Here is a 71,193-nt window from a genome sequence, read left to right on the forward strand (position 1 = left end):
CATAAATGGGTGAGATCACAGACACCTGCACACCAGGAGAAGCACATCCCAGTCCTGTCAGGCAGTTTGAATATGCATTAGCAATAGTGGCTCTATACCCTACTGTGAGACCCAGCTTCCATTTGCTACCTTTAATTAATAATTGAAGGCATTGACTCCCATTGTTTTTGACTGCTGTTTAGGATCCTCGATAAATAGATTGATACCCTGGATTACCACAGCACAGCCTGAGCATCCCCAAACCCTTGACTGGTCTGGGGGACTGACACAAAAGCTCCCTTCTCATTTCTGAAACTCCTGAGACAGAACACAGTTTCTCTCCAACACTGGAATGTTACCAAGGGATGAGAGCAGCACATGAAATATTCACGGGGCAAACAGACACAGAGCCAAAGCAGACCAGAGCATAACTCCAGGCCTGCCCAGACACCAGGAAGGCTTCACAGTTTGTAATGACACCAAGTTCTTATCGCATTTGTCATCCCAAGTGCCGACAAGGTGTCGTGCTGGAAACCAACTCAACATTACCCCAGGAGGACCAAAGCAGTGGGTTCAAAACCTCCACACCAAACATACAGACCTGCTGGAGACTCAGCAAAAACTTCACACAAACTATGTGTTTTTGACAGACTGGCCACAGGACAAAACAAAGCAATGGTCTGGTTCATGCCACTTTTATGTCTCAAACACAGGAGGATAAACAAAAGCATAATGGAAAAAGGTGCTAAATGCTAAGAGCCAAAATGCCAGAAGCCAACATGGCATGAAGTCCACTGGAAGACATTAACTTGTCATGATTTCCTGCACAAATTCTTTCGGGACAAGCAAGTTTGTGTCACAGCAGTGTTTTCCTCATAGGCAAAAAGATTTCCCATCTGGTTTTTGGAGCCTTAAAGTTAATCCATCCTTCTGTTGAACTAAAACAACCACCCAGGATGACTTTGGGGTCTCAGCTCAGCGGGCAACGCCCAGTTTGAGCTGCATCCCTACACCCCAGTGACCAGTTGTGGATGTTACCCAGAAGTGCACAGCCCGCTGAACGCCACCCTGTACAAACACCACACTGTACAAACCCAGCAGCTGCTCCTGCAGTACTCACATCTTACCCTCTTCAGGATTTAAATATTAAATACCACAAGAGTTTACATTAAAGCCTCATTAGCAGTAAATGTTCTTCTCTTGGAACGTCAGCCATTTTTTTATCATCTAAATAATCATAATGAGGGTATGTACCCCAAGTAGTGAGATCTTTTTTTATTTCTCCTTCTAACTTTTCAAATTCCGTCCAAAAAGAAATTGCAACTGAAACAACCAAACAATGACATTAATTGAAGCTACAGGTGTCAGGGTTGAGGGAAACAAGCATATCCATGAGTATTTCAGGAACATTTTCAAGTGATTTATTTGCATTAAAAGCCACAGCAACAGTCAAAGGCCAGCAAATCAAGTTTTTTTGGCTAAATAGAAAAGCACTCAAGGAAAGCTACATCCCTGAAAGCTGGAACTGGCTTTTTTGGGCTGAAGATGAGTACTGGAACACACTGAAAACAGAACAGAAGACTCAAAGAAGAAGGCAAAGATACATCTAAACACCTACCATTGCCTGAGTGATTCCACTTGAAGGCAGGACCCTGTTGCCAGTCTCAGCTCACACCATCAATCCAGAATGTGTCATGACCCAGCTGCCACAGGAAACTAGCAAATCCTTCATTCAGAGTTTAGTGCAGAATTCTGCATGCAGATTTGTGTTCAGAAAGGCCAAACAGCAATGAGCTAAACATTCAATAAATTAAAAAAATTTTTTTTTCTCCCCAACCTGGAAAAAATAGTTCAAGTCTACTGTGTGTTCTCAGTATTCGTGACAAAAGAGCTGGAGGATCCAGCTGGGTATCAGCCTAGGAGATGTGGGACTCTAAATGCCACTTCCACTGCACCTGGGTTTCACTCAGCAAAACTCTTATGTGAACTGAAAACAGGTGAGAAGGGTGACCCATGAAATGCACCTGTCCTTGACCGGTCCTCCTCCTAAGGATCAACCAGTGCTTTTTCTGCAGCTCTCCCTGTCACAGTGACAACTGCAGGCTCCCCTGCTCCAAAGCCAAATGTGCTGCTGCTCCTACCTAGTGAGAGGAGGTCACCAAATATACCATCTACAATTACAGTTTCATCTGCTAGCTGTAAAAGGTTTCTATTCAAGAGTCGTAATTGTCTTCTCGTTGGAATAAAATGTGAGGTATTTTAGGAAGCTCTTAGAGAAGCTGAGTGGATTGAAGCATTGTTGTGCTAATTAAAGCTTCTTTGATTTTCCAATGCTTAATCTAACACTCCACAAAGTGAGCATTTTTATAGCAAGGCCAGCCATAGGAGATAATGCAACTCCAAAAGTACCTGGTAGAAGCCTTGAGCACAGAATGTTTCTCATCTTCTTTTCCCCACAGACTGAAAAAGAGCATGAAATCGTGGTCTTCTGACAGCCTTCTGAGGGGAAGAGACACAACCCTGTTTACTCCAGTGGACCTGGGTTACTTCAAGAGCCTGTATTTGGCGGTGGCAGGCCAGAGCAGCTACTCTTGGGGACAGCCCTGAATCTGATACCTGACTGGCTTTGGCAGTCACACCATCTGACTTAAACTGCCAGCCCCAAAGGCACCTGCTCCAGATGCTGCAGAGGACAGGCAACCCTTTAACACTGGGGAAGGGTGCACCCATGAGAGAAGTTGTTTTGCTTTCGGAGCTAAGAGTCATTTTATGGCTTGGAGCTTTAGGATTCTTATTCATTGAAGCGTAAATACCTGGTTTCTGCATGGCAAGAAAGCATACATTCACACCTGAGATTCACAGGATTCCACAAAGCAATTGTTTTGTATCCATCAATGAAACAGTGCATGAAAACTGACCAACCTCCAAGATTAACCGCCAGATCAATCAAATTTATGTTGAAGTCATCAGTATTATACCAAGAAGGTAACAGGAAAATAGCACCTTGTTACTGAATGGACTCTGTGTCCCCTCTGTGTTGAAAGTCTGCTGAATTACTGCTCCTCTGAGGACCCCACTTGCCTGTGCAGCTGAAGAAGAAAGAGGAGCTTATTCCATGGATCATCATGTGTTATCTAAGCTATACCTGCAGAGACACATTTTTTCCTTCAGTGTAGGATGCTTTAGAGAGAACCTATATAGGAGGTGGCTTGGTGTAACCAAAGAAAGGACTCAACATGCAACATCTTTGTAAATTATGAAGTATAAAAGACAGCATAGGAGGATTTGCATTTTGGGCTAAAAACCCCACACATTTACTTCTGAGATTAAGTAAGGAATTAACACAGACATTCAACTAACCCAGTACACAGTGTTGGTTGGGTTTTTGTTCGGTTTTTTTTTTTTTTTTTTTTTTTATGGAGCGATTTTAGAGGGCAAAACCATGTCCTAGGACCTGGTCCTGAATGCACAAAGTTTCAACAGGAAACAAGAGGAGCTTTGCCAAGAGCAAATGGGAGAAGACTGCTACTGTTAGAGATGATAAACAAGCTTTTTTTGTTTGGTTTGGTTTGTTTTTTTAAACACAAGAAAGAGAAAAAGAAGAAGCAATAGACTTCAGACACACCTAGAGCCAGCAAAACTCAATGACAGTGATCACCCCCTTGAAGGGAGGCACGGAGACAAGCACCTCGTTGAATTAAGAACACCACCACAAAGCAGCCAACAACAGACAAACAGCTTGGACCAGACCCATCTGAGACCACTGCAAATCCTTGCTGACAGCTCAACAAAATGATTTCTGACAGTTTGTAAGTGATATTCAATCAACTGACTGGACACTCGAAGCTATCGATGAACGAGGGTTTCGTTGACAAAAGCTTTTCTCGACCAAGAAGGCAAAACAAGCAAGGCAATAAAATCACAGGACAGACCACACAAAATGTTCTGCCTTGTGTGAGGTCAGGGTACTTTCCCTCCATTTCACCAATGTGTGATCAGTGCTCTGTATGCATCCCACTGCTGGAAGCCACCCCTGTCTCCTGAAAAACCCATCTCTGTAGGTAGACTCCCAACACACAACAGCTTTGGCACAAAATAATGAGTATTTAATTAGCATTTATATCACTGCCTCCTTTGTGTACAACACAACACCGGGACACGGCACACGTGGCTCTATCGGAGCATTCTGCATGAAACATGCCTTGAAAAAACAATTTTCCAAAGAAAACAACATCAAGTCACTTGGATTTGCTGACATCCAACCCAACCCAAAGCCTGTGGTCAGTCACACAGTGGTCTGAAACCTGGTTTCAAGTCTGCACTTAGATGATAATGTTAATTAATACCCACAAGCCTTTGTGGCAATCAGTGTTCACGGCCAGTAGGTTTAACCTGATTTCTACTGGTTTTGGTGGGACTGAGTGATGTCTCAGCAGTGAAGCCAGCACAGCTTGGCCCTAGAACATTACTCAGGGCTGGATCCAAAGCCTGGGGAAGCCAAACCTTTGGATTGATTGCACTGTAAAGCTTGAGTTGACATTTACAAGCCTCTCAAAGCCCACAGCCACATTTCCCACTCCCTACATTGCCACTTCTTATACCATTCAGTAGGAAAACCATAATAAAGCAACCATTCATTTCAGACAGAACTGGCCAATAGTGACAGCAGAGAAACCAGACTCCAGAAAATAACCAGACAGAATAAACCTGGGTAAGATCCTTAAAAATTATCTTTAATTGATGCCAAGTATGAACAGATGAATGAGTACAGAAGCAGGTAAAACTGCATAGATGAAAACTATGCATTTCAAATCGTTCAAGAACTCATAACATCAGATGTTTTAAAAATGGTAAGTCAAACAATTTCACTACTTGGAAGTAAAATGAGCTGTAATGTGACAATGAAGTACATACTTGACCCAAAGTATAAGCGACTGGTAAATGGTGGAAATAAGTACAGCTGTGTCAGCTTAAATGGTTTGTTGCCCTGATGGTGCACTTTCATATGGAGACTATTCAGTTTATATATTTCACATTGGCAATATCTGATCTTTAAAGTCAGAGGTATGTCTGAGAGGCCATTTACAGTTCTATTGACAGCTGTTATTTATTCATTTCAAACCGACATACTGCAAAAAAACCCAATGTTTTACATGTAAAGGAAAAGGGAAAAAAGATTTCATCATAGCAGGTTATAGGTAAGGGTTTGCTGAATTTAGTCATAAAAATATCATTTTTACTTTTGTACAAAAGTAAAATATACATTTGATCCCAATTACATTATAGAAATGTCACTGAAACAATAACATGGATCAAAGACTGATGCACCTAAAGGAACTGAATGCAGCGTCTTCATTTTATTACAGAAACTAGAAATGGAAGATGTCTTTTTTTTATGTATAACTTGTAGTGACATTTGCTAGAGCCTGTGAACAGGTGAAATATACAGAATTACATAGATATTAACAGAAACTTTGAGACAAATTTCAGTTAAGACCTCAGTTTCATTTTATTTCCTTTGAAAATATCAAAGCATGCTATGCCTTGACAGCATAAATTGTTGACCTCACCAGTGGCAAGTTCAGCTGTACTGAGTGAAACTGTAGAACACCCTGAAGTTTCTTTTTTTTTTTTTTGCAGATACAAATACTGACACCTTTAAGAATACTTGATAAGCATTTCAGGAAAAAGAAATTCCCTACACCTGATTAAGTAAAGCCAGAACAACAGAAAACAGAAAAATAAACTCAGCCTGAATTAAGTCCAACCAAAATTGAAGTGTAGGTCCCTGGTTAAAGCATCTCAGAAAAGGAGCCTGTTCCAGACTTGCAGGAGGCAGGTCTGGGACAAACTTGCCCTGCTGTGCAATTGCAAGGACAGCTTTCCAGTTCCATCCAGCTCTGTGGCTGCAGAGGCTAAATCACACCTTGGAGCTGACTCTGCATCCCTGTGAGTCTGAAATTACTCTGAGGACCACTGGCATCAGGCTGCTGGAAGCCTACAGGATCAGACCATTCCTGGAAAAGCTGCAGTACCTCCCTCTTCTTCAGGTTAGGGGAAAAGATTAATGCAGAATGGCACCCCTCAAGCAACAGTTATCAAGGTAGTATTTGGAAAGGAATACTTTCTCTCCATGTATTGCATATGTATGCAGAAGATTTTGTTCTAAAATACAACTTTCCACCTTTTTCTAATAAATTTCAGATGTTCCTGACCTAGCGTTTGTTGTGTTTTGTTTAATAAACGCACATGTAAGAAACTGCACTGTTCAAGTGTGGACTACGGAAAAGTGAAACTCGCCATCAGTTCCTTAAAATCAGCAGGTTTTGACGTTACACTTGGGCTTCAGCTCTCTCATCATAGAAACTGGCTTCCTGTACTTCTGCCTAAGGAAAACAATCATCCCTTAGTAAAGAAAAAACCCTGCCAATAAAAGTTGCTACTGCTCCTGTTGCCGATTTGGGCCACTGCAGCCTACAGTGAATGATACACGGCTGATTTGCTAACAAGGGTCTGATCTCCGAAATCTCTGCAGGGGTAAAAACCACTGCTGCAAGCAAGAGGACTTTGGCTGAATTTTGTCCTGTCTCCAGTGCTTCGTTGTGTCTTTCAAGTGCTTGTCCGCGTGACCAACAGTACGTCAGGCGAAGCACGTGTGCAGTTTTGTAAAGTGGAAATTAATTCCTTGGGCCACGATCATTTTCAGCTTCCCCAAAGGCAGCAGGGTGGATTATCCTCATAAAGGTGTAAACCAGGAACAAAGGAAGGGATCAAGTGTTAGTTTTCGCCTCAGTAAGCCAGGCTGTGAATCTGCAGCACTCGTGTACCAAGAGTTCTGCTGCACGTGGGCACGCTCTGCCCAGCCACCCCCTGCACAGTGGGGTCAGTTCCAGTACATGTAATGATTACTACAGGCTTATCTGTCTGAATGGACTTGTGAGGCAGATGAGGTAAACTGCATTAAGCCCCATTGTGTTCGGAATTAAAGCAGCCTTAATTCAATTCAGGTTACTTCCCTTTCCAAAAGAATGACTCCAAATCAGATTAAGGCTGCTTTAATACTGCAACAGAATGTCCATGCTGGGCTTTAAAGCAGTTTAACAAATCTACTTTAAATGCACACCTTTCATTAATTCGGATTAGCTTTCCTGAAGTCCCCGGTGGAGATAAGGCTTAGGAGACCCCATGCAGGGAATCTGCATGGGTTTGCTGGGATGCTGTGAACTCACAGCCTGGCTTACTGCACCCTAACTTCCTCATGAAGGTGACTACATCCAGTTCATGGCCTGTGCTGGAGCTGCCACACAGAGGGTTTGGCAGTCTGGCAGCAACCTCTCAGTTCTGTGAAGGAACGGGGTACGGAGTCCCTCATTTTCACTCTCCCCCTTGCTGCTCTGCCTCTCCCTAGTGCTCTCAAGATAAGTATGGTAGGACCAGATGGGGAATTCTGGCAGGGATACCAGCCTATGGGATTCCTGCCCGCTGCCTCTCCGCTTCATTCCTGCCTCTGCACTGCAGTGCACTGCTGCCTTGCCCTTGCCAGGTAAATTCCCTCACCCCTTTCCCTGAGTGGACGAAGGAAAAGCTGCACAGGACCAGCTACATAGCACAGAGGGGCACAGAGCAGTGGGTGGTAAATAGGGCTTGGGGAATGACTCCTTCTGCTGGAAAATCTGCCGTCCCCTCATCAAACTAAAGACTGCCATATCCACTGGGTTCCCTGTCCAGCATAACACGGGCATCATTTCCAGGAGGTTCCTACCAAATTAATTCCCTTGACTCTTTCAGAGAAGCACTAAACTGGCCATCAGCTCATTTCCAGTCCTCTTCCAGTTACATAAAAAACCCCTTAGAGTCCACATGTGGCAAAAAGAAACATAAGGGCCAAAAGAAAAAAAAAGAAAAGAGATATAAAAAGAAAAGAAATAAAGAAATAAAAAAAGGATGCTTGCTGATAAGAACAGGCAGTTTGTTAAGTGCACCTTCAGGCCCACAAAGACATTTCAGCACTCCTGTGTAAAGGGAGTAAGAGCTTTGTTTTCGTTGTTTATTTTTTTGTGTCAAACTTGTCGAAAACGCATGCCTATGCTACATGAGGTTAATTCCTGTACTCCATATGGATTGAGATCCTTTGCAGTGAGCTATAAATGGACAAAGCAACATTCAGGCTCCCCAAACCACGAGTCCTAATGATCTGTCCCAGTCTCCTGACAAAGCATCGCTGCATGCAACACTTTTCTCTGTGCATACGCAGAATGATCATCACTCTGCACATTAAATTAAGGTGTGCACACCCAGCTGGGGCAGAAGTTACCCCAGTGAGGCCTCATCTCCCAAGTGCATCCTTCTGATCATCGGTCCCATAGCACTGAATTGATTATTGCTGTTTAGTTTAATCAGATGGTGGTTTTATAAGCTGAGTGCAGCATTCAAGTCCATTTTGACATCAGAAGTCCTATCCTAGGATTCAAGAGTTTGGGAAGATCAGGACCACTGGAATTTAACAGGGAGAGAGGTGTACAGCGGGCAAGGGTGTGAGCAGGGGACAGGAAAGAAGCTTTACAACATCTACCTAGAGGATGTAATGCCCTGTTTTATCTGATGCTTTGCACTTCTTGCAGGAGTTAAGAGCTCCCTCAGTTCTTGATCTTTCTCATCACTAAGATTCACAGAAGTCACACAGTGAGAAATAAAGTCAAGTCTTTCTGGAAACCTGGCAGGTCAAGCTTGTGCGTAACTGCAGAGTTAGGATTGGTTTTTAACTGTAAGTGCCTCAATTTGATTTTATTTTATATATACATGTGTCTGCATACGTATGTGACACACACAGGAGCAGACAGACATATATATATATATTTATACACATATATACATATATCAGAAAGATAGGGGAGGAAAGGATCTGTACAGTGTGGAAGGAGGCGTGTTCAACAGCAGTTGGCCACATGCTAAGTGCAGAATGAAGATCCTCAACTTTGTCCGTTTGAAATATTAAGATTAGTGCCTATGTTAGTTCAGATCAAAGGTTATTATCTTCCAGGGCCTAGCAGTCAAGGCTGGCATGTTGCAGAGGACACCTTCTCCTAGCATTGCTTTCTTCACCAGGAAATGATGGAAATAGAGTAAGATCAGGGACCAGAAAGAAGAATATGGCTCAAAGGCTGTGATGGGATCTAAGATCTGAAAGGGGATGGAGGAGACAGGGATGGGAGGGCCCTGCAAAGCCTTTCCCATCTACCTGCTGGGGAATCTAAGGGAAAGAAGAGCACAGTCCTTCAGTCTGGTTGCCTGACTGGGCGATGCCAGAGCCCGTGTTCCTCCTGCCCTGCAGGGCCAAGCTGCCAAAAAGCCACCTCAGGGAAAGGAAGGGCAGGTACAGTGACAGCAGCGATGTCTCTATGAACAGCCTGGAGAAACCTGAAGCCTTGCATGAACACAACTATGAGTTATTTGGCAGAAGCAAATACTGAGCCCTGCAGCATCCGACTGGCTGGGGAAGGAAAGTATCCCATGGGCACTGATGGTCTCTGCCTGCCTCTTCTGCATTCCTCTCACTCACACTTGATCCTTCTATCCCTAAACCCTTCCGTGCTGTGCCAGGAGACAGCACAGGACACCCCTGACAGTGGACTGACTCCTTGCCCTTTCCCTTGGTGTCTCTGATCCGCTCAGTTCCTGGAGGCACTTTCAGCAATTTGGGGGGTGTAAGATAAAGGCACTGCGCAACTCTCTCCATCAATCTGCTGAGTCTCTTCAGTGAGTTTTGGGGGGGTACAAAGAAGTCTCAACTGATGACTGCAAAAGAAACCAGCTGCTGCAATTTGGATGCATATAATAGATAAGTTTCATTTACATTCTGAGAATGCACCAAAAAGCATGCATCTGCACCTTTCATCTATAGAGGATACGAGGTTTTTAGGTGTTGCTATATATAACTTGACTTCTTAATTTTCCATATAGCTTTCCCTTTAAGGGATGGGATACGTTCCTTTCTGACAATGCCTGGACAAAAGCCAACACATTTCCCTGAGCAATGCAGGAAAACAATCAGGTTTCTCTAATCAGTTCATTCAAGCCCTCAGTCTATCAAGCTCATTTTTTTTATTTTTATTGTTACCATTATTGTTGTTATTATTATCATCATTATTATTATTATCATTGAATTCATGCACTAATTAATTCAAGTTACACTTTAATCAAATAGGCCATAATGCTGAATATTTGAACATGCTTTGATCTCCAAAAGTTATTGTTCCCATTTGACTAACATACGCACTTAAATACAGTACTTTAAATTACTAGTCAACGATTTAATAAATTAAGGAGTGCACTTCTGGTGAATGCAAATCAAAAAGAAAAAGAAAAGAAATGAAAAAAGAGAGGAGAAAGGACCTATTTTTCGAAGATTCAGTTCAAACGAAAGCTTATCCGCTATTGTCTGAGGTAACGTTTCAAGCATGCGATCATAAAATAAATAGTATCAAATTCAAACATGCTTATATTAAACTCCATTGTGCTATCTTGCAACAGAGGGGCTTAAAGTTTTGTATCCAGTTCCGAATGGGGAGGGCAAGAAAAGTGTGTTTCTATCATCTGCATGTGAGAGAACTTAGCAGCATTGCAGATGTTTTGTCTTCAGTTTTGTTTGTTATTCTCCTTTTAGGATATTTCTTCTACGGACAGCAAAAGAGACCAGGCTTAAGTAGGTTTTTTAATAAGGTGCTGTGTGGATCTGTAGTTTGGAAGGATGGAATCTTTCACAGAGGGGGCGGAAGGAAAATTTGCACTCCTTCATAAACACCACGGCAAACGCTCGCCGCAGGTTTTGGCTGATCTTTTTGTACTATTATTATCTGATGCACTTTCTTGCAACTGTGCAGTTTTGCAGAGTATTTTTACTGGAATCCATGCATATGCTTAATAGCTCTAAAAACTGTCTTGCTTAGTTTAAGATAACTTTATCAAAAAAAAAAAACCAAAAACAAGAGGAGATGGGAGAGGAAAAGTTTAGGTCTAGTGTCATAACGGCTTAAAACTAAACTAGTTCGAATGGTTATCGTTTACCAGGTGGAAAATGCTTTTCTGAAAATAAACAAAATTTTATCTTTCATGGATCCTGGAAGCTTCTTTATCGCAGAGCAAAGATTCGCAATGCAACAATGCATTTACGAGGTAAATAAAGCATTCAAAGACTATCAGTAAAGCATCTACAAAGTGTGACTGTGTCACTAAAGTCTTCAAGCTGTGAGTGGGGATTTTGTTTTGTTTTGTTTTTGTTTACACATCAGTCAGCAGCTTGTTTTTATTAACGCAGTTTTGGTTGGCTACAGTGCAGTTGCCAGTTCTGAGATTAGCCTCTCTAAAATTGTCTATGCTATTATTCATATCCTCTTCGATTTCCATGTACTCAGATTTGCTGATTGTGGAGGAGCTGCGGCGACTGAGATCACTGTCAGATGCTAAATTAGGGGAGCTAACGTGAAGTAACTGAGCCTGTTCTTCCCCTTCTGTTTCTCGGTGGTAGAAGTAGTTGAAGTTGGACACGATGACAGGTACAGGCAGGGCAATTGTCAGCACACCAGCGATGGCACACAAGGAGCCTACGATTTTGCCTCCAATTGTCACAGGGTACATGTCACCATAGCCCACAGTGGTCATGGATACCACCGCCCACCAGAAAGCATCAGGGATACTTGTGAAATGAGACTCAGGTTCTTCAGCCTCAGCAAAATATACTGCACTAGAGAACAAAATCACCCCAATGAAGAGGAAGAAGATTAGTAAACCTAGCTCTCTCATGCTTGCTTTGAGGGTCTGTCCCAAAATCTGGAGGCCCTTAGAGTGCCGGGAGAGTTTGAAGATTCGAAAGACTCTTACCAGTCTGATGACTCTCAGGATGGCCAAGGAGGTGGCCTGCTCTCCCTTCTGAGTCCCCTCCCGCTCGGCCATCTCAGTGCCCAGGGTGATGAAGTAAGGGATGATGGCCACAATGTCAATGAAGTTCATTATGTTCTTGAAGAAATCAGTCTTGCTAGGGCAAGCAAAGAAGCGCACCACCAGCTCAAATGAGAACCAGATGATGCACAGGGTCTCCACAACAAAGAAGGGATCTGTGAAGATGTTGGATTTGTAGACCTGGGTAGTGTTGTCAGTGCGGTGCACTGTGTACTCCTTGTCCTCTTTCAGCTCAGGTAATGTCTCTAGGCAGAAGATCACGATGGAGATGAGGATCACCATGACAGAGACTATTGCAATAACCCTTGCTGGCCCAGAGCTCTCTGGGTACTCAAAGAGGAGCCACACTTGGCGCTGGTACTCCCCCTCCGGCAAGGGTCTCTCCTCATCTTTGATGAATCCTTCATCTTCCCGGAACTTCTCCATGGCCTCTTCACCCAGCTCATAAAATTTGATCTCCTCAGAGAACATGTCCAGGGGGACATTGACGGGCCGGCGCAGCCGCCCCCCGGACTGGTAGTAGTAGAGGATGGCGTCGAAGCTGGGCCGGTTGCGGTCAAAGAAGTACTCGTTGCGCAAGGGGTCAAAGTAGCGCATGCGCTTCTTGGGGTTGCCCAGCAGCGTGTTGGGGAACTGGGCTAAAGTCTTCAGCTGCGTCTCGAAGCGCAGTCCCGCAATGTTTATCACCACGCGCTCACAGCACTCGTGGTCGTCGTGGGCAGTGGGCTGGTAGCTATCCTGGGGGTGGCCAGGTAGCGCAGAAGTCTCGTCCATGTTCTCTCCAGCCATCACGGTCATGGTGGCACACAGGAAAGGGGACCAAGGGGCAGGGGAGAAGTGAGGGAAAGGGAGGAGGAGGAGGAGGAGGAGGATGGAGGAGCACAGAGAGACCCAGGGCGGTTCAGGGGCGGGGGGTTGAGGTGGGACAGGGAGCTTGAGGAAGGGGTAGATGAGGAGCCTAAAGGATGGAAATACCCAAAAGGGGAAAAGAGAGGCGGGATGAAGGGAGAGGCATCAGGGATGATGGGAGGGTGAAGAAAGAGGGAAGAAGTACCTTTAGGGGGGGCAGAGGGCAGGTAAGGTGAGGGGTCCTGTCCCCCAAACCGGGAGGCTGAAGGTCTATGGAGTGCACCCCCAGGCTGGGGCTCCCCTCCCCAGCCGTCTCCTTTAGCCTTTAACTCGATCCGTCCACTTTTCTCGCCGGCTCGACCATCGCCGCAGCTGCTGCCATGAAGCTACCACACACACACACACACATGCACGCACATACACATAAAATAAATAAATAAATACAGAAATAAATATATAAATCACGGGCTGGCTGGGAGGCGAGTCCTTGCAATGCCAACTCAGCAAATTTCCATCACCTGCCTCTTCCTTCCCCCCCCCCCTCCCCCACCACTGCCCTGGTCCTCTCCTCTTTTGCGCTGGGGAGGGAGGGAGGGATGGAAATACTCTGCTTTGAAGGCATAAAGCTCACTTGCAGGATGGAGGCTGCCAGGGAGGAGAGAAACAGAATAAACCAGCCCCCAAGCCCCTCCACACACACACACACACACACACACACACACACACACACACACTCTCAGGCGCAATGGATTGGCTTTCACACCAGCAGGAACATCCCGTTCTGCCCACTACGGCAGCACGTGCGGAGTTCTACGCGTTCCTACACATCCCCGGACATACACCAGGGCCTCCAAGGCAGAAGGTGCCCCGAACTCATCGGGAGGGCTTCCCAGGCAACTTCAGCGGGGTCAGCTCCTGCAAGGAGTCTCCCGAGCACCGCACTCCCCGCTGTGGAGACTTAGCTGAGCACTGACAACTTCATCACACCAACTGGGGGGGGGGGGAGTGGATTACGAGAGGGAGAGCAAAGCATCTCCTCTCCTGCTTTGCAGCAGCTAAACGTAACTGAGAGAGAGACAAGGGGAGGGAGGTCGACATCCCAGACCCAAACCGTCCAAAATCGAGTGTAACAGCGGCGGGGAGAAGGGGCTTTTCCTTACCTGCTCCGGGTGAGACGCGCCGCTTAGGAGTAGGAGCCAGTGCCGGAATGCGTCAAGTCGCCTTGCAGCAGCATCCAGAAAACCAAACCAAAACAAAAACCGCAGCGGCAAACTTAACCCTCCTCCTCCTCCTCTTGCGCCCCTCTTTATAACACAGCGATCGCTTTACAGGGCTGCCTGCGAGACACTGAAATATTCATACACTGTCTTAGGCTGCACCAAGGGCGAGTGGGTTTAATTAGTTTCTGCTGAGAACCGCAGTGGGGGGTGGGGGGTGTGTGTGGAAAAGAGTGCAAAGTACCTTTTCCAAAAGGCTTGAGTTAGTCAATAAAATCAAGGAGTCCTAGATAGCTGCTGGCTCTCCAGCTCTCTTCCTTTAGGACAGCTGGAAAAGGAGCCGGGCGCTGGGCAGCGGCGGCGGGGGAGATGTCAGAGCGCCGCAGCCCTGCAGCCGCATCCCCGGAGTCGGTCTTGGCTCGTCCCGGCAGCAGCAGCGGCGGAGGCAGGAGGAGGCAGGAGCTGGACGCGTGTGGCAGGAGCGAGAGCGCTGCTGAATGCATAAGAGCGAGGAGCAAACTCGAGCCATTTCTTGACGCTGCAGTATCAGCAGAAACCTGAGAGCTGTTTGGTGCAGCTCGGGGAGCGGGAGGGCGGGGGAGCCGGGGGCCGGGGCCTCCGGAGGAGGGAGGGATGCGCGCTGCCCCCGGGCCGGCCGCCCCCGCACGCTGCGCGCCGCGCCCCCGACGCAATGCGGGCGGCCCCGGGATGGGGCTGCGGGATGGGATGCGGGAGCCAGCGGGATCCCGGGCAGCCGGCACGGGAGGCGCGGGCAGCCCGCACAGGTGCGCCGAGCAGCCGCTTCCCGACGCGCCGAGGGACGGCGGGACAGCGCTGCGTCCCCCGCAGGTCCCCCCGCAGCACCTGCGGCGGAGCGCGGCCGCACATCCCGCACGGAGCGCGGCTGCGGACCCCAGGGCGGCGGCTGCGCCCGCAGTGCCCGGAGCCCCCCTGGCCCCGGCCCCCGGCCCGCCTCGGTACTGAACGGGGCTGCGCATCCGGAGCCTCCTGGACACACTGGTGGAGGCTAAATCCCGAGCGGAGTGGCTGGAATTGAGAGGGTTAATCGTCGGGCAGGGAAATCGCCCTTTCATGCTGCTTTATGCCACCGAATTCGTTTAATTGATGAATCACATAACTTCGAGATGGAAAAGACCCATTATGTCATCAGCTTGCCTCCCCTGCCAGCGCAGGATTGTTCCCCACAGTCTATGATCACTTACATTATATAAAAGCCTGCTGCTCACTTTGTCGGAGCGGGAGCGGTGATCAAATACAACCCGTGCCTGTGTAATTTGAGGCACTCCGGAGCTAAGTAACACCAAGTCCGTGTTTAACAGACCTGGTCTCATTAGCTTTCCACTGCATAATACATTATCTTCACTTAAGATCACCACCTTGGCAGTCCGAAAATACTTAACCACCTGACCTCCCGAGTGGTTTCTATCTCTTTTTCCCTTCCCCTTACTTATGCCCGTGTTTTGTTGTTTTGGGGTGAGGTTTTTTGATGATTTTGTGGGGTTTTTTTTGATTTTTTTTTTTTCCCTAGAGTAAAAACCATTCTAAAATCCTCTACTCCTGGCAGTGCTGCAATCACAGCTAGTTAGCATGCTGTATTCACCAGCCCTGTGGAAACATAAGTGCAAAAAACCAAACAGATTTCCTGTCTAGCCTGGTATAGGGTGGGTTTTGTTGTTGATTGGTTTTTTTTTCAGTGAGTGTCACATATGCTGAAAGTATTGTGAGAAACTTCTGGTGAAGTTCCGAGCAAGAGAGAAGTCTCTTTCTGCCACTCCCGGTTGAAATAATTAAAATAAAAAGAGAGGGTCTTCTTCCAGTGAAAAATAAAGCACAGTTTTCTGTCTGAAGTTCAGCAGCTCAGCATCAGCACCCAGCCCTGGACCCTGTACTAACTGCCCCCCCAAAAAAAAGAAAGGCTGTCCCACCACCTAAACTAACCAGACTGTTTTTCGACCCTTCGAGAAACTCAGTTGCAGCCTTTGACTCAACATCCTCTCATGGCAGTGAATTCCATGCCTGGGTAACTGGGCTGGCTGCAAAGTATTCCGGGAGCTCTGCATTTGGTGCGCTCAGAGCTGCTGTGCAGCAGGAGCTCTGGGAGTGAGCGCTCCCCTGCCTCTGGCACAGTGCTTTATCCCCCTGTCCCAGCCCAAAGGATGCTCAAGAATGGGATGAAAATGCAGATCTGACAAGCAGAGGCCCGAGTCCACAGTGCTGCTCTGCCCTTGGCTTCCTGCAGGATTGCAGGCAAGGCTATACATTCTGCTTTTGCATCTGGAAAACGGGACTTAAAAGTGCTTCCTTTGCCTGTCACAGCTCCTTAGGCTGCTGGTTTCTGAGAGCTGCCTTAGCACAGCAGAACCCAAATCCTCACTGGGAGCTGTGTGCACACCAGGCACAGAAGAAAAGAACCAGGAGTAAAAGCGGCCTTTGTTTCTCCATTGCAGTGAAAGGACAAACTGGGATAGTGCTCCCCCCCTCCTCATTTTGGATAGCTTTGAACTCTGGGATTTCTCTTTGCAATCTAACTACCATTACTGACAAGCAGTCACGCTGGAAGGGAAGGATCTTTCTAAGTGGGCTGTTAGCCACAGGGTCAATAAAATCTTGTTAAAGTACACAGACTAATGAGCAGTGTAACTAGGGCTTGCAAGGAGGTCGTATGTTACGCATTATCGTGCTAAGTAGCTTCAATTAAATGTTGAGGAATGGAAGGAGAATCCAGCTTGCTGCCAAATTTGAAGCCAGGCTGCTATTTCCTACCTTAAATATTACAGAAATTGGCCAGCAGCAGTTGAACTGATAATCCCCCCAAAGAGCCAGACAGAGAAGTTCTCTTCAGGAACAAAATTTTTTCATAGGCAAACTAAAAGTTGTAAAATACCTTTTCAGCTTTGTGTGGTGGGGAGTCTGGTGGTACTGTTGTGATGAGAAAAAACAACAATTTATATATATATATATATATATATATATATATATATTTAGAAAGAATTTAGTTGTTGATTAAAAGTCCCTGTGTGTTGTAAGGATTACAAAAAAAAATTTGAATGAATGTGAATCTGAAACAGGATTAAAAAAATAAACACTGGCTTTACACAGTGAAACAGGCTTTAAACATTGTCACCAGGGAACCTGGAAAATCCTGATTGAAATCAATGGATGCAGAAGCACAGCGGATTTCTGAGCATGGCATCATTCCTGTGAGCGTCTTGAGTGACCCCCAAAATTTCCTCACCCTGAAGAGACATTTAGTGTGACATAAACCATTGTGAAATCCAATGGCAAAGGATGTCCTGGTTGTTTGAACACTATGGATCCTCATGGGCACTGTAATCCCAATCCATCTAAGCCTGTAAACCAACCTGGAAACATTATAGCTCCATTTTGAGCTGCCTAAACTCAGCAAGGAGTTGTGCAGGTGTCACCACACACCTCATTTAATGGCCCTCGAGGCAGAGGATAAAGTGAGATGTTTTGGCCCAAATTTGCCGTGCAGAGGCTCTGTCAATCGTTCTGGTTCATGACATGGAAAGAGTCAACAGATGGAACCAAAGGTGAGCTTGTGGTGTTGACAGTTGGGTTTTCTTCCTTGAGGGGAACAAAGAATCCTTTAAAAGGTTTTAATCTTTTAGTACTGATTTATGAGCCTTGCTAATATCCTTCAGTATCATTAGGCATTTTTTGTGACTGGAATAATCAAATTGCATGCTTCAAAGCATACTGATAGCTGATGGGAGATGACAATTACTTTGGTTCCCTCTTGTCATATCATTTCATTGTTTGTCCTGCTTCTTTTTAAAGCCTTAAATATGGGCCCTCTGTGATCAAAAAAGGCAAGGAGTAAACCCAGTCCTGTTGCTACACAGAGGGAAGAGGAGAGCTTGGGAGTTATCCCTGTGAAGAAGGAAGTAGAAATTGCCTTCACTCATATGATAGTTGTGCCATTAGGACCAGCCAGGAGAGAAAAGATGCCCCTGCCTTGCCTCTGTGTCCCCCATCAGTGGTTTGGAAAGGCACAAAGTATGGCAGTGGGAGAATAGATGGGCAGGGAAAACCAGAAAATGTTCTGTGTTGGGTTGGGGTTGAGCCTTCTGTCCTCCTCAAATGCAGCTGTATAATCAGAAATAGAAACAAAGTGCCAATCCACCCCTGGCATATTCAGGTTTTTAATACACTTTTTTCTTAACAGGAGTCACTTTTGACTTCCCATAATTGGATGACTTAGTACAAGATCTTATAAAATCACCACAGCAAGAATATATTTCTCAAGAGTGCTGCTGGCCACCAAGCACAGAGAGCAGAGAGTGACCTTCCCACATGTCATGAGAGGCAAGCACCACACAAAGCGCCACTGTCAGAGAAAGGAACACCTGAGGAGGACAGAGCACCACCAGAGCAAGTACATTCCTCTTAAACCCCAAAAGCAGTCCTTGCAGTGGGTCCTTGCAATACACAGCCAAGAAGTCAGCTTTGGGAAGTCTGAGTTTTCTCCTGTGTGAGCTCATTTGCAGGATGATTCCACCTTATAAAAAAGGATGCTGACACATATCTAAACAAAGCCCCACCTCATATGGCATCGAGCTGCCCAGGAGTGAATCAGAAAGTGGTGGTGCTTTTGAAACAACAAGTCTTGTTACGAAGCCCCAAGCTTGAGGCAGAGTGGTGATGAATCATAGAATCACATAATCATGGAATGGTTTGGGTTGGAAGGGACCTTAAAGATCATCTCAGTCTACCCCCCTGCCATGGGCAGGGACACCTTCCACTATCCCAGGCTGCTCAGAGCCCCATCCAACCTGGCCTTGGACACTGCCAGGGATGGGGCATCCACAGCTGCTCTGGGCAACCTGTGCCAGGGCCTCAGCACCCTCACAGGAAACAATTTCTTCCTCATATCCAATCTAACCCTGCTCTCTGTCAGTGTGAAGCCATTCCCCCTTGTCCTGTCAATCCAGGCCTTTGTCAAGAGTCTCTCTGCATTTTTTTTGGAGGTTCCCTTTAGGTACTGGGATGCTGCAATGAAGTCACCCCAAAGCCTTCTCTTCTCAGAGCTGAGCAAACCCTCTTAGTGGAGTTCTCTAAGAAAACAAAGTGTGCCTTAGGAACTCAAGGCATTTCAGGATACTCCCAGTGCTCAAATAATCTACCAGTCTTGCCATAGCCATAATCACAGCTACCCCACAAAACCAGAGCCAGGTTTAGCCCTAGCTGGGCTGCAAGGTCACCTGCAACAGAACTCCAGGAAGGCTCATTAACAGCAACATTAGACTGCAGCAATAGGACTTGGAGTTTACAGCACAGGATATTTTAAGGCCAGTGGGCAGTTGCAAGCTCTTGATAAGTTGCCACAAAATATGGCACATTATCACTTGTTCTTATGGTAAAGGACACTCACAAAGACCATCCATCACTGAGCAAGCCATGTGGAGGGAGAAGTCCTCACGGGCTTCATTTAGCCTTCCCCAAAAGCGTTGCCTTCTTGTTTAAGCAGGCTGGTGCCTGCCTCAAAAACTGACTGCAGACCTGAAATTCAGGCTACCAAAACATGGCAGTCTGCTGGTACTCTCAGTGTTACTGAGGGAAATTTCCTGAAAAGGAGACATGTAAAAGAGAGATATAAAGGAGAGATGTGAAGACACCTACAGAGAAAGGAGCAGAGCATACATCAGTGGCAGTGACAATGAAAAACAAGGGGTATCTGCATAAAATGAGAATCTACACTGATGCCAAACCAGTGTCTACAGGATTGAAGTCACCAATCTTCAGCAGTGACAGAAGTCAGGCTCAATTAGATGTATCAAATTCAAAAGTATTCAGTATTTCTTACGAGTCAGGGCAGCATCTTACACTGGATTCATGGTTATTATCACACCTGACAGAATGTGAACGCTGGAATCACGATCATGTGTGTTCCCAGCAGAAACTAAGACATGCAGTGGAAGGATTCCCAGGCACCAAGGCAGTGGCTGAGGGCAGTTTCCACTGGAACTGGAAGTTTTGGAGAAGAAGGAGCCCCAGCCATGATTCCAGACCCTCAGAACAGCATATTAGACTGGATGCAGATAAGCTGAATCTTGCAGGGGATGGTGGCCTGCACACCTCTGAACTTTTCAGTGTTTCCAACTATACCTCAAAAACCTTAGAGCCACAAAGGAAATGTCCAGAGCAAAAGTGGTGAAGGATTTCTAGTGGTTCATAGAGGAGATAAACTACTGGATTCTTCTTTTTGTCTTCCTGCCTCTCGGGACACGAGAATCGTCAAAGAAGTTGTCACACAGAGACAAGATCTGGCAGTGGTCAGGGCCCCATGTGATAGGGTAAAGGCACTCCAATGCAGGGAACCAGTCCCAAATAGCTATAAACCCCTGGAACAGCCACAGAAAGCTTGGACCTTGCTGCAAAGTCAGCACCTGGAGCACTTCGTGGTTGAGCCCTGACACGACTGGGATGGAGCCAGATAAACAAGGAACTGCTGCTCCTGCTCAGGGGGGTGGGACAGTCCCAGTGTGTCACTTTGGGGCATAGCATGAAGATGCAGCATGAGCTCCAGCACAAGGAGAGCGTGCTGAGGAAGTGCTGAGTGCTCCTGGAAGCTGTCTGGGTGCAATGATAAAGACATGGAAGCACTTTGTGTCCAGAGTATGCAGCTGTGCTGGGAGGAAGAAAGAGCACAGGCACCGCCCATCTCATTACTAGGCAAAGGATTGTTTGTGTCTGCGTGTGTGTGCACATGTGCAAGATGGGATTTTATTTAAAGCAGGACAAGCAGTAATCCCTGAGGATATAAGAGCTGCCATCAGGAAATGAATAACTTCATACCTAGGGATAGAGGGTGCTTTATTGGAGTCAGGCTATTCCACTGGCCAGGCACCAATGAGCTCTGCAGAGCGTGGTCAGGGTAAACACTGATCAGCTGGGATCTTCCTGCCGTTCCAAGACAACTTTGCAAATGGTCATTTTTAAGGACAGGAGATGGATGGTCTGCTTTCTGGGAGCTGGCTCTGGAGGAGGCTCTGGAAGAGCTGATCAGGAGTGAAGCAGTGCCTTCCCACAGTCTGACAGGCCTTGCATGCCCTACCTGCTCTGACACGGCTCGTAGCACTGTGCAGCGGGATTTGTGCCATTCAGCATTTCACAGGCCAGATTTGAGCACCAGATGTCTTGCCGTGGGTATCAAAATTAAGAAGAGCGAGAGCAAACAAAGTTAGCAGCATAAACAGTGCAGGGACTGATAGTCAAAACAAGGCAGTGAGGAAAGAGATCCTTACCTGCCAGAGCTGGGCCACAGCAAAGCTTTTTCCCTAAGACTAAATAGGGAACGGCCAATGCATCTACTGAAGGAAACGTGTGCAAGGGGCTGGGTTGCAGTCCAGCAGCCAGCCTTTAGAAGCAGTTACACTGAACAAGACACTCACAATGAAGAAATGGAGAAAAGAGATGGTCATTTGTGTGTGCTGCTCAGAGTGGAGCAGATACAAACACAGAGAGCAGCAGCACAGGTAAGGCCAAAGGAAAGCAGCTGCAGCCTGGCAGGGAGCATAGGTCGCAGCTACAGTGACAGGAAAATGGTAAAGGAGGGCCAAAGGTGGCTGCAGAGCTGGGAGAAATGTCCTGACACAGTCTGAGCAGAGACTGAACCAGAAAACATCTTCATCGAGGTGCTTGTGCAGCAGAGCCACACTAGCAGGAAATGGAGTAACATAAAAGGTATGAGGGAAGTCAAACCCCTGGCAATAAGGGGCTCCATCTCTCTTGAAGGGACTGAGGATCTTCAGCCCCAGCTCTAAACCTGTAGAAAGCCTGAAAGAGCCACACAAGGGCAGAAGCTGCTGAGCAGGTAGTTCAAGCATCTGTGTCTGTGGCAGAGGGTTGGAAATGCTCCTTGCTACTGTTGTCCTTCCCTGATGAAAATTCCCAGTGCAGGTTGCTTTGCAGAGCTGCTTTGGCAACAGGGCTTTCTCTTGCTTTATTTTTAGGATGCAAGAGAGGGGAAAAATGCTTAACAGGGTGTGTTTCAAACATATCCTTGCCTTAGAGCCCCAATTTCGAGTTACAGTTGCATGTCCTCTTTCAGGAACAGGGTGCTTGCTGACCTGCCTGCCCAGAATGCTTCTTGTCTGCTGGAGAGACAGCTCAAGTGAAGCAGAAGCAATTATTTACAGAAAAAGAAGGAACTTGAGTAAACAAAAGCACCGGCGGCTACTGTGTATTAAAGTGAAAGACCCAGATGCTTTGAAGCCTTGTCCCCAGGTGATTGTAAGTGCTTCAGAATAATTCTAAGTCTTACCCAGAATGAAGGCAGCTAGGCACCCCTCAGACACTACCAGGCCATCGATGTCCCATCTCTCCTGTGCCTTGGGCACTGCTGTTGTTCCAGCTTCCCAGTCTTGCTTTTTTGTGGCTTGTCCTACTTTATATCTGGGCCAGGGTCTGTTCTGGACTTGAGAAGTTTGTGACCTATTCCCTTTCTGGAGCCTCTTCTGTGCTAGCTGTGGCAGAAGGGAATGGGCTGCTTCCTGTTGGTTGTATTCCTTATGTGCTTTGTTAGATCACAGCTCTTGAGTTCTGAGCACCTCTTTTTATGATTTATTTTCACTTGAAGTCTCAAAATCAAGTCTCATGGTGTTTAAAATGCCAGTGAGTGCTTAGTGAGCACATTGCAGTAGGGCCATTACACTTCAGACTAATCTCTCCCTCCCTACGTGGCAACTTGCTGATTTATTTACAAATTGCTTGCCTTTAGAATTTCTAAAGCTTTTGCCCCCTTATGTCCCACTTTTCAAATCTTTGTGCATTATGTAGGAAAAGAGACAGGACATTCATCTGCATTACCTCCTGTCTGTGTCCAATTGCCTCAAAGCAGCAGTCAGCAAGTTAATATTCAACATTCAGAGCAGTATTTTCGGACTCCAGCAGTGTCTAAGGACTGATCCCAGAATAATGATCCCATTGTACTGTGTAGCAGAGAAATACATTGATAGTGTGAGGCATGCCAGGAAGAGCCTTTCAACAAGGGACAGGGAGCAGTAAGCATGGTGAGCAGTGAGATGGATGTTGTAGGGCAAACACAACAGCACAGTGCAAAATGCCTTGCCAGCAGCTACTTCCAAATGCTGTGCTGATAACAGTGTATGTAAGAGGTGAAGACACGCACTGGCATGCTCCAAATCTGAGCCAGAATATCAGACCACTGTTCTGGCCCAGTCTTACCAAATATCTTCTTTTTCTACACCCTGAGATGTGCTTCGGAACAGGTAATCACTGTCAAAGCCACATCCCCGAAGCAAGAGAACCCTTGGCAAAGACCTCAGCCTCTGGGATGTGTAGCAGAGCCAGCAAAACCCACTCATGGAAGGAAGTTTGGTGTCTGCCTGAAACCTCAAGGTGATCCATGTTTGATCATTTGGATCCAGAGCCTGTCATAATCACAATCTTTGATTTCCCTCATGCTTATTGATATGGTTTAAAAACATAAACTGGTTGTTGTTGTTAAAACATAAACTGTTTTACAGTTTAAAAATAAGAGGTTGTGCTTGCTCACAATCCAACATTTTGCCTATGGAAATTTCCATGGCCTGGGTGAGGTGAAAGGAATCCCACCTACCTGCAAGAACAGGTGATACCCAAGCACCCAGGCCTCCAGCGTCCTGGCATGTTTTACACATGGCAAATCCATCCCTTTTCTCCTGTGAATGAATATGGATTTATTTAGGGTTCCCAAACTATGGATGGATTTCAGGTTTCCTCATGAAAATTTTACCTGGACTGGCCTGAGGTCACTGTGTGTTGTTCAATGAAGCCAATTTCCTACAACGGCAAAGCATTAGAAAAATAATTATGATGTTTTGTTTGACTGATAAAAAGAGATAGAAATGTAATCATTAAGAAGTGATATCAGATGATATCTTCATCTGCAACACTATTTCTGTGGTTGGGTATCTTGTATTGTGGGGAAAAGGCAGAGATTGAAAATGTATTAAATATAGCAGCTGAAGATGGTGAGTGGCATAGGAAAAAAAAATAAAATGTGTAAAAATAATTTATTTCAACATAAAGCAAGCCCTTCTTTAATTGGTCTCTGCAATTTATTAAATTTATCACAAATCATGAGTAGTTTCAGGTTATCCACAGCTGTGAATTTTTAGAGTTAACCTTGTTAAAGAATGGTCACTCTTGTAACACACAGGCATCTGTGACTGTGCATATCTCATTGGATTGCTACCAGCTGGAAAATCAGAGTATGGAGCAGAACTCTGACCTTTGTGCTGCAGAATCAGAGGAAACAATCAACTGAAGGAGATAAAGGAGAATCCTCCTCATTAAGGAGGAAGTGGTACAGAAATCAAATTCACTTGTGCAAAGATTCACTTTACCAGCCAGCCCACCAAGGTGAAGAACTCCCCCTACTCAGCCGGCCGCAGGAAGGATCTGGGAATTTTAACTTGGAGCATTAAATTAATCAGAGTACTGTTAGCAGTTGGCACAGCAGGGATTGGAGGGTCAATTTGCTGTGGAATCCTTTTTGGGGAAGAGCTGTAGGAGCAGACCAGGCTGCTCTTTCATTCTAGCCAGGGAAACAACAAAGACATCCAGTGATGGATGTGATGGACAGTGCCAAGTAAACACAAAACAATCAAAAGAGCTGTTTCCTCACATAATATGAAAGTCACCACTGTATTGAGGACAAGCACAAGTCATATGTTCCTCTTAAGTCCTACTTAATCCCTGCTTTGAGGATTTAAAGGACATTCAAGTGATTCATAAACCCTGTGCATGTTGTCTGCACAAGAATGATTTTTATCCACCACAGAGACAGCTGAGCCATGGGAAATTCTGCAGTGGGTCTCATCAGTGGAATAATGCTGCTGTGCTCAGGAAGGTCTGGCTGAGGCTCTGTCTCATTTGCAGCTGTAGCTTTAACATCTGACATCCTGGTAATCCAAACTTATGGTTTATGGTGTGCCCTGATTCCCCACAGGGTTCTGCAAGTAATGTATGTGTCTTACTGGCATCATTACATATCTGGCTGGGAAAGCAAGTCAAGGAGGAGCTTTGCATCAAGCACAAGCCAGGAATAAAGGCAGGAGGTCTCTTCTGACAGTTCATTGATCTGAGCCAGCATGACCAACTTCCTGTTTTCTAAAAAACAACAAAAAAGGGATCGAAAAAATCTGTTTGTTTTCAGAGATTATGTCTAGTTGGAAAATGGTCTGAAATCAGCAAGACAGTGCCTAAATATTGCTGCTTTTGAAGGTAACAACTAAACTGTGAAAGATGGCTTCAGATACCTTTTGCACAGTGTATGTGAATTTATTTTTGCTTGGGCTTTTGGTTTATGCCTCGCTGTGGTGATCTGCTCTTGTTCCTCTTGCTTTTTTTTTTTTTTTTTTTTTTTTTGCAGGTTCCTTGGCTCCTGCATCTATCACAGCTCCGTTCTGCAGCATGCAGTGGAAAGGAGATTATTCGGATCTATAGTTCTGTCAAATGACACTCCTCAAGATATTGTGTAAGCTTAAAAAGGTGAATTTATGCTCTGGCTTCTATTCCTCTTTGTGCCTGAGACACTTTGATGTATGAGGATCTTTCAATAAAAGCAAATAAATGCACACACCCACCACTTGCTGGGGCCATGAGTTCTGAGAGTTATTTTGTAGGGGGACTGATACCTTCATACCTCCTTTCTTAAAAGGAAAAAGAAAATGAAGAGAATTTATTTACAAGGGCCTGGAGTAACAGGATGAGAGGGAATGGCTTCACACTGACAGAGAGTAGGGTTAGATTGGATATGAGGAAAAAAATTTGTAAGGGTGCTGAGGCCCTGGCACAGGTTGCCCAGAGAAGCTGTGGCTGCCCCATCCCTGGCAGTGTTCCAGGCCAGGTTGGATGGGGCTCTGAGCAACCTGGGTTAGTGGAAGGTGTCCCTGCCCCTGGCAGGGGGTTGAAACTGGATGATCTGTGAGGTCCCTTCCAACCCCAGTCATTCTGTGAGTCCATGAAATTCAAACACATTGCAAGAAGCAGAGAAAAACTGGTATTGAAAAAGTATCGGAGACAAACTCTGGACAGGGCAATCTTTTTTCTCATCCACAGAATAAATCCTGAATGATAACTCCTAAAACCTAGATAAAGTTCTAGATGCTGGATTCTAGTCCCAGAACCCTGGTTCTCACTTGTGACCCTCAGCAGCAGCATTTGCTTGGTCCAGACATTTTTCCTCCCCTTCCCATCTTGCCTTTCCCATGTAGACTGCAGTCTCTGTGGAGCAAGAAATTGCATGTCCATGTGATATTTCATTCAGGTGGCCCTGATCCTGTGCCAGTAGAAGAATATAAAAATCTCCAGTTTGACTCTCAGCAACACAGCTGGAAAGTTGGAGAGGGAGCAACAGTACCGTTTGTTCCTAATGGAGCATGACCTCTGGCTCTGTCCAGCTTTGATCACTAAAGAAAAGAAATCTTTCCCAGTCCTTTCATACTGCTTCCCCTGCTGTGCTGCTCTCTTTTGCTCCAGGATAGTTCCCCAGCTGCAGCAGGAACTCCCAGCTCTCTGTCCCTGCTGGGTGGAAATGGTGCTCCTCGCCAGCAGAGGTGTCCTGGATGCAATTATAAACCAGAGGGATCTCCTGTGGCATGAGGAGTATTTCATTTACTCTGGATATTTAGCAAGAACTGGTGATCCAAAGCGTGCTGTCTCCACTGCAGCCCTCCCTTCCTTCAAAACTCCTCATGAGTCCTCTGTTATATCTCCATCTTCCATGGAACACCTGTGGCTTTGCAGCAGATGGCAATGCAGCACTGCCCGCTGCCAAGATGAGCCAGTTCATTTTTCCATCGTCTGCATCTTACTATAAAGCAGCAGAAAAAGAGGGGAAAAAAAACCCCACTTGGCAGCTGATCTGTGGCAAGTTCTCTCCTGTTGTGGGGCTCTCAGTAATATGAGCACATCGATTCGAATAACTCAGGAATAAGCAAATGGAGAAGTCCAGAGACAGCTGGCCCTTATTGACATGGTGGACATAGTCCCGAAGGCAATCTACAGAATTAGCTAAAATCCCAGCCTCAGATTCCTAAACAGCTCCGATTTTCCTGTGCTTTTCCCAGGGAGGGGCAGAGAATGTCCCCCTGGTGCAGCATTTAAATGGAATATTTCCTTGGCATTGTATCTTTCCTATCTGCTCTGTCCACCCACTTTCTTCACATTGTGTCTCAGCATTAGCCTGGCTTTTGGGCACATGATGCTGTGGAATTAAAAACTTGAGTTTTTAGCAGATTAGTCCAATCAACTTTCAGCTGTGATGAAAACAAAAGCAACCTTCGAATGGGGAACGAGGTGTCACAGCAAGGAATGCACAAGATATCCAGGGGTAGATTTAGCTCAGTTAAAACTATCAATTTTATTTCTCCTTCCCTCTATGTGGTTTTAATCACTTCAATAAACGCAAATCAAGAGCTTTCAACTTGCTCAGGCCCACACTGAGCTAAAACTCCTATTTTATGAAGGAAGAATTGTCCAATTTCCCATCTTTTGGAGCTAAGTAGCATTTTCCATGGGCCACTGAATGTCTTCAAAAGAACAGCCAAAGCTTCATAAATACAAGCAAAACCTTCCTTTCCCTCTGAAACTCTGAATCTCTCTTAGAAAATAATCAGGGATGGTCACTTCAAGATGATGGTTCCCATTCCAAGACCTGAAGTATTTTACAGAGGTCCCTCTTCCTGCTGTTCTGCCTTGGGGCTTTGGCAGATGGGAGCTGTGGAGCCAGATTCAAGCTCTTGGTGCAGTGCAAAGTCATGGTTTCTGATGGATTTGCTCCTCGTTGAGGATGCCAGAAGAGTGAAAACAAGGGTCAGGAAGTTCAGATACAGCCTTAAGGAGCAGCCTCCAGATGCAGGTAAGTGAGCAACACTAAAAGATAAAGAGCATCATCATTTTCTAAGGAGCTTGACAAAGTTTTCAAAGTAAACAGCATTTCTGATACCATGTAGAGTAAGTGCAATGGTCTGTTGTAAACCAAATTAGGCAAGAGATACCAACATTTCAACATCCCCCCAAAAAATTCATGCATTCAAAACAAACAGCAGGAAGAAGAAAGGGATATGAAAACATCATAGATAAAATGTGCCTTTCATCTTCTTTTGTCAGGATCTTAATTATTACAGATCAGCAATGTGCTATCCTGCTGCATACTTGTGAAACATCCATAAAAAACTTTTGGTTTGACTTGAAAACAAACAAACAAACAAACAAAAAAAACCCCATGCAAACTATTTCAGCTAAGTCCAAGGGATCATTTCCAAATGCACAGAAAACTCAAGACACTTGCAGTCAAAAGTACCTCTCCAGGCCAGTGGGATTCATTTAGGCTCTGCAGTGTTTTTGCTGAACTGTGCTGGAGTTTTGACTCGTGTAAATCAGGATTTTAGTGTCTGTGCTTGTCTGTGCAACAGAAACAGCAGGCAGTAGTATGTACCTAGTAAAAACTGACCTAGCTGAGAAGTTTTAAGTTGATTATCTTGGAGTACAAACCTGAGAAGGGAAGGAAAGAGAGTGTTTTCCAGTGCTGCTTTTACTATGGGTGAAGCAAGAGCAGAAATTCAGGGTGGACAGCTGGAGGTGTATTTCAAAGCACAGCAGTTAGACTCTCCAAAGCTTCCCCAGCCCAAAAGCAGTTTATTTTCCTGAGCTGCAAGAACCTGCTGAACATGGAAGTCCCTGCACAGGTGAACACAAGCACTGGCCATCTGGATATAGAGAAAAAGGCAGTGCAAATTACAGGAGAACAGGCTCCAGTCATGGTGTCTTAGACAAAGCTCAGTGAAACAGGAAAGTGTGGACAGAAATCTGATGGTTAATTCTAAGGGTTTATCTACTCAGCACATCAAAGTTTGACACAGTTCAGATACCTCAGATCCTTGGAGACAGGTATCTTCCTAAATATTTATTGGTTTTTCTGACATTGAACTTCTGTCTCCAGCTACAGTTGTGCAGTTGTGGGGTTTTTCCCCTTCTTAAATCTGTTATCCCAGAGGTATCCCTGATGGGCTCAGCCTTGGCCAGTGGCAGGTCCATCCTGGAGCCACCTGGAATTGGCTCTGGTGGACATGGGGAAAGCTTCCAGCAGCTCCTCACCCCCATGACAAAAACTGTGCCCTGCAAACCCAGTGCACCCCAAAATGAAAATAACCAGTGAAATGTTGTATATTTTTCTCAAACCTCCTCTGTGTATTTTTCAGGCTTAAATGAAGCTGATTTTAGAATATTACCTGTTCAAGGTAAAGCTAGGAAGCGCTTCCCTGCCAGAAGCATTTCATGCTAAGTGCATTCTTTGAATGCAGGGCTGTCCTTTAGGGATCTGCTTGTACAATGCAAATGTGCAAAGATGGATGTGGAAATAAGAAAAATCCTTTCACACAGGCCTTTCATTTGAGCTTTCTTGTCCATAGAGAGAAGGGGTGCAAAGTTCATCAGTCTAAACTTAAATTGTGCCTCGGAGTATTTTGCTGTGTTACATTTTCTTTCTGTGACTTTCCCAAGCAGATGTTATATGTCAAAATATGATCTCAAACAGGCTCATTTGCTTCAAAGTGTTACCTTTTTCTAGCCAGCATTTCTTCATAATGTTCCATCTAAACGTGCTCTCCATCAGTGTGAAGCCTTTGGAAGTCGTGCCAGGGCATCCTACTAAAGAGAGGATTACAAAATATGTCGTATCATGTTTATCCAGTCACAGCCAAAATAACACACTTTAATTCACAGGGCAGCTTTCAGGACCCCTGTGGGATGGCACAAAAGTGGTGAAGATGGTAACTGCATAAAATTTCTACTGGTTTACTAGGAGAGGAAACATGAGGAGGGACTATTTACAAGGGTCTGGAGTGACAGGACAAGGGACGATGGCTTCACACTGGCAGAGAGCAGGTTTAGACTGGGTATTAGGAAGAAATTGTTGCCTGTGAGGGTGGTGAGGCCCTGGCATGGGTTTTCCAGAGGAATTGTGCCCATTTCTGGAAGTGTTCCAGGCCAGGTTGGATGGGGCTCTGAGGAGGGCGTTGGAACTGGATGATCTTTAAGTTCATCCCAACCATTCTGTGATTCTGGGAAAGTGGTTTCAGGTGGTAAAACCACATCTGCCCACCACCCCCTCAAGCCATAATTTGAATGAAACAACACAGGCCAAGCATTGCTTTAGCCTTTTGCTCTTTGGATAATATTACCAGCTCTCCCAGGCCTGAGTGTAAGGAGCTTAACTCTGCAGCATTATTGTGACTAAGCTCATCAGAGACTGCGGCGGCAGCCAGGCTCCCCAAGACAGACGATGGGGAGGATCTCAGGGAATAAGGGAAGGGCAGATGGGGAAGCCCTGCATAAATCATAAAGAATATGAAATAAACATTCAAGAGCTCAATGAAAATCCCAGATAAAAAAAAAACCAAACAAACATGTCTAGTCTCAGGCTGCTTTGCACCTAAAAATATCAAAATCCCGTTTCCGTTCTTTCATAGACTGTAGATCTGTATCAGAAGAATCTAGTGTGGGCATGAACCCATGTGGGACATTTATTGCTGGACTTTCCATGAGTTTAAAATCCATTTTATGCTTCAGAAGTACTACATTAGTAATGGCAAGTTCACCAAATAATGTGACTCCATCATCCTGAAAATTAGTTTATCCTGGACCTCAAAGCAGCAAAGTTACCTTAGGAAAAGATTAATTAAAACAAGACTTTCTTTTTATTGTCCTTCTCTCAGGAAAAAAAGAAAAAATCGCCTGGCTGGAAATTATAGGATGATAAGAGAGGAATCCTGGCTTAGACTGTGATGAAGACCCAAAAACCTAGAACATTTCAGATTTTCCTATGATTTCCAAAAGAGACCAAGAAAGAAATTTGTACCATAGAAAGTACCAAAATGATAGATCCAGCCCAGTGGGATAGATGGGAAGACACCCTGGGCAAGATTATGAACTTTCAAAAGATAAAGGTGTATTGCTGGGAACCTGCTGTAACTTTTCTGTGTCTACAAGCTTCCAGAGTCATGTAAAATGTGATTTCTGCAGTGATTTTGATTCATATGCTAGGAAGTCACCTGCTAAGGCAGCATCTTCTTAGCAAAAAAAACGAAAAAAAAAATGACAATCTCATGGAAAACTTGTGTTTCTGGAGGTATGTAGGCACTGAAAAATGATATCATGAAGACTGGACAAAAATCACATCAGCTCATGATCTCAATCCACAGATAGGCCTAACCTTTGTCAGATCTGTTGCAAAGCATGTCAGAAGAACAGAGAGAGCTGGCTGGAAAAACATGAAATTGCCTGAAAGAGTACATATTTATCCACTCATATCTGCCCATCCAGCCATTCATTGAACTTGTGCACACCCTGACAAGACATGCTTCCATCTTCCTTTGTTTCTCCCCTCACACATCAATCCAGGCAGATACTGGACATGATAATTATAGTAAGCTCTTAAATCCCAATAAATACTACCAAGCTGGCTACTCAGAGGCTTCCATGCCATCGACATTTTAACACAGTAATGATGATTAGACTATTGCATCTCAGTACTTTTAGAGGTTTACTCCTTGATTAGACTTAGGAAGAGGGAGGAAATACTGCCAGAAATGGGAAGGAGATATTTCAGCCTGAGAAGAAGTTATGTTTTCAAATTTTGGCATTCAGAACACTGGAGGAATAATAAACATGTGGAGATTCCTGTTGTTAGGCTCTGGTGTTCTTTCAAACATGCCAGTGACAGAGAAAATGATGCCTCTCCTGCTATGAGGGCTTTGGGACACCCAGTGCTGTGGAAACACTGGCTAACTCATGTCCTGCAACATGAGCTCAATTTCTTAGGCTGTACTTGCCAAAAAGACCAAAAGCTTGGCTTAGTACTCATGGCTGTGCCTAAATTCCATTGCCCAGCACCGCCAGTGGAAGTGCCCAAGGTTTTCACTACCAAGAGCAGAACCAGAACCAGGGTGGGGGGCAGTGGAAACAGAACCAGGAATGTAGCACCTCCCACCCTCCACCTGCATGTTGGGCAGGCATTGCCTCAGTTTTATCAGTCCTACCTGCCTCCTCTCTCCATCCCACCTGGGCCAGGAAAACCGTGCAGCTCCCTGCAGGTTTGTTGTCCAGCACAGTTCACCATACAGTTTAGGAAACACAAACTAGTTCTTCTTCTGGCCTAAACTCAGAGAGCTCAAACGCTTCCTCTGAGGGAAATGCCTTCTGAATCTCAAATTTCTCATGATTCAGAACTTACTCAGAGTCCTTTTTTCTAGCACATCTTACAAAAGGCACCATTTGGTTTTGCTGCCTTAAGATCTTTCTATTCTGCAGCAGCAGCAGCAGAGTAGGACCAGGACGAGGAAGGAAACACACAAGGTAGGTGAACATTTGGCAGCCCAAATGGCTGAAGGGTGAGGAGGGGATCCTGGCACACCATGAGTCAAGAAAAAGGAAAGTCAAGAGTTAATAAAAAAATCTAGGAAGGGTGGATAAAACTGCAAGTGAAAGGAGTATGGTCTGGGTGGAGAAGGGCTGCAGGAGACCAGCAGCATTGCAGGGGCTATAAAATCTTTAGAGGACTATGGGTGAGTGGAGTGAAGCAAGGTTCATCAGATCCTTCTCCTGAACCCAGCAAGTGACTCTTACAGAATCTGGATACCAACAAATACATCAGAACCAGGGGATTCACTCCACTTTGGTTGCTGTAAGTGCACTGAAGTTCTGCGTACAGTGACTCACAAAGGATGAGTAGGGCCCAGCAGTCTGTGGAAAGAGCAGTGGAAACCTGCCAAGGTGTTGGGGTTTTAGGAGCTCTCCTGGTTTTTTTGTTTTCTTTTTGGTTTTTTTTTTCTGTTAAAGGAATTTCCCCCATACATGTTGCTACAGGAACAAATGGCTGGATATTTTAGAAAAACAAAAGAGCTGGCTACTTTTTTGTTTCACCTGGGTGTGTGGGCAGTTCGGTCTCCCAGCATTTGGACAGAGAGGGAGGCTGCTTTCTTTGGCTGCTTTTCCTTCTGCTGGATAAGCCCCAGGATCCCCAGCCCACCTTCCCTGTCCCGCTGGGAGCCGGGCCGTGGCCGCCCTACCCTGCCCTTGCTTCGAGCCTTCGCTGTGCTGTAGCCGTGCTCGCCCTGCCTGCCCAGACCTCCGGGCGGTTCCCCATTTGGATACATCTCGTCTGCCACCCGGGATTTGTGCTCGTTCCTGCCGTTCCAGCCTGCTGTTCCAGCCTGCTGTTCCCGAGGGTCCGGCCGGACACCGGGGCCAGCCGTGTGGGGTTTGTGAAGCTCCTTTGTTCCATCCTTCCCGGGATCCCAGGGCACCGGTGCCGCGTGCTCCCCGAGCTCGCTCCGGAGCGCCCCCTGCAGCCGCGGGGGAACCATCGCACCTGCCCTGCTCACCGGGAGCCGCCAGCGCCCCTGCCGGCTGCGAGCGGAACTGCACCCGAGGGGAAAGGGCCTGACAGCCGAGAAGGCTGGCACTGGGTTTGTCATTGTTCGCTGTTACTGCCATGGTTGTTGTTGTTTGTTTGACTGGTTATATATATAATAGTGAAGAACTGTTATTCCTATTTCCCACATCTTTGCCTAAAACCCCCTTGATTTCAAAATTATCATAAATCAGAGGGAAGGGGGGTTACATCTGCCATTCCAAGGGAGGCTTCTGCCTTCCTTAGCAGACACCTGTCTTTCAAACCAAGACAGAGGGCCAAGGCAGCCCATGTGTTCTCCATGTCACAGGACTGGAGAGACATGCCAATCACTTTCCCTCCTTGCTTTCCATTGAAGTTTGTCCAGACTTCTGGCTATAATCAAGGCCCATTGGATGCCCATTTTGTACCAAGACACAGCTTCCACTTTGGGGCAGAATTGCTCCTGAAGGGCAAAAATAAAAAATACCAGCAGTACTGTAGCTCTTGGTAGAATTTGAGGCTCTGGTTCTGTGTGACCCTGAGGAGGGCACTTTAGACAGCAATCACTGTTCCTGTCTAGGAGATGGCAATATCAGGTGACTGCAAATGCATATGAGAGGGACCAAATGAAAGAAGCCAAAGATATGTCAGCTGAAGAGGAAATCAGTTGAGAGGGCCAGTCTTAGTTTCTTCAGCAAACTGCAATTCAAAGGCTTGATCACTGAGGATATAAAAAGGTTGATTTTGATATTGAAGCTATTTTATTCTCCTGCTGACTGGTCTGCAAAAAGAATGTTTGTTACTACTGCTTTGAAATGTGATATACCTTCCAGTCTGTTTATTTGTTTTGCTTGTATCCCTACTCACTTCCACTGACACTGAATATACACAGAAAAATAGCTGTCTTTATAAATTCCAGCATCTCCCTCTGTGAAAAACTTCCAGAGCGGGACATGGCAGCCATTTAGCAGCACACAACAGCCCTGTGCACCAGTTCAGGGTATGAAGGACTGCAGATTCCCATATCCAATTGCCATTGCAAGATGAAAGCGTAGATACTTAGGCTATAATTAACCACATTGAATTTGAGCAGTAAGCTAAGGTTAATGGTCCTACAACACTTGAGAAAAGTGTAATTGATCTCTTAGAGAGTGTAAGTGATTAGGAGATGCATTTGTGTCACTGGGAAGTTAGTATTGTCAACACCACAGTGGCTACCAACAGTGTTCACAGGGCACCCCTTCAGCACCAGCCTAATGAAATGGATCTGCTTCATCTCCCACATTTGCCAGCACCTTATAAAAATGGACCAAAGCTGATTCCATTGCCTTTTGTGTTGGTCCCAGCCAGAGGAACTGCTCAAATAGGGATTCATACATCTCAAAACAATCCATTTCCTGCTCCTCCCAAGGTCAGGTAATGCTGCTGTCCCCATTTCATTACACCTGAGTCAGAGCTACGAGATATATTGCCTCAAGCACAAGGAATTGCCATGATACTACGTCCAAGGTGATGAAGTCTGAGCCACTGAGGATATGGCAAACTGAGATCAAAGAATCACAGAATCACAGAATGGTTTGGGTTGGAAGGGACCTTACAGTCCAACCCCCTGCCATGGGCAAGGACACCTTCCACTATCCCAGCTTGCTCGGAGCTCTATCCAGCCTGGCCTTGGACACTGCCAGGGATGGTGCAGCCACTGCTGCTCTGGAAAACCTGTGCCAGGGCCTCAGCACCCTCACAGGGAAAAATTTCATCTTCATATCCAGCCTAAACCCACCCTCTGTCAGTGTGAAGCCATTGCCCCTTGTCCTGTCACTCCAGGCCCTTGTCAAGAGTCTCTCTCCATCTTTCCTGTGGGCTCCCTTCAGGCACTGCAAGGCCACAATGAGGTCACCCCAAAGCCTTCTCTTCTCCAGGCTGAACAACCCCAGTTCCCTCAGCCTTTCCTCCCAGCAGAGCTGCTCCATCCCTCTGCTCCCCTTGGTGTTCCTACTCTGGACTGGCTCCAGCAGCTCCCTGTCCTTCCTGTGCTGGGCCCAGGGCTGGATGCAGCCCTGCAGGGAGGTCTCTGTTAATGTGGACTTGCAGACTTACTCTAGTACCACAATGAGACTCCAGCATGGGAGAATCCACCTTTGGAAATCAGAGGGAAAGAACAGTAAAAACTTTTTGTCTGATCAGATTCAGCAGAGTTACCTTCCAGAAAGGTAAAAGACATTTTCAACTGCAAACCTTTTCTTCCCAGCAAAACCAAACTTAACAAAATAAAGTCAAATGAAACAAATCAAAAAGTTTAAGGAAGAATGGAAGTCTCTCCCTTTTTGATTTCCATTTATAAATTGATTTTAATTCATTACCTTGTCTACCCCATCATACAAACTGACCAAAACAATGAATGGTCTTTCTAATTGCATGCCCCTTCTTAATGCAGATGTGTGCCTAAATTTCCTTCTCAACAATTACTTGTATTTCTACTTGAGCTTTTCATTGTAGAACAGAAATAGATCTTATCTGACTCCAAAGGGACTGTTAGCAACGAGCGGATTAGAAGGAAAACAGATGCTGGGGCAGAAGAGATGTAGTCCTGCTTATATTTTTAATCAGATCTAGATGTTGCCCCCAAGTTAAGAAACACTGCGGCCAGGGTGGACCTACCCAGGGCTGAGTAGGTGTTTAAACTGCTTCTGCAGAGAGGTGTCATTTCCAACAGGCAGAAGCTTTGAGTCATTCAAGTGCACAGAAGACACAAGCCCATTAAGGACAGACTTCCCTCAATATCTTTCATCCTACTGCCCTTGGATTTTAAGAAGCTATTGAAAAGGATGTGTCTTTCAGCAGGTGAACCCCTTGTTTCTCTGGTGTCACATGCACACCTGAATACCTTTATTAGAAAGGTGAATAAGTGGCATTCTTCAATTTTCTAATAACAGAAATTTAATTTTGTGGCCAAGTGAAGGCAGCTGGATCACAGCCACTGTCTGCCCCTGCTGTTAGAAATTCCTCTGAAGTCCCCAGTGTAACGCAGAGTGGTTCACAATGTGAAGAATGCACACAAAAGCTCTCACTCAGAGCCGAGTGAGCTGCAGTTGGGGAAGATTTTGGCTCCCCATATCTGTCTCCTCCTTCCCTCTGCTGAGCTAAAGCCCCAGGCATTAAGGTACTGAGCCAAAATGTAGCATTTCCTGCAGGGCTCTGGTTCAGAGGCATTTGAAATATGACAGCGTAGACTAAAACTCGTGTTTTCTTGATGGCAAATAGAGGAAGAGGAAAAAATATATTTTTAAGGACACAGCATTGCTTGGGTTATCCAGTCAGCAGCAGAAACTTGTTAACAGGACAATGAACACAGAATACACCAATATTCAAGTATTCCTGAATATTTGTGGATGGTGTTCTCACTCTTAAGCCTTAAAGAAAGCTTATAACCTTGCAGTTGCACATCCCTATGGCAGAGAATCCTGTCCACTAATTCTTGCATTAAACCTGCATCTTGCCTTAGGAACAAATTACATTAAATGCCAGGACAGGGACTAGAAAGGTGCAGGTTAGTATTTTGCCAATTTAGCAGTAGTTGAACATAAGTTTAATCCTGGGTATGTCAGCCTATCACATTCTGGGCTGGGAAATATTCTGTTTAATATGTTTTGCATTGTTTTCCCAACAGCACTTGAAATCTTACTAAGGCAGCATTTGCTTTTTTTACGGTTCATTTCTCTGCTACAAATATCTAAAACCAGGCATTTAAGCAGTGTAAGACCACAAATGGACACCACTAATCTTATAAAAACGAACAGAACTCCCTTGTGTTCCATCAGTGCTGTAGCCATATCAAATGGGTGTCTGAAGAGGCCAGCACAAGGCACACACTGCCAATGCTTCCAGCATTTGTGCTCACTTTCCCTTCACCAGCCCATATGAAAGAGGAAAGGGGAATTTGCTATCCTTTCTGGATGACAAGTGCAATTCTGAACTTTCACACCTTGAGCTGAGAGCTTGATTTTGAGAAGAACCACAATAATGAACAGGCAAACACTGTGATGGTGAAAAGGGAAGTTGTGGCCAGCACAAAACACTTCGTTGAATCTGGTGTGACACATGAGACACCTTTTGTCCTTATGGAACTTTAATTGTTGACTGTTAATTGTTGGCTGATTTAATTCCAGTTTGGAAAAGCTTTTTGAGATGACCCCTCAGGGTGGGGTGTTTTCAGGAGAGTTAACATTGCTATTACATCAGTTAACATTAAGACAGGGCAAAAATAGCTTTTAAAATGAAAATATAAGTCTTATCCAGCAAAACAAGCAGCTGTTCAAGCTTGGCTTCTTCCTTGATGTATATTTAGTCAAATGCACTGAGCCTGCGAGGGACCAAAAATAAAATATCTGTACTATGGCTTTGCACCCCCACTCCCCCGAACTCCCAGCAGCTCACAGATACACAAACCCAGCCTAAAATCTGAGCAGCAGGGTCTCCACTAGCATATATGTGCCTAGCTCTGTTGCTGGACGTTTATTTAACACAAACCAATAACCAAAACCTGAAGAAAGCTGCTACAATGTACTCTGTGCTCTGCTATCCCCACAAGTGTATGGAACAAGCCTGGGAGTCCAAGTGTTCTCAGATGGCTGCAGTTTCTAGTATTTAATCATGCCAAAATTCACTTAGCCCTTGAAATCAGACAAGATCAAGCTTATGAAGTGTGGGAAGCTTCTCCAGCATTCACTCAGTGGCAATTTACTGTAACTCCAGTAATGAGTTCCTCCCATGAGGCACTTGCATATCTGAAGCACTATTTCCTGAGGCTGTCATGTCATTAATTTCCAGTGTTTATAGGCCAGTGGAGCTCCTGGATTTGCTGTGTGTAAAGGCTGGGAGATTCTAATGCATCTGCTGCAGCGCAGAGCATGTGTATCAAGCCTCCAACACAACCTCTTAAGAGGGAGGAGTTCAAGCAGCATTGAGGAAAAGAGGGGGAAGGCAGAATGGGAAAAGGAAGGAGAAGGGGAAAAGGACAGAGTGCTGCACTGAATCCTTAGTATACAAACCAAGGGCCTTTATCAGAGTTTGCAGAATCTCCTATTTTCATTCTGAAAGGTGTCATTTTTGTGTTTAACACACACCTTTGTTACCTTTTGAGCTGAACATTTCCTTCAAATGATGGCAGAAACTGGAAGTGCTGAGCAGCCCACAAACCTGACTTGGCTCATGCAAAAATTTAGTTTCACTGGACGAGTAAAACTAAGAGTGGACAGCAGAACACCAGCTGGGCACTGTGAACTATAGCCACACAGCTCTGCAGTCACTCATAATCAGAGTGACAGGAAAGCCACTTTGAGATGCCCTGGATGCATTCCCTGATCATAGTGAAGTTTGTTATGCATGGAGGTGTTGGTTCAAACACAGATAATTAAAGATCTTTTTCCTTTGTGCCATCTTTTCCTGTTCCATGCCCGGATGTAGCGCTGAGAAATTACCAAATTTCCTATCAGATTTCCCTTGGCATGTATTTCATGTATTATGCAGAGACAAAAGGCTATGAATGTGGGATTTTTAGTAAGGTTCTGAACCTTTTGTAGCGGGATTAGAAATAATTTGTGCCTGATCCAAGTCACACTAAAGGGTCCTGCTGACCCAAATCTGAATGGACTTTATCCCATTATCTTGTGGTTGTAAATTCTTATCATCCAAACCAACTAAAGAAGTCCTGAGGAAACAAGAAAGGAACCAAATGTCTCAGTTTGTTGTGACACAGAACAGAAAATAATTTTTAAATATTCTATTAAAAGGACCATTTGAAACAAAACAAATAGGCACCCATTCTAATGTCCAAAAAACTCTCTTCAGTTGGATAAAGGAGAATTACTTGAATTTCAGCCAAACAGGGACTGCACCAACCCAAGGACTGCCTGTTCTGTTGTACACCAGGTCTGAAAATGCCTCAGGTCTGTGCACTCGGAAATTTTAATTATCAGCTTGAATTCAAATGTTTCAAAACAGAGGATCCCCTAGAGTTGGGAATACAAGTATTGTGAGGAAATTTGCTTTCAAATTATCTTTTAAGCACAAAGCTAAGCACTTGCTCATCAAAAATAGGTTTTTAACTTGGATTTTCAAAACTCTTCTAAGACAAATGAGATGAAGGAAATTTTCTTATATTCCCCCAACCTGAGTTCAAAATTTTCCTTGTGAACCATTTCAATCTGAGTAACACTGAAAAATCCACTGCTATTTGTTGGTGCTGTAATGAAACATTTTGTTCCAGATTAGAGCAATATCTCTATATTTTTTTCTTTTTTTTTCTTCTTTTTTTTTTCATTTAAAATAAATTTTTAAGCTTGACTAGATTTTTTCTTCTACAAGTTTTTTAATCAACCAATTAAACAAAGAATGGAGCACTCCATCACCTCTTCTATGAGGAACTACTAAGGATTTTAAGGCATCAGCAATATGCCTGTAAAACTCTGGATTCTGACCAGAGGAGGGAAGATGCTGAAGGCAAGGCAGAAGGTTAAACAGTAGAGTAAGCAGCATGTCAGGAAATGCAGGGAACAGTGTCATTTATTTTTATCCAGAAGCCTTTTTGCTTGACAGAATTGAAGAATCCCATTTTATAGGAGATACCCACAGGACTTGCAGACTAAAAGTAATTCCATTTAAATTTTCAGCCAGAAAAAGCAGTATTTCCATTTAGGTGTGTGTGTCTGGTGGAAGGATGGCCCTGCCTTGGCAGTAGGGTTGGACTGGATGATCTCCACAGGTCCCTTCCAACCGAAACAGTTTTGTGATTCTGTGACCATAAATCATGCTATAGGATTTGGATTACAGCAGGAATTTATCACCAGAAAATTCCTCAAGACATCCAAGAAGTCCTCAGGGAACATGTGCTGATGTAACTGCTGTTTGATAGCTTTCTTATTGTTCTTCCCTGTATTCCCCCCTTTGTGAATCACATTTTTAGTTTTTTCAAGGTCGTATTTTTTATTTTAGAGTTCTCTTTGAAATAATTACCTTTCTTCCCTCTCAAAAAAAACCCCCTGTGATTTATACCTACATCTCCTCTCAGGCAGTTTTGACTTTTAAAGCTTTGAATATTTGTGCCTTTCCGTAAAGTTAAGGATGCAGATCATTTATCTATTGATTCCTAATATTATTGTAAGGTAGTGAACTCTTAATATATTTGTGGCACCAACCAGGCAGTCCAGATGAGTCCCTACCTAAACATCTTACAATCCTACAAAGAGAATATGTTTTATGGGAAAACGAGACATGGATTGATCACACACAACACACGATACACACCTGAATGCTGGACACATCAGCCTGTCTCTGCCTTGGCTATCAGCACACAACAGCTGAGGCAAAAGTGGGATTTGATCCCCGTCTCCTTGCACACATGGAAAAAGAAGTTCCAATGCTAGGATCCTGCAGCTCTTTTAAAATAACTTTCCAAACTAAAATTAAAAATTGAAAAATATAAAATAGTGTTGTCTGGAAACTAACCAGAAAGACACAGAAGATTTGTGGAATACAATGTTTTCACAAAACATTACTTTCCTGATACCTGCAGCTCTTCTTTCAGCCTCTGCGGTCCTCTGAGCATTAGGAATGTCAGGGAGATGTTTCAGGGAGATTGGACAATGCACAACTTTTAGTTGCACCCTTTTCCATCTTCCACAGGCACTGTGCCAGACAAATGAAAGTCATTAGCCTCCTTTCCAGTCATGCTCACTTGGAGGCTGAGCTCAACCACCCACCTACTCCCCAGTCCTTGTCAGCTGGTGATTTTTCCCCTCTTCTCTCATCATCCTGCCATTCCCAACATCCCATTAAACCCTGCCTATGTGTCTGCTGCTTTGCCTTTGCCCGAGAAAGCTCGGCACTGCAAGCCTTGATAAAGTGGATTTAACCTTCAGCACGAATATCAAGTCTCACATGACTCAGGCACACAATTAAGCTTTGCAAGATAAGGGGCTAATTAATTTAATTGCCAAACAGAAAGAGGGAACTCCTACTCAGGTTTGCCTGAAATCATGCTGTTAATTAATTAATTATTTATTTATTTGCCATTTTACTTTGAAACCAGAAGGTAATGGAAATGTGAACAATAGCTCCCCATTCCTCCCTTTAAATTTTGATTTTCCAGGTCAAATGGAAGCCTCTCTTTTAGTGCATGTGGGAAGAAAAATAAAACCAAAAACTTTCTGATGTTTCAGATAGAATTTTAAAGGCTCTACGTTTACTTTAATCAAGAAGTAGTGGGATTAAACAACAATTAATACATTATCCTCTATCATGAGACCTTTACACTAACAGTGATAGTTTGAACAAATTGTTCTGTGGAAAAGTGTTCTGAAATCAAGTGGATTTGGCTAACCCTACTGGAGACATGTTTATTAATGACTGACTCAGGGTTCTGATAACCAAGAGGATTTAGAACATACTTGATTTTAAATGCAGCAGTTCAATGAATATATGGAACATTTTCTCAAATGGTTAAGGTTAGAAAATTGCATAATAAGCATTTGACTAAAACACAAATCTAAATCTGTTTCTCAGAAGAAATGTTTCTAATTTTTTTCCCCAGTTTTCCCCAGGAATTTATTCAGGCTTCTTGCAAAATTTGTGTGTTGGAATAAACACTGTTACTACTTTCAACCTGTAAAATGGCCTGAGTTGGCCAGAAGTTCTCCAAAAGTAAGTGAAAGCAAAAATGTTATTCTTTCTTCAGAGTACATTTTTCCCAGCTTTACTTTAAGTCCATTCTCATGACACTGAAGATCATTTTTAATGTACCAATATCATTTTATCATGAAATTCAGTGTGGAAATGGTCCAGCACTCATTCACTACTTCTGTCCTGGAGCAATGAAGAACCACACTTAATATTTGCCGTCTATCTAGCAACAATTTCTGCAACATCTTCTTGGATGATAACACCCAGAGCAGCAGGAAAATAGTCAAATGAGCCAATCATTCCAAATCTGTAGAGTCATTGCAGTCTCATCAGCTGTTTTCTCATCCAACATAAAATGCATGAGCAAATGTGCCCATCCTCGAGAATTGTCTGAGGAATTTTAAAGCTTTCCAACAATGATCACTGAATCACAAAATGGTTTGGGTTGGAAGGGACCTTACAGATCATCTTGTTCCACTCCCCTTCCATGGGCAGAGACACCTTCCATTAGACCAGGTTGTTTGGAGCTTCAGACATCCTGGCCTGGGACAATTCCAGGGATGGGGCAGCCACTGCTGCTCTGGGAAACCTGTGCCAGGGCCTCAGCACCCTCACAGGGAAAAATTTCTGCCTCATATCCAATCTAAACATGCTCTCTGTCAGTGTGAAGCCATTGCCCCTTGTCCTGTCACTCCAGGCCCTTGCCAAGAGTCTCTCTCCATCTTTCCTGTGGGCTCCCTTCAGGCACTGCAAGGCCACAATGAGGTCACCCCAAAGCCTTCTCTTCTCCAGGCTGAACAACCCCAGTTCCCTCAGCCTTTCCTCCCAGCAGAGCTGCTCCATCCCTCTGCTCCCCTTGGTGTCCCTGCTCTGGACTGGCTCCGGCAGCTCCCTGTCCTTCCTGTGCTGGGCCCAGGGCTGGATGCAGCCCTGCAGGGGGGTCTCAGCAGAGTGGGGCAGAGGGGCAGAATCCCCTCCCTCACAGGGTAGAGGACGGTAGAGAAGAGCAGACCAGCAGGCAGTTCTCCTCCTGAGCTGGATTTCCCCAGTAAGGGAATCTGTGGCCACTCCCTTTCTGGGTAATGCTCAAACACTGTCCCAGTATGAAGAAAGACTGGACACCCTCCTGGGCACTTCGTTTCTGTGGGAGATGGAGCAGCAATCAAGGTTCTAAGTGGCAATTTGGAACAAGGCTCTGCAGCAGGATACAGGACAGGGATAAGTTAGTCATGAGCACAGATGAAGAGTAATCCTGCATTAGTCACACCACAGATAATAAGAGCTGGAAAATGATGACATGTGAGCCTCATGTTAAACCCACTTATGCTTAATTCTCTGTGCTGAATATAAATTGTTCTAAAGAACAACGCATTCCCACAGAACGATTCTTCACATCATGCCACTAACATCTCTGTCATCTTGATTTAGGCCACTTAAATGTCAGTAAGACAAGTTAACACTGCCTAAGGGCAGCTCTGTCCCATGCACCAGAAATGTTGTTCTATCATATTCTATTCTCCTGCAGTGCCTCATGAAAAAATGCAACTTTGGCACTCAGGGGTAGATTTGCAGTGGGGTTACAGGGGAGAGGGATGGTGAATCCCCTTTCTCCCCCAGTATTCCTCCCCGGTGCAGTATGGAATATAAAGAATTAAGATCTAATGTGACTTGGTGTACCTCTGCCACCACCCTACCCATGCTGTACCCAGCCTGCCACGTGGAAATGCTTCCCTTCCACTCATTCCAGCCCTGAATGCCTTGATTCTCCAGAGGTGTGTTTATATGCCCCCAAAAAACCCAGCTGAAAAGCCATGGATGATGAGGGAGCACAAGTCAAGTTTCCCATACAAATACAAGGTGCCCATCTGCCTCTCAACAGCTCTGAATGCCAAAAGATCCACAATTTCTACCATCAAGACAGGATTATTAGACATTGAAAACACATGAAATATCATAAGCCATAGGATCAATTAGGTTGGAAAAGACTTCTAAGGTCATCAAGTCCAACCTTTGACCATGCTGGTCACAGAGAAGCTGAGTATTGAAGGGCAGAATATTCCTGGGGGAAAGGGGAGTTGCTGTGTTGATTTCTGAGGATGCAAGTTCAGCATAAAAAGCTATAGTGAATTTTTCTTTTGGCAAAAGTGGGTGTAGAGCCTGACAGCATTAAAGCCTCCGAGGTGAAATTTGAAAATGTTAGCAGATTATTAGCAGCATATAAAAAAAATGTGCAGAAAGCTGCAGTGCTGAATTCATGAAGTGCTGCCCTCTCAACCCTTTGCAGCTTGTTTGAAGAGAGGCTCTGAACTCCCTGCCACAAGGTCCCCTCACCTGAAGCCATGGTGCAGATGACACTCAACCAGGTGCCTCCTACCTGCTGAGGTTCCAGGTTTGTCCCACCTGCAGGAGAATTTCAGAGCAGGTGCTCACAGGCACCTTTGAAGGGGTGTTAAAATGAATTTTATAAACAAACAACCTTTGGCTTCTGGGAGAGCTGTACCTACTCCTGCAGCTTTCTCTAAAGGTAACGTGTAGTTTGAGACTCACAGGAAATATATTTTACCCACCCTTCTGGAGACTGAACTTTTGAAGCACTGTCACAGCATTTTTTCCTAATGACTTTGTGTATTTGTCCTTGAAGAACAACAGCAGCTTTGGGGTGGGAAAGAGATAAATGTTCTCTGAAGATGCTCTTTCTGGAGGTTACTTTTAGAAAGCCTGGAGTCTGCTGCCACTAAAATCAGCAAGAAAGTTATCACTGGCATCAGTGAGAACAAGACCACGTGCAGCAGTTTTACATTCAGGCTGGGTTAGGGAGTCTTTTGTTCTTGCCTCTGGTTTGCATGTCTTGTTTACACAGCGCAGTTAATGCCAGTGAAAGGACTAAGCACCCCTAACAAGCAGCTGTAACAGATAACTCGGTGGGTATGAGATGGATTGTGTTACAGCAGGGAAGGGGGGATTTGTAGTTCTGTGTTATATTAGAATGCTGTTTTCCCACACAGGGAGCAAATTCTCCAGTGGTTAAACAAAGGAGGGATCTCATTAATTTGTACTGAATCACTCCTTCTGTCCCCGCCCCGGAGCACACTCTCCCTGGGAACAAGGCAGCCTGAAGGTATTCATCTCCTAGCACCAATGCCTGGGTGGTGAATACACCAAGCACCTTAGCAGGAAGTTTCAAAGGCATTTCCCTACCGGAGAGAACTGATAAAACTCCTGTCTCTTACCGTTTTTATATTCTCGTGGAAATAAAAGTACTGTGACTGACACAGTAGCATCCACCCATTCCCTGCAAGCCCCCTGCCCCACATGCTTCAGCGCTGCCATCTCTCCTTTGCACACCCTGGATTTCTCTTTGGGGTCTGAGTCTCAGGCTCTTCATTTAACCATGCAAACATCGACTCTGCACACTCCCTTTCTTGTCTGCTCCCTTCTCTCCCAATCTGTTCTCAACCTCAGCCCTTCCCTTCCACTTCCCAGTGTTTTCATTTACCCAAATTCACTTTCCTCCATACCCCACCCTGCTGCAGACCTTCCTTCACTGTCTCCTGTCTCCTCCCCCCTTTCTATTCCCATCAGCTTGGCTTGCACTCTCAGCATGCCTTCCTTCCTCCTTCTCAGAGTTATCCTCAGTATACCCTGTGTCCCCTTTTGCCACGACCTTTAAGCTTTCCCACACTGATACCCTGATCTGGTACCCAACAGGTGCTTCCCTGCCATCTCCAGGCATGTCAAATGTCAGGCTGTGCAAAGCATCTCTGTGAAGGTTTTGGATCTCCAAGCAGGAAACCGAAGGCAATGCTATATGAACTGAGTTCTCTCCAAGGGCACGTCTGGTACCTCGGAGTCTGGGCTCTGTTTTGCTCCTATAAAGATTTGTGACTCCAGCCTGGAGTACAGGGCATCCCTGCCCTCAGAGAAGCACCTGCAGCCTCTGCAATCAACCCACAACAAGGGTAATCCTGCATTTTTCTTGCAGTGTCTGCTTGGTGCCAACACGGTCTCCTTGATTTGCAGTGAGGAGTCCAGATGTGGATCCGTCTGAGGCATGGCCAAAAGATTGGAACATGCCCTGTGCTGCTGCATAACGTGGGTTTAATATTCAGTGTCTTCTGAGGGAAAAGCTATGAAAGAGTTTAACTCTCTTTGCTAAAGGGTTTCCATTCTTTTCTGTCATCCCTTTGTGTTACTAGTGTGTCTTTCACTAATATCTTCTCTCACTAATACCTCCTTTCCATTTCCTCACTTCCCTCTCTTCTTCCAACCAATTTACAAACCCTTTGGCAATGGCTTCACACTGACAGAGAGGAGATTTAGATTGGGTATTAGGAAAGAATTCTTCCTGTGAGGGTGCTGAGGCCCTGGCACAGGTTGCCCAGAGAAGCTGTGGCTGCCCCATCCCTGGAAGTGCTCAAGGCCAGGCTGGATGGGGCTCTGAGCAACCTGGGATAGTGGAAGGTGTCCCTGCCCATGGCCAGGGAGTTGGAACTGGATGATCTGTAAGGTCCCTTCCAACCCAAACCAGTCCATGACTCTGACGAGATCAGGGAGGCAGCAGCCAGCTTTGCAAACGAGGTCATTACAGGCAAAGCTGGAAATTTAACCCAGTCCCTGATAGGATGGGGCTGACTCCCAGCGGGCTTGTTTCTCAGGAGACACGCAGTCTGGGTTTGGTCACTGTCTGCAAACACAGCTTTAGCTCTAAACCCCTGCTCTTCTTCCCAGCACAGATATGAAATCCAGCAGATAAGAACTGGGATCCCCTCCCTTCGCCTTCCCCAGTAAAGGAGGAAGTTCTGTTCCCAGCAGAGGGCTTGTGCAGAAGATGGTTGGTCTGTGTGTGCTGCTTGCTGTTCATTCAGCCAGAGTGCCAGGCTGCAGCAAGCCCTCATTTGTGTTGCTTGTTAAGGAGTTTTCAGCAAATTTTCTGCTATAAAATGTGGCCATGGCAAAAAGAAACCTTTCATGGCAATGTTTTCATTCAATGAAAACTCTGGGGATGCAGAATCCTGGGTCCAGGAGGAAAACCCTGCTGAAAAGCAGTATGAAAGAGTCTGTTTTCCTTCTGTATAACAAGTGGGTTTATTTCTCAACACTTGGATTATGCAGGGAACTTCATCCTGAGTCTCCTGTCTCTCCTGTACTTGAGCAAAGCCACATCCAAAGGGATCTTTCTAGCCCAGGGCAGGTGTTTCACAGTTTTCCCTGCTAGAGTGTATCTAACCTGCATAAATACTTAAACACTTGCTGAGAGAGGAGAGCGTTCTGCAAGAGATTGATTTGACAGTGCTGTTGTTCAGGCGTTCACACAGGATGTGGGAAACTGAGGTTCAGGTCCCTGCCTCAATGAATATTGAATTATTTATGGAAAGTGGAGCAGCTGCAGCAGGGAGGAGTGGGACAGAGTAATGCTTTTGGAGTTGGGGCATTTATAGGGCATGTTGGAGATGGCAGAGCAAGATCTCATCCCCAAGTCTCCCACATTCCTGGTGACTGTCCCAGCCATGGCTGGCTCACTTGCTCTGTTACCTCAGGGGAAACCTTCAGAGCTTGCTCCTGTCCTACTGCAAAAGTTTTAAAACCTCTGTGTAGTACAAATTACTCCAGTTCTGGCATTTTTCAGCTTTTCAGACCTCTGTTTTTCAGTGTTAATGTTCTTTTACACTGTACAAATATTTAAAATGCAAATTAAAAGATTTCTGTCTTCCTGTGACTCTCAAGGAAGCAGTGTGAATAGTTCTCTGTATTTTCAGCCTGGGTTCCAGGGCCTGCTGGTCTGGGCTCCTGAGTACTTCTGTGGCTGAGGAAAAAATAATTAAAAATAAATAAATAAAATTAATGAGTTTTATATTTGGTTTGGACAGTCATAAGGCTTGAGGTCAGGCTTGCAGGAGCAATTTCCGTAGACTAACACTCTCAAGATGTGTCTTATAATGTCCTTAAGGATCAGGAAAGGAGGCTGTAAAAATAAAATGCCCACTCTGAAGAAACATGAATATTATGTTCTCAGGCCTCACCACAGAGGTGTTGGCTTATCACCTACAGGCACTCCTCGTGGAGTCCAGGAGCCTGGGCTCTGTGTTCCACAGAAAGACCACAAGCAGAGGAAGGAGAGGACATTGTGTGGTGGGTGGGGTAAACTTCTGTATTTCCCGGTGTCTCTGGACTTTCATCCCAATCCTTTACTCTCCTTCAGTTTGTCACCCCCCTTTACATGCTTGCTGTTTGCACCAGGTCAGAGAATTTACGATGTGAAATCCCAAAGCTTCATCCTTAAGTTCACATAATCGTCTCAGGTCATTTTTGCTTGGCCACTGTAGTCTTCAGTGTGGAATTTAAACCTGTCAGATCTAACTTTGCTGCTCATCCCCTCTAATACAGGTGTCTCTGGCTGCCTGACTTCAGCAAACACTGGTTTTCTTCAAAGCTTCCACCAGCTAGATGCCTTCAAAACCATAAAATTCTCCTTAGGGCAAATGGAAGCTCCCCCAGCTTTCTGAACTACCTTGAAGCACACATTCATCTCTCTGATCCATCACCTTGCTCTTATCTTTCTCCTTGAACTGTAATTTTACCCTGTTTTGTTTAGCTTGCTGATCTCCCTGTCCCCATCACCACAGCCATATATTCATATCACTGCTTCCTCATCTTCCAGCTTGCTGAAATCCTCTTTAACTTAGCAAGGAGTGTAAAACTGAACGTGTTGCTGTCCGTCAGGGACACTTGGCAGACAGAGATGGCTCTGCTTCGAGGCAGGGAAAGGACATGAGTCAGGAATGGCACCCAAACTTCCCATCTGAGCAGTGACTGGGGCAGCTCTGGGCTCAAAGTAGCTGAAGAAGGGCCCAGATCAGATAGACTGCTCCTAAACAGGAGATGATTGCCTGCAGACTGGAGGTAGGACTAGTTAGGAAAGGTCAGTTCAATGCCAGGGCTTTCCCAGCACAGGCAGTGACCTTCCAGCTCCCAGGGATGTCCCCAGACACACGCAGGTTTAATGCAACACACACAACCTGGTTGCCAAATCCAGCAGGATTAAGGACCTCATTTTTATCTTAGTTCAGAAAACCTCCTGCTTGTGGGGAAGGGTAAGATATGTCCTACTTTGCTGCTTTGTGAAAGGCCATTTAGCAATTAACATGTAGCAGAGGAGGTAAAATTTGTTGCACAATCCATCACCCTGACCTTTGCAGGAAACAAAGCTCTGCTTCGGAGCTCATCAACAGCAACTCACAGCGTGATTTACTGCTGGGGCTCCCTAATTTTATGCTAATGTAACTCTATTGATTTCTGCAGATTTGCAGTGGTATTACATGGGAGGAACACGAAAATAAACTGAGCACTCAGTGTGATGAAGGGACTGTGTGACAGAAAGCTTGCCTGTGTTTTCCAATTTTATCAGCTGGCCTAATGAAAGCCGCTACTTCTCCGTACACTCCTCAATGCCATCAGTCCAAGCACGGTGTTGGTTTAAAAAAGTGATAAATTACCTCCTCTCACTGCTGTCTGGATCTAAAGCTATTTGTGAATTACTGCCAGTAGGAATTTCAAGAGAAAAAAATAAGAAGTTAAAATCAATTCAGCAAATGCCCCTAAGTAGTACAAACAAAGGAAGATTTGTAAATGACCTGTGCTCAGCATGTCTGTCACCAACAGGGATGACAATGTTTGGCGGTATTTTTCCAGTTGATTTGTAACACCCTGGAGAACAGTGAAAGTTGGCTGAAATTCTTGTGCTTCCACTTATTTCTCTATTTGTTTGTTGAGGTTTTTTTGTCTCTGTACTGAACACAAATGTTCTCCTTTGGGCTGCTCCTCTGACTTTTGGTTTGTGCTGCAGAAGGGAAAACATGAATCCCTTGACAGCTGCTATTCTGGCTTATCAAAGACTTGCTTAAAACACATTAGAGTCAAAGAAAGGCTGTTGTGCAGCAAACAGACACCTGACAACAGGGCTAGAAGATGCCAAAACAACTCCTTTGCAAAGCAAAGTTTAGAAAGCAGAGTTTAGAGTGAAGCAGAAAAAGACATACACATTAATTTGACCTTATGACTGGGCATAAGGAGCACAAAGATTCTGGGAAATCTGGGGAAAAATAAATCCGTGGGACCCCCTCAGGTGGAAGAGCATATGCATTAAAAATTTCTGGCAGTGGATTCTCAGTAGGATAAAGAAAGGGTGTCTCGTTTTTTGACAGAACAAGCTTTGTACCTCACACTTTGTCCAGAAGCCTGCTTTGGTCGCAGTGTCTGGCTTCTGACACCTGCATGGATTAATTTCCACCGCAAGCTCCTGTGTACGCCTTCTTTCAGGATGATGCCTGTCAAAACAAAGCCATGAATTCAACCACTGGCACTTCCCTCACTCCATGGAGTTATCCCTAATGCAAACTAGAAATTAAAGCTGTGCATTTTTTTAAGAAAGTTTCTGGATTTTGGCAGAATATGGAATAGGGAATATGGCTAGGGCAAGATGGTTCTCCACAGAGCAGGAAAGGAGCTAATCTAATGCTATGGGAATAGAATAATAGTACTACTAAATTTCTAGGGAATATTAGGCAATCAGCAACACCACCTCCATGCAAGCTCAGATGACCAAACAGGAAAATGATCTAGAATTACTGAAGTTCACTGACCAAGGCCAAAATCTGAGGTTCCAATTGGAGGATGTTCATTCAGGGTGGTAAGGGATGGACCTGCAGTACCAGAAGCTGTTTGGATTCAGCTGACAGCAGCTCTGAGTTACAGGTTAGTTGGTGATCATAAAATGGATCAAGAACTGGCATTCATTCATTCATTCATTCATTATTGGGGACACAAAGGAATGTTTTCCTTACCCTGAATCCACCAGCTCAGTCTCAACAGCTGGCAAGACTGGTGAGGTACAGGCATGGCTACCCAGAAGCAGGGAAGAATTCAGGGAACAAGAGAGAGGAGCTTTACTTAGGTTCCCATCCTAGCTCCCAGTTAGCTTAGGACCTGCTGCTGAGGACCTTGTCTCTTGCCTTTCGCCCAAGGTGCTGCCTGTGGAATATTTAGTTCCACAGCTGGGTTGGTCCTCTAATACACACTCCCACCTGCTGCACTTCCAAAGGTTTTCTGGTCTGCCAGAGCATGAAGGGGAAGTAAATGGCGCACGCAGGCTGCCTTCCCACTGCAAGCAGAGAGGATCGGACTCTCAGACCACAACAGCAGAGTGTGGTCAGTCCCCTGCAGCCAAACCTCCTCTCACCCAAGCTGGGCCCATTGCTTGCTGTTCTCCAGCCTTATCAAGGAATGTTATCACTCATATCAGTCCCCAAGTCCTTCGAATTCCACTGCAAGATGTGGCAGACAGTAGGACGGCACCCACCAAAGTAAAATGAACCCCAGATCTCTGCCTCTGAGGGCTGTAACGAGAGTAGGGGCATGGGAGTGCCCTTTTTCTCAGGCTGGGAGGGACAGAGTGACGAGCACAGGGGAGCGGCTGTGGGAATCCCAGGCTGTGCTTCCCATTTCTTATTCTGCCTGGGACACTGGGAGACGGTCAGGAGTGAGTGTGAGGGGTGGGGGAGCAGGAGGATTACGGACAGGAGGCCTTCGGTGTGGGTGTGGGAAGCACAGGCGCCGTGCAGCCGTGAATCCAGGGCTGACAGCAGGCACTGACGGCAGGACTGTCACGTTCCCCACTCTGCCTGGAATTACCTCACTAACAGCATTTCCACAAAAGCTCTTTCACACCTTCTACAAATGTGCAACAGTAAACAAACTCCCACTACGGGGTAAAAAAAAAAAAAACTCTGCCAGTGTAAGAAACCTCCAGCAGGACTTTTTTTAAGCTGAGGAAAAGTGCACAGAGGTTGTGCTGGCTTGTTAAGCTGTATGTGCATGATGAATTTGTAACCTGCTCCCACTTTTCACAGGACTTATCCTGGCTTCCCGTAGGTTTGCACAGGTATACTGCAAAACACTCCTTTTACTCCCTTCAAAGTGAAACATTTTTTCTTCACCAGTATTTGCTCTACAGTGGGCTGAGCTTATCCTTCATGTTCCACTTACACAGTCCCGGCAAAACCGAATGAAGAATTACACAGGATGACGTTTGGGTGTCTGCTGAGATTTGGTGGGTCCATAGTGTCACCGAAACGGTGGGAAAAACAAAAACCCTCCAACAATATTTTTAATGATAGAGAGTCAAGGCATTACTTTATTATCTGGCCAGGATGTACCACAGAAATCATCTCATCCTCACATAGTCCGGGTGTGCAGAGAGAATCATTCCATGACACATGACCTTTACTAGATTTTTCAGATCATTTATACAGTCAAAACTCATAGAAATCAATCGGGTCACTGTTCATTGGTCTCAGGTTGTGTAGTTCTTAGTATTTGGTCTCCTATTGGATCCGGATTTCTTCACTTCTGGTGTTAATTAGATCTTCATTCCTTGATTCCCTTATCAGTCTTTTCCCAAGGAGATATCTCCAGTTCTGCCAGAGGCAGAGTCTGCGGTAGATGTTCGTAGATGGCCGATGATGTTCTGTTGATGTTCTGTCGATGGCCTTATCTCTTTGGGGCTACTCCCAGTCTGTTGAAATGCTAAGCCCATCAGGCCTCACCTAGAGAAACATTGCCCTGGAAAGAAGCTTCAGTTTCCTTCCCCCGGGGCAAAGGTGAACAAACTTAGCTACATTTATATATTAAAATTTTTTAAACTGGTATGTTTCCTAGCAATAGGGTGAACCAAATTCCATTGTTCCTTTGATTCATTTTCAGCCACTGAGAGTGAGGCAGTCAAATGTGAACTCAGCTGGGATTTTAACCCAAGTTTTCCACTGAAAATTTCCATGGCTGAAAATGTATTTTTTTAAATGGTAACATGCAATAAAGTACAACACATGTCCCCTGCCACTAAGCAAAAACCAAAATCTACAACAACTTGTGTGTTTTCAACAACTCAGATGCTGGGAGCCCTTGGGCCCAATGCAAGCACGATGCACTTTGGTTTGCCTCCTGTTCTTCAGGGCATTTCTGTCTGAGTGTAAGTGCTCAGTGGGAATTAGAACATTAAATGACCTGAGAGAAAGCTCAGAGCATCAAGGTCTACATATACTCCAAAAAGTGGTAGAGAAATCATTGCCATAAGAAAGTTAATCAGTCTTGCAGCTGGAGTAGAAAACAAGGGAAAAAGATTTTCTCATAACGCCAAGAAGGTCCTTTACTACATAAACACCTCAGGCTGATGAGCAGGGGAGGGCTAAAGGGTATGGTGAAGACATGCACAGGAGCACCACCTGCACCTCATGACTGTTTATGCACTGCAGAAAATCATAAAATCACAGAACGATTTGGGCTGGAAGGGATCTTAAAGATCATCTTGTTCCACTCCCCTGCCATGGGAAGGGACACCTTCCACTAGACCACAGTGCTCAGAGCCCCATCCAACCTGGCCTGGAACACTTCAGGGATAGGGCAGCCACAGCTTCTCTGGGAAACCTGTGCCAGGGCCTCACCACCCTCACAGGGAAAAATTTCTGCCTCATATCCAATCTAAACCTGCTCTGTGTCAGTGTGAAGCCATTGCCCCTTGTCCTGTCACTCCAGGCCCTTGCCAAGAGTCTCTCTCCATCTTTCCTGTGGGCTCCCTTCAGGCACTGCAAGGCCATACTGAGGTCACCCCAAAGCCTTCTCTTCTCCAGGCTGAACAACCCCAGTTCCCTCAGCCCTTCCTCCCAGCAGAGCTGCTCCATCCCTCTGCTCCCCTTGGTGTCCCTGCTCTGGACTGGCTCCAGCAGCTCCCTGTCCTTCCTGTGCTGGGATCCCAGGGCTGGATGCAGCTCTGAGGGTGGGGCTCAGCAGAGGGGCAGAGGGGCAGAATCCCCCCCTCACTCAGAGTATCTGCACATTACTCCCACTGATGGTCTTTGTAGTGTTAAATGTGGCCTTGGGAGTCACCTGCATGAGCTCCTCAGACCTGTGTAGCAGCAGAAGTCTCACAAGAAAGAATCAGTCACTGCTTTGTGAAGGGCTGGTTGCAAACACAGGCCTGGCACGATGGGTGCTGACAAAGGCACTCCTTGGAGCCAGGGTCTTGCTTTCTCCAAAAAACTGTCAAGCCAAGGGCAAGACACATGAAATCACTGCTTCTAAAAGGAGATGTAAGCCTCCAGAAACAGAAAGTGGGGCCACACTCCTGAAGACTTTGACAATCCTCTCTGGGAGGAGTCCTGATATAAACCCGCTCACCAGTACAAAGAATAAGAACTGCTTGTTTTGCAGTGGAAAAGACATCTTCATTTTTCAGAAAGGAGCAGAAAGGGTAGAAACTGTTTAAGAAAATATCTTTATTACATTTCAGGACACTGGGGAACACCGGAGCTGTGGCAGTGTTTCGGGTCTTGAAATGCAGGTGTAAGGAAAAAGAAGGAAAGTTTGTTGCATCTAGATGTGAAGTGTCCCCATGCCTTCCTGTGTCACACAGATGCTGGCAGCTGGAAGAGTTTTGCTGAGGGAACTCTCTGGTGCCACAGTGTTTGCCTCAGAGTAGATGTGTGCAAGTTTTTTAGAACTGTCCCTGTCTGAAGGGGATAAACAACTGAGCTATTTCAGCTGGTTTAAAAGCAGGCAAATTTCATACCTCCCACCTTGCAAACAAAGATATGAGACCAAACTGAAGAAGTTCCAGTTCAGCTAACAGAGGAGGCACCATGCATTCACTCTTTACAGTCCCCTCTGTCACTACTGACCTGGAAAAAACTGTGTCTAGACAAAGTGTGGCTTCACCTGGATATACTGCTCCACGGTCTTTTCCATCCTGTGGATTAAATTTCCTTGTGAAGCCATCAGAGGATTGCACGGGCCTTTGCTAGGAAAATTGCAGCATTAGCATGTGGCCTGAGGAAGATATCATCACTGAAACAATTATAATGGTCACCTTTGTAACCTCAGGGAGGGACAAGCCATGTTTAATATGGCACCTGGCTGTGCCTTGAAAGCCAGGAGGAATATCTCTGTCCTGGGGGCATCAGGCCCAGCACTGCCAGCCAGCCCAGGGAGGGGATTGTCCTGCTCTGCCCTGGGCTGGGGTGGCCTCACCTCAAGTGCTGGGGCAGGTTTGGGTGCCACAATAGTAGAAAGACCTAAAGCTGTTACAGAGCTGTGTCAGGGGAGGGTTAGGTTGGATTTCAGGAAAAGGTTCTTCCCCCAGAGGGTGGGTGGACACTGAACAGGCTCCCCCAGGCAGTGGTCACAGCACCAAGCCAGACAGAGCTCAGGAAGTGTTTGGACAGCACTCTCAGGCACATGGTAATTCTTAGGCTGTGCTGTCCAGGGCCAGGAGTTGGACTGGATGATCCTTGTGGTTCCTTTGCAGTTCAGGACTTACTATGATTCTATGGAACTTCTCCCAGCGAATCTTCAGCAGGTTACAACATAGGATGAGTGCTCCATTTCCATTTACAGCCTAATTTCCTTGATCTTCCTAGCACTAAGCAGTTACCACTGTGTCATGCAGGCCTGGATGACAGCAGCTCTTCCAGCCAAGAGAAAGGTGATGTCAGAACAGTGAGAAGGCTTTGGTTTCCCTGAAGGCTACAATGAGTTAAGCAGGTGCAGCATTCCCATTTCCACACAGAGATGGGAAGATGGAGCCAATTCCATGCAGATGGTGAGCTGTGTAAACAAGAAGTTCCTGTTCTGCACCAGCCTGCTGATGTGCCTCCTGCCAGAGGGCATCTGCAGGCTGAGCACTGCCAGTTTCCAGCCCGGGCACTTCCCCCATTCCACCAGCCCTGCTTGTACAAACAGGGAAAAGGCACTACATCCCACCATCCCTCCTCTGCTCCTTCAGGCCCGGGGAAGCAGGAAATCTACACATTTATCACTCAGAAAGGCACTTTGGTGACAGTGGAAAATATTACACACAGCCATAAAAATAGTCGCGTCTCCTACCCAACAACAGCATTATTTCAGTGTGATGGATGGCTTAAGCCAAATAAAGTTACTTTCAGAGGCAAACCTCAACCTTCAGGGCTCTTTATTAGATATGTAAAGCTTCATCCACCAGGGCTCTCAAGCAGCTGTTTAAACATGCAGAGTCTTAATGAAGTCAGCAATGCTCCTGATGTGTTTCAAGCACTCTTTGCTGGATCCATGCCCATGAAACAATTCTTCTGCCCTTAATCATGGAGGTATTTAATGGCCCAGGTGTCATGCAGTGGAAGTGGTCACCATTCTTGTCACCCAAAGAGAGATGAGGGCATGTTATGGGCCAGGTTCAAATAGTACTGTTTTTTCATCAATTTCAGCGGGGCTACTTCCACTCCAGATATTAAGACCAGCATCACAGAGCTGTGCCTCCTTGCAAAAGCTTAGTTATTGTTGATGTATTATTCACATATTCAGCCAAGAGAAATTCACAGTGCAGAGTCTATTTTAGCCCTAGTCTTGGAAGGGGTCTGCTAGAGCTGGCTTTATTATACATGTGAATTTCCAGGTGCACATCTGACCAAGTACCAACAAGTATTTTCAGTCTCTGTGGAATGCCTACCAGTGATGTTCCAAAACATCTTCCTCAGACTGCCCATGTAGCTCATTCTTCTTTCTGTTCATTCTTCTATCTCTGACCAATGAAAACATGTACCCAACCTCATATTTATATAACCTCATTTGCCATCTCAGCTGGGGAGAGGCTGAGCTCAAGCTGCCAACCAGGCCTGTGGCAGTGCCTATATTGCAGGCTGGTTGTTTGGGTTGGGTCTGCAGATGGAGGAAATCCAGGCAGTGCTGGCTCCTGGAGCCCAGTGACACAGCTGATCACCAGCCAATGCTGCTTCAGGCAAGCAGGAGCTCTCAGCTCTGTTGGCCATCACTGGGATCTCCATGGCTCAGAGCAGTTGCTTAATCTTGGACATCAGATGCCATCTGAGGCTGATGAGGATGCCCCTGCTCTGGCTTTTTGCTCCTGCTGCAGGAGAATGCCACTCTCCATGCCTGTAATTCCCCAGGCACCTCTGGGATACCCTAGGAAGCTCACTGCTTATTTATTTCAGACCTTGTTGCACTAGAAAAGTTGGTTGTGTCAAGGACCAGAGGGTTTTGCTCTGTGCTCTCAAGAGAGAGGGGCCCAGTGGAACACATTTACCGCTGACATTGACACAAGTAAGAGTGGTGTTTGCTTTGAAACCAAAAATCCTGTACCAAGAGCCCCATTGCTTATGAGAGTTATTAGTCAAGCTCCAGTTTTAAACCTTGTGAATTAAGTAATCTATTATAAAAAATAAAGTCTAGTGGTCAGACAGTTGAAAGAAGCAGAATATTCAAAGTCAGTTATTCAAAATATCCAAAGGAAGTCCATTTTAAAGGTATTGAAGAGACTGTTTCTTCCAGACCATCAAGAGTCTGAGACATTCAGATGTCCAGATGCAGAATAGACTGTGCAATTTATTTACCTGATCTATGCAGGCTAACGTAACTGGGGTTTTCAGTAATAATTTATTGATAGCCACCTATTTGTGAGCACTATATAACCCCCTGAGACTGTGTCATATTTCTTCAGACACAAGGGGTCAGACAGCTAAGACAATCTGAGAGCAGAGAGGATGCAAACACAACGATTTTTTTCACGTGACTTTTGAAAAGCAATATAGAAAACACCAAAATAACAAGATCATCACTTTTGTACAACAGTGCAGTCACTGTTCCTGGGTGTAGGACTGACCTCTGCAAAGCATTTTGATTTGCTGTAGCTCAGTTTCTCCAGTGGAAAATGGCCACTCTGCTGCCACAAACAAGAAGTGCTGTGTGAATTAAGCTGCTGCTGCATTATCTCTGATTCTGTTTACAGCTGGTGAGGGCTGTTGGCACAGCAGACTTGTGTGGGTCAGGCAGGCATTCTGTTTTCCACACAGTGCTGTAATGCTGGTGTGCAGAGGTGGCTGCGTGGGTTGGCAATTACGGTACTCTTGACTCTGATCCATCCATGATCTCTCTGAAGAGAGCCTTTGTCAGGCTTGCTACCATGTGGGCAGAGAGTCATTCCCGGAGCAGACCCAGCCTGGGTGTAAGGGCAGATTGGGGGATGAGATGTTGGGGAGCAGTGCCAGGGAAAGGGACCTGGGGGTCCTGGTCAGTGGCCAGCTGGACATGAGCCAGCAGTGCCCTGGAGCCAGGAGGGACATCCCTGTCCTGGGGGCACCAGGCCCAGCATCGCCAGCCGGGCTAGGGAGGGATTGTCCTGCTCTGCTCTGGGCTGGGGCAGCCTCACCTCCAGTGCTGGGGCAGTTTTGGGTGCCAAAACATAAGAAAGATCTAAAGCTGTTGGAGAGTGTCCAAAGTAGAGTTTTAGAGATGGTGAAAGGCATGGAGGGGAAGCCACACGAGGAGTAGCTGAAGGCATTTGGTCTGTTCAGCTGGAGGAGACTGAGGTCAGAGCTCACAGCAGTTCTGCAGCTTACTCAGGAGAGGAAGAGGAGGGGCAGGCACTGAGCTCTGCTCTGTGTGACCAGGGACAGGACCCAGGGAACAGCTGGAGCTGTGTCAGGGAGAGTTAGGTTGGATATCAGGAGAAGGTTCTTCCCCAGAGGGTGGTGGGGCACTGAACAGGCTCCCCCAGGAATGGACACAGCACCAAACCTGACAGACCTCAAGGAGTGTTTGGACAACACTCCCAGGCCCCGGGTGAGATTGTTGGGGTGTCCTGTACAGGGCCATGAGTTGGGCTGGATGATCCTTGTGGGTCCTTTCCAGCTAGGATATTCTGTGATTCTGTGGCCATGTCAGCTGCAGGGAACACTAACCTAGAATATGCTGATTATATGACAACAAAGCACAAATGGGTGGGTTACAAATTCCTGGACAAGGAGGCTGATCATGTATCCTGAAAAGCTAATGATGATATGCAAGGAGATAGCCAGACATCCCACTGCCTGGTCCAGGTGAAGACAGGTAGGAAGGTGGGCACCTTCCTGCTTGAAACTAAAACCCAGGCAAAACTGATCTCTGCTTAGGTTTGATTACAAGCACGAATCTCAGGTTGGGTTCATCAAAGTTCCAGGATGGGAGCTGAGTATTGAGTGAAATGAGCGCTCAGATTTCCAGCAGGTCCAAGTCATGTTTAGACTCAAGCTCAGTTCTCAGGCTGAGGATCTATGGTTGCAGAAAGGAAGGTGGTGAACCTAAGTGGTTTTAACTGGAAACCACTCCAAACTAAGATCTGGAAAAGTGCTGCTTTCTATTCTCTGCTTATCTGAGGAATAAAATGGTGTCAAAGCAAAAAAAAAAAAAAAGGTTTTGTAATAGAGCTGCTTAAAAATGGGGTCCTGCACAATTTTCGTCTGCCTCTCCTCAGATTTTGGATCAGTGTTCAAGCTTTTGTAAGCACACACTAGAAACTGGAGGGGAATTCTGATTTGGTTTGTTTTGTGGGCATTGTTGGCATTTTTTTGGCTTGTGTCTTCTTTCCAAATAGGGAAATTACATCAACATTTGCATTTTTTAGTCTTTTTAACCCATTCTCAGGCTCACCTTCAAGACAAGGGCTTGAGACCCCACATGTATTTCAAACTTAGGGATTTTTTTCTTTGCTGGAGTGGATTTCACTTTTTATTTTCTCTGATTTCAAGAGGGAAAACAGAACAGGTGTAATTTTAACAAACTCTTCTGAACCATGTGTACCTAGGCAGATAAGGGCCCAGAAAGGACCATGTAGGTCTGGTTCTATAAGGATTAAAGCCTCCAGGAGGGCAAACATAGGAGGCAGCATGCCAGCAGTTCTCATGCTCTGTCTCACCCTGTTTATAGCTGTGTATCAGGTCTGACGTTGATATCTGTATGTCTAGGAACTTAAATAATAAATTGAGTCAAGAGTACCCCCCCAAAGAGCTCAGTATCACCTCTTCACTGTGTCTGGCTGCGTGACATGGTATTAGCAGCGTAACAGGGATGTTTATCTGTGTCCAGGTACCACTGCTCCCTTTTCCTCTTTCACCTGGGGTCAACATCTACAGCCAGCCTCACCAGGACCTTAAGGGCTTTAAAGCATCCCTACAAACTCTGCAGGACTGCTCTTGGTGTGAACAGTACAGAATATTTCTGCACTGGCTCTCATCTGGACCTCCACCAACAAGCCAATGCTCAGGCTGCTCTTGCTCTGCTTCTCATCTCATGTAGTCTAAAAACACTTTCCTGTTCTCCCAGAGCTCCCAGGCACCTCCCTGCTCCCTTCCTGTCTGCTTGGTGTGCCTGCTGCAGTGCCAGCACTGTGTTCTCCATGTCTGCAAGCCCATTTCTGTGCACACCAAACCAAGAAGGTTCTCCAGTGCCACACCTGAATGGGCAGTGAGCCTCCCCATCTGCCCCACTCCCACCCACTCTGCAGATTTTGGCTGGTGCTTCCCGCCAGCAGAAGGCAAACTGTGGCACAGAAGAACACCTGAATCACAGAATCACAGAATCATTCAGGTTGGAAAAGACCTCTGAGATCATCAAGTCCAACCTGTGACCAAACACCAGACCATGGTACCCATTGCCACGTCCAGCCTTTCCTTAAACACTTCTGGGGATAGGGACTCTACCACTACCCTGGACAGCCCCTTCCAATGTTTCATCACCCTTTCAGTGAAGAAATTCTTCCTGATGTCCAAACTGAATCTCTCCTGGCACAGCTTGAGGACATTTCCTCTCCTCCCGTCCCTTGTTCCCCGGGAGCAGAGCCCGATCCCCCCTGGCTGCCCCCTCCTGTCAGGGAGTTGTGCAGAGCCAGAAGGTCCCCCCTGAGCCTCCTTTGCTCCAGGCTGAGCCCCTTTCCCAGCTCCCTCAGCCCCTCCTGCTGCTCCAGCCCCTTCCCCAGCTCCGTTCCCTTCTCTGGACACGCTCCAGCCCTTCAATGTCCATTTTGCAGTGACAGGCCCAGAACTGGACACAGGATCTGAGGTGTGGCCCCACCGAGCCAAGTACAGGGGGACAATCACTGTTCTGATCCTGCTGGCCACACCATTGCTGATCCCAGCCAGGTGCCACTGGCCTTCTTGCCCACACGTTGGTTCACATTCAGCCACTGTCACCAGCACCCCAGGTTCTTTCACTTTCAAGCAATTCTGCCCCAGCCTAGAGCACTGCAGGGAGCTGTTGGGGCCAAAGTGTAGGACCCAGCACTTGGCCCAGCTGAACCTCAAGTTCCCCCTGATGCCTTGTCCCGGTCTTAAAATCAAGAGTCATACATGGTTAGAAGGGAAGAAGGGATTTTACCTTGGTATTTATTTTAAGAATCCTTAGGTGCACACGTCCGGGTCAAATGCACCAAAATGCACACTGCAATGCCCCCCCAAAAGATCTGGTATAACATTATAGGTCTTACTAATTAGCATATCTATCAAAGATTCCCCAATGAGAGGCTCTAGTGAGCCCCCCTCCCCAAGGAGCCTTCCCCTGGATGGTTCTATCTTGGTTTACAGAATGTGTTCTGGAGAGGACCTTGGGGTCTGGGGCACACTGATCCCTAGCTACGAAGCTTCTAAAATGTTTCGTCTCCTAGCTGAACAAACAAGTCCAAGATTGTAGGGGAAAAGCACTAGAAATACAGAAGTTATAAAAAAGGTATAACAGGGGTATAACAGAAAAGGCAAAAAATCATCATGGCATCACCCCTAATGACCACAGCAGTCTAATTGTCTCCTATCTTTGAGGCCTTTGCCTGCTGGAAACAGTTGATAAGAAAGATCCCTTGATAAGGCAACACCTCTGGCAATATAGGGAAATCTGATTGAGTGTCCATCATCTGTGAGGACAGCCAGCACTGCTCTGGAAGGCAGCCTGCAAAAGGCTGTGTCCTCTGAGAACAGATTCCACCCACTGAGACCACCCCCAGCCAGTCAATCTTGTGCTACCTTCAGCTGGCATCCCTTTGCCATGAAACCTAGGGGCTTATCTTCCATGCCCCAAATCCAGGGCTGTCTTAGGTTACAATGTAAGGTGTAACCAAAAGGATGTATTCTATCAGCATCCTCATAAGCTGTTAAAGCAGGTGGGGCTGTGTTCTTTATCTCCTTCATGCCACATCCCTGATAACTCCCTCCTGGGGATATCTGCTGCTAATGAGCCATCCAGCCTCACTGCATGACTCATAAATTACATCATCCCATTGTGAGAGGCTCTGCCCAGGGGGAGGAACCAAGCATTCCTACCTGGATATAGTCTGAGGTTTGGAACACCACAGGCAGCCCTTACCTGCTGGATTCCCAGAGGACAAGAGCTACATTACCACCACTGGACCTTCAGAGGAAGACCAGAGCCTTCTACAGGATCACTGCTTCAACAGAACCACATCTATCATTTCAGAGGACTGCAGCCACCCCTTAATCAGACTGCAGCCACCACCCTGCCCAGCAGGGTGTCAGTTCTGACTTGGGATCTCCGGTTGGTTTGGTTTTGGTGCCCAGTGTGGGGTGGCACTGCAGCCCAGCATGGAAAAAGCCAAAAGGGCCTCAGGTGCGGTAGCGAATGCCCCTCCTACAGGAGGGGCAAATGATGTGAGCCTGGAGGAACCAAAGAAGATAATGAGGGAAGATTGGAGGAAAAAGAAAGAATTAGAAGAACAGAGAAAACTAGGAAATGCACCTGCTGAAGTGGATGAAGAAGGAAAAGATATCAACCCTCATATTCCTCAATACATCTCCTCAGTACCATGGTACATAGATCCTTCTAAAAGACCCACACTAAAACATCAGAGACCTCAGCCAGAGAAGCAGAAACAGTATAACCGCTCTGGAGATTGGTACAAACGAGGAGTTCCAGAGCACGCTGTGGCCATGAGGTACCGCAAAGGAGCCTGTGAGAACTGTGGGGCAGTGACACACAAAAAGAAACACTGCATGGAGAGACTCAGGAAAGTAGGAGCAAAATACACAGGCATGAATATTGCCCCAGATGAACATGTGCAGCCTCAGCTGATGTTTGATTACGATGGGAAGTGAGACCGGTGGAATGGTTATAACCCAGAGGAGCACTTGAAAATTGTCAAGGAATATTCCAAGGTTGATTTGGCCAAATGGACACTGAAAGCCCAGAAGCTTCAGGAGGAGTTGGCATCAGGGAAGCTGGAGCAAGTGAACTCCCCAAGACACCAGTGGGGAGAAGAGGAATCAAATTTACAGACAGAAAGGGATTGTAACAGTGAAGATGAAGACAAATATGCAGATGACATTGATATGCCTGGGCAGAACTTTGACTCTAAAAGACACATCACAGTCCGAAATTTATGTATTCGGGAGGATATTGCAAAATACTTGAGGAATCTAGATCCAAACTCTGCTTATTATGATCCGAAAACAAGAGCAATGAGGGAGAACCCTTATGCCAACACAGGCAAGAATCCAGATGAAGTTGGTTATGCAGGTGACAACTTTGTTCGCTACACAGGCGATAGCATTTCAATGGCACAGACTCAGTTCTTAGCTTGGGAGGCTTATGACAAAGGCTCTGAAGTTCATCTGCAAGCAGACCCTACAAAATTAGAGCTCCTTTATAAATCCTTCAAAGCGAAAAAAGAAGATTTCAAGGCACAGCAGAAAGAAAGGATCCTAGAGAAGTACGGAGGACAAGAATATTTAGATCCCCCCTGCCCTGCTCAGCTGAACTGCTGTTAGCTCAAAGAGAAGATTATGTGGAGAGATGGCACCCCTGAGAGAATTGAGTCAGACTATGGGAGTCATTCAGGAACAACTCTATAAATACCTGGGCCAGAATGATCTATCATATCCCCTATCACGCACCAGCTGCCGGGAAAGTTGAATGGTGCAACGCACTACTTAAGATTTTGTGGATGCTGAAAGCTTGATGCAGAGAAATTTTCCAGCTTTCTGCCAACATCCATGTGAAAGCTTGCTTTCACATGCATGCTAGCTGTAAACAATGAGAGGTTTTTGTAAACCAATATTTTTATCTTGCACCTGCAAGTTTGTTATGCAGCTTGTTATGTTACTGACTGGAGAAATATTTTGAAGTGGATGTTGTAGGGTTTAATCAATCATTCTAAAAAGTGCATGGTCAAAGGACCAATAACCTTATGCCATTCAAGCAAACCAGGTTATATAAATGAGTTTGGAAATTAATAAATAATTCTCTTCCCTTCCTCTGGACTGGAGTCTATGTTGCTTTTCTCACCGTCCCTGGTACAACAGCGACAAGATGACCCTGAAGGTGCTTGGTGAGGGGATCTTCAAAAATTGGGACGTGAACTTAGCAAAGGCCACCTGGATGGTCAATACCCGAGGGTCCATCGATTGAGCTGGTCCCGCCGAGTCTGAACCCTTGCACACAGTGGGTGGAGATAGAGTCCCTGTGGTACACCTGAGAGGTATTTTAGGAAAGACTGTTTGGATTAATCCCACCTCAGGCAAAGGCAAACCCATCCGTGGGATTGTCTTTGCTCAAGGACCTGGTTACACTTGGTGGGTAATGCAGAAAGATGGGGAAACCCGTCGTGTACCACAAGGAGACCTAATCTTAGGTGAGAACTGTGTGTAGGGTTTCACTGTGTATGCATCTATATGTAGAGTTTGAGGAGGGTATTGATAAGGGTATGATGCCGATGGTAATAGAATAAGGGGTAGATAATGTTTTAGGTTACAATATGAGATGTAACCAGAAGCATGTATTCTATCACCATCTGTTAGAGCCAGGTGGGGCAATGTTCTTTATCTCTTCCAGGACACATCCCTGATAACCCGCTTCTGGGGATATCTTCTGTTAATGGGCCATCCAGCCTCACTGCATGACTCATAAATTACATCATCCCATTGTGAGATGCTCTGCCCAGTGGGAGGAACCAAGCATCCCTACCTGGATATAGTCTGAGGTTTGGAACACCACAGGCAGCCCTTACCTGCTGAATTCCCAGAGGACAAGAGCTACATTACCACCACTGGACCTTCAGAGGAAGACCAGAGCCTTCTACAGGATCACTGCTTCAATAGAACCACATCTATCACTTCAGGAGGATTGCAGCCACCCCTTAATCAGACTGCAGCCACCACCCTGCCCAGCAGGGTGTCAGTTCTGACTTGGGATCTCCAGTTGGTTTTGTTTTCAGACTAGCGTAAGGGCTGGCTAGAATTCATGCAATGCTGCTCCAATTTCTTTCCCTAATTCCTGTTTTCCCCAGGGGTTTCTCCCTGCAAATAGGCTTTCTTCAGCAATGATACCACAAGGTGTAAATTTTCCACCTTCTTTACAGCCCCTCTTGCCTTTCCATATTTTTTTTTTTATGCTGTTCTGGTCTTTCTTACTTACTTACCTAGGTAATACCTTTTCAGAACCAATCTCCCTTCAACTCTAAATTGCTTCCCCTTTCCTTATGCCTCCCCTTTGGCTCTTAAATTTTGGCTTTTCTAATTAATCTCCCTGCAATGCTGAGATGCTAATAAAATCAGGGGGAGAAAGGATTTTTTTTTTTTTGGACCCAGAGCTTGCTTGAAAGCTAATAACCTTACTAAAGCAGATTTAAGAGATGCTAGGTGCAGCCTTGCTCTGTGTGCAAACCTTGACTCAGCACATATGCAAACAGGCTCCAAAAATAGCTTGCACTTTCCCAATTCACATGTGAGGCATGTGCCATAATTCTGCACTGTGCTTTCCAAAAATAGCACTCACACGCCATTGGCTGGTCTAAATCCATGGACGTTTAGATTTTTCAACCCAGGCATCAAAGCACGGGGCTGCACAGCTTTTTCATAGAGGGATTTTTCTCCTGGGCGCCTCCCCCTCTATTCACAAAAATAAAGAGATTTATCCCCTCCCCTATGCAATTGCTTAAGATCCCCGTGGCAAGTGCACAAACCCCTCGTGAGGAGAAGTGACATTAGGTGTCGGCTCAGAGGTATTTTTAGCCTCTTTCCGTGCTCTCTAGCTGCTGGGAGCAAAGAGGTAACCCATTACCTTGAAGCTGGCCAATTCCCCTGGAACAGCAGCGAGGGCTCTGCAGAGCAGCAACCCAGAAACCACAGCCTGACAAGCAGGGCTTGTGTGCACACAGATCTGAATGAGGAGCTCAGTTAGAGACTGAGTGAAAGGCTTCTCTCCTGTATTTCAGGGTTAGGGACTGAATGAAAGGCTTCTCTCCTGTATTTCACGGTTAGGGACTGAATGAAAGGCTTCTCTCCTGTATTTCAGGGATAGGGACTGAGTGAAAGGCTTCTCTCCTGTATTTCAGGGATAGGGACTGAATGAAAGGCTTCTCTCCTGTATTTCAGGGTTAGAGACTGAATGAAAGGCTTCTCTCCTGTATTTCAGGGTTAGAGACTGAATGAAAGGCTTCTCCCCTGTATTTCTGGGATAGAGACTGAATGAAAGGCTTCTCTCCTGTATTTCAGGGGAGCAGGTCAGTTTCTGGGACAGGACTGAAAAGGCAGAGCGGTGATCTGATCACTGGGGTCAAGGCTAAGTTGGATGGGTCTCTGAGCAACCTGGGCTAGCAGGAGGTGTCCCTGCCCATAGCAGGGGGGTGAAACGATATGAACTTCAGTGCCTTTCCAACCCAAACCGTTCTATGATTCTGTGACGACCATTTCTTTGGAATAAAGCAGCTACGGAGTTGGGGAGTAACAGCTATGGCAGTGCCATCCCTTAAGGATGGCCCTGAACCCACACCGTGGTGCTGCCATGTTTGCGTGGTCCAGCACAACTCCAGGGCACTACAGATCCAGGGATGCCTCACAGGTTTCCACCCACACCTCAAATCTTGGTTACACACCCACTGTGGGTGGCACAGGAATAGGACACAGCAAGAGTCTACACCTTGAGAAGGGACACTGCAAATTCCTTTGAGGACTTCTGTTGCTAAAGCAAATATGGCACAGCCACATAGCAAAAGCGCATAAAGTGTCCATTCAAATGCAGCCCAAAATGTACAAGAATAACTCTGTCCCACCAGGCCTTATGTCAGAGCAGGTGCTGTTCTTCCTGCAGCTGTGGTCAGCAGCTCCAATGTGTGCTATCAATAGTGCAGCAGAAACGTGAGGAACATCCATACCTTGTTTCCAGTGGTGCTGCTGGATGATCCAACACTGCACTGATCCCTTATCAGTGGTCATTAGTTGTGCAGCCTGAGGGGAAGAGAAGACAGATGTGATACATGAGTCTTATCACTTACCAGATAAGGTCTTCAAGTGCCCTGAAGCAAAGGACAGTGAACCTTCAAGTGCCCTGAAGCAAAGGACAGTGTACCTTCTTGGGGCTGTGCTGTGCAGGGCTGAGGGCTGGACACAGTGATCCTTGTGGGTCCCTTCCAGCTCAGGACTTTGTACAATTCTCTATTCTGTGATCTATCAGGCTGATAACACTGATATGTCCTCCAAGCCTGAAGAAAGGAATTTAACCTGCAGAAAATCCCGGGGCTGAGAAACAGCCTGGACCAAATTCATTTGGGATCAATACTGCAAGGTGCCAAGTACTTACTGTCAGCACACCACACCTCCTTTCCCTTATCTAAATAGCCTGCTACTACCACTACCTTGCTTATCAAGTCCTGCTTTATACTTATTGAATTCCAGCAGCTTTGCTCCTAAAATATACCAGCACACAAATATGGTGGCATGACTCAGAGGTGGTAACATCAGTGGGGATTTTTTTGCAAAGCAGGAATGTTTAAAGATAAAAATTAATGCAGCTACTTTAGGGGCAGAGAGAGAAGTCAAGGAACCGGCAGCTCAAATCCCATTACCTGTGGGTATCTTCGCAAGCAGTCACAGCCTCTGACCGAGGGCCCTTCACTTGTGCTTCAGCTCATGCTGGAGATGCTTAACCCTTACAGACAGGCACTGCAGGGGAAACTTCTTGAGGGTTTGCAGCTTTCTTTCTGTTCAGCCATCTTCACTGCAATACCAGAGTCTAACACTGCATTATTCCCCAAGAAAATAGACAGAATTTTTGCCAGAAGGACCTGGGGGTGCCGCTGGGTGAGAGCTGGCCCTGCTGCGGCCTTGTGTGCTGGGAGCCAGAACCGCCCTGTGCTGGGCTGAGCCCCCGGGGCGGGAATCCTGCCCCTCTGCCCCGCTCAGGTGAGATCACCCCTCCCTGCAGAGCTGCCTGCAACCCTGGGAGCCCAGCACAGGAAGGCAGGGAGCTGCTAGAGCCAGTCCAGGGCAGGGACACCGAGATGCTGAGAGGGATGGAGCAGCTCTGCTGGGAGGAAAGGCTGAGAGAATTGGGATTGTTGTGCCTGGAGAAGAGAAGGCTTTGGGGTGACCTCAGTGTGGCCTTGCAGTGCCTGAAGGGAGCCCACAGGAAAAGATGGAGAGAGACTCTTGACAAGGGCCTGGAGTGACAGGACAAGGGGCAATGGCTTCACATTGACAGAGAGCAGATTTAGGTGTGATATTGGGAAGAAACTGTTCCCTGTGAGGGTGCCGAGGCCCTGGCACAGGTTTCCCAGAGCAGCAGTGGCTGCCCCATCCCTGGAAGTGTTGAAGGCCAAGTTGGATGTGGCTCTGAGCAAGCTGGGATAGTGGAAGGTGTCCCTACCCATGGCAGGGGGTTTGGAAATGGATGATTTTAAAGTCCTTTCCAACCCAGCCATTCTATGATTTAATGATTCCTATCCCTCCTGTCCCAACCCTTCAAACTCCCATCAGATTTTCAGACTCCTGCAAGCCACTCCTTTGGGACAGCAGTGCTACAAGCTGATACCCAGTTTGCAGTGGAAGTACAGCAGTGACCTGGGGCTGCTGCCTGGGCACGGGTCACGAAGGGTGTCTGAAAAAACCTCCCTGAGATGGAGGCTCTGCTCCATTCCCCCATGAACAGAGTGGGTTCAGCTATTGCTGGAACACCTCCGCTGCTCAGCGGTGCAGACGGAGCCCACAGCCCCGCTGAGCTGGCACAGACTGTGGGCTAGAGCAGAGCAGAGGAGTTGGTGTGTGACAGACAGGCTGGTTCCTCCGCTCCTGGGTCACCACGGAGCTCTGGGATGTCACCATGCAGATGTGGGTGGGGATGGGAGTGTGCTCTCAGTTGCCATTCCCTCCGAGGAGCGGCAGCCTCGTTTATGCGTAGTTCTGAATAAATTCCCTGCTAACCTCCCAGCCATCTGCTGTGGCAGTTGTACCTTCAGAGGCAGCCAACAGCTCAGCTGCCAGCAGCATGAAGCAGAACTGGTGCCTTCTCAGAGCATGGGGCTGGTGCCAACAGAACTTAAGTCAGACAGTTTTCCTGGGGGCTTCCAAATGGTTGTTCTTTGTCCAGTGGCATGAAATGTTAGAAGAATGGGAAGCACCTGCGATGAAATGCAAACCTAGGCAAAACTCCCCTGGTTTGGTTACAAATGTGGGTCTCAGATTAGGTTCACAAAAGTTCAAAGGTCTCCTGGTGAACTTGAGATGGGCTTTTTGAGAACCAAAACTGGATGCTGGGAAATTTAGAGCCCTGAGCAACCCTGTGAAATCAAGGTATGAGTGAGGAGACAACAAAGGGACAGGTCTATGTAAGAGGAGGTGACTGTTCAGGAGGGCTGAGTTGTAGGACTCCTTGCTGCAGGATGTTGTGGATGGTAGCTGTTTACAAGGGATCAGCTGGTCAAACTCATGGAAGGGAAATTCCTTGGAGGTTTATATTTGAAATAAATTCCACCAACTTTTGAAGCTTCTGGACGTTTCATGGGTTCAGGGAATGGACTCAGGGCAAGAACAGCACAAAGAGCCATTCCTGTGTACTGTGCATTATTTTCTTGACCAGCACTCAAGGTTCAAAGGTGCAAAAGTATTTACAATCTCAAATTTTACTAAACAAGGGAGTTTAAGTTTCTATGACTTTGTGATTCTGCTCACCACCTCCCACAGAGACTTTTCTTCAGTCTTCCCATGACATTCACACAAGTGGCTGATGGAGGAGGTGCTCCACATGTGTCCGTGGTCTGTAAAATCAGCGTTCAAAGGCACAGCTGAGCTAGTACAGCCCAAGGAACAAATCCATGTGATTGAAGGGCAGGAATTGTCCTCTTGGGCAGTGTTGTCTGCAGCAGGAAGTATAGAAGAGACATTGTCTTAAGCATCCATGAAAATATTGAATACAGACATCATCTCTCACATTTGTGAGGGGATCAGAGCATGACATGGGCAAGTACTACATTGAACTGATGTGTGATCATCCTCTGTGAGGGTGGGGAGGCCCTGGCACAGGTTGCCCAGAGAAGCTGTGGCTGCCCCATCCCTGGCAGTGCTCAAGGCCAGGCTGGATGGGGCTCTGAGCAACCTGGGATAGTGGAAGGTGTCCCTGCCCATGGCAGGGGGGTTTGAACCACAAGATCCTCGATGTCCCTTCCAAGCCAGGCCATTCTGTGATTTCTATGGAGCCACCAGAGCTCACTGATAAATCTTGCTTCTCTTGCAGACAAATGTTCTCCCACATCAACTACTTTGACTGACATGAGTGGAGCAGTGCCAGCTTACACGAGCAGTACATCTGCTCCCACATCTTTACATAACTGTTCCTGAATTTTTCCATTTTTTTCTTCCCTCCCAACAGGTAAAAAGAAGCTGTGGTTATGCTGGATTAATTTGAGAAATTCCACCAAAATTGATGATACCATGATGATTGTTACCAATATCTACTACTGTTCATATTTTAAACCCTTTAAACTCTTCCCTATGTTTCTTTCAGAGCTGGGCTGTTAAATTCATTCCCAATATAAAAGGCAAGGGAAAAAAAAGCTTTGTAAAAACATTAAACATGCTGCAAGACTTGGACTAAACCCGATTTACAGTCACTCTAGATGATCTAATAATGTACAGATCAGGTTCATGCAGCAGTGAGCAATTTGACGGTCAGACCAACAGTGTTTCAGAGAAGGGGAAAGCCACGAGGCAAGCAAAAGGATGCTCTGTGGAAATGAAACATTTCACAGTGGGGCTCTGCTTGCAAAAGCATTTTTCACCTTCAACATTAATGTTTATCTGTTCTAAAGCATCACCTCTGGTAAATGCCAGGCACGTGTACTCTAGGCACCGTGTTGACATCACCCTAGAGAAAATAACAATGGTTTGGCAGCCTGCAAAGTCTTTTTAAAAATAGCCTGTGAAGCCCCTGAGAAAACGACAGGCT

The 71,193-nt window shown here is 45.9% G+C and overlaps 1 protein-coding gene and 1 pseudogene across 1 annotated transcript; one reads left to right on the top strand and one right to left on the bottom strand.

The window, feature by feature from the left end:
* Nucleotides 1-4,691: 4,691 nt before the first annotated feature.
* Nucleotides 4,692-14,624, bottom strand: KCNA1 (potassium voltage-gated channel subfamily A member 1). Its single transcript, XM_048301297.1, has 3 exons — nucleotides 14,245-14,624; nucleotides 13,944-14,130; nucleotides 4,692-12,892 (listed from the first exon to the last, which is right to left on the bottom strand). Exon 3 carries the CDS (start codon nucleotides 12,730-12,732, stop codon nucleotides 11,257-11,259), a length of 1,476 nt encoding a protein of 491 aa, XP_048157254.1. The 5' UTR covers nucleotides 12,733-12,892; nucleotides 13,944-14,130; nucleotides 14,245-14,624; the 3' UTR covers nucleotides 4,692-11,256.
* A 47,940-nt stretch (nucleotides 14,625-62,564) lies between these two features.
* Nucleotides 62,565-63,947, top strand: LOC125324595 (annotated as a pseudogene).
* The last annotated feature ends 7,246 nt before the right edge of the window (nucleotides 63,948-71,193 follow it).

The sequence above is a fragment of the Corvus hawaiiensis genome, chromosome 4 (genome assembly GCF_020740725.1).
Source record: "Corvus hawaiiensis isolate bCorHaw1 chromosome 4, bCorHaw1.pri.cur, whole genome shotgun sequence".
Lineage (NCBI taxonomy): Eukaryota > Metazoa > Chordata > Aves > Passeriformes > Corvidae > Corvus > Corvus hawaiiensis.

Coding starts and splice junctions, on each gene's coding strand:
- KCNA1 (XM_048301297.1), bottom strand. CDS start 12,732: ATGACCGTGATGGCTGGAGAGAACATGGACGAGACTTCTGCGCTACCT.